The sequence below is a fragment of the Silene latifolia genome, chromosome Y (genome assembly GCF_048544455.1).
Source record: "Silene latifolia isolate original U9 population chromosome Y, ASM4854445v1, whole genome shotgun sequence".
In the NCBI taxonomy this organism is placed as follows: domain Eukaryota; kingdom Viridiplantae; phylum Streptophyta; class Magnoliopsida; order Caryophyllales; family Caryophyllaceae; genus Silene; species Silene latifolia.
The window spans coordinates 202356735-202428823 of record NC_133538.1 but is presented as its reverse complement, the minus strand read 5'-3'; the positions used below and the strand labels follow the sequence as shown (position 1 = coordinate 202428823).

At 39.1% G+C, this 72089-nt stretch overlaps 1 protein-coding gene, 1 long non-coding RNA gene and 1 other non-coding gene across 5 annotated transcripts; all 3 read right to left on the bottom strand.

The window, feature by feature from the left end:
* Positions 1-23131: 23131 nt before the first annotated feature.
* Positions 23132-26308, bottom strand: LOC141634050 (uncharacterized). Of its 3 annotated transcripts, none has more exons than XR_012538793.1 (6): positions 26206-26308; positions 25911-25973; positions 23955-25655; positions 23722-23872; positions 23541-23633; positions 23132-23433 (listed from the first exon to the last, which is right to left on the bottom strand). It is a non-coding gene; the product is annotated as an uncharacterized LOC141634050 (long non-coding RNA). The 3 variants fall into 3 exon arrangements; XR_012538792.1 differs by having other exon boundaries at positions 23136-23433; positions 23722-24520; positions 24867-25655; XR_012538791.1 differs by having other exon boundaries at positions 23722-25655.
* Positions 26309-36616: 10308 nt separating this feature from the next.
* On the bottom strand, positions 36617-39608 carry LOC141629854 (uncharacterized). The gene is made up of 6 exons (XM_074442783.1): positions 39389-39608; positions 38531-38720; positions 38093-38355; positions 37653-37741; positions 37178-37588; positions 36617-36754 (listed from the first exon to the last, which is right to left on the bottom strand). The coding sequence occupies exons 1-6, from the start codon at positions 39606-39608 to the stop codon at positions 36617-36619; spliced, it is 1311 nt and encodes a 436-aa protein (XP_074298884.1).
* Positions 39609-67746: 28138 nt separating this feature from the next.
* LOC141636819 (small nucleolar RNA R71) lies at positions 67747-67853 on the bottom strand. The gene has a single exon (XR_012541402.1). It is a non-coding gene; the product is annotated as a small nucleolar RNA R71 (small nucleolar RNA).
* Between the last annotated feature and the right edge of the window lie 4236 nt (positions 67854-72089).

Here is a 72089-nt window from a genome sequence, read left to right as displayed (position 1 = left end):
AGGGTTTCGAAAAAAATTAGGGCACGGCTGTTTTTTTTGTTAATGGCGATTATAAAAAAAATTTGTTTGCAGCCGGTGTTTGTTCTTTTTTATGCGAGATTTGCTTTTTTATTTTTCATAAGGTTGTTTTAATCAGTTCAAATTATCATATGAAGAATTGTAGTTGTTTGATTTGATGCAGATTAAGTTAAAACAAAAATCGAATCGTCATGTTTGATTTAATGCAGATTAAGTTCAAATTAAAAAGGCATTAGGGTCCTAATTTAAAAACCGTGATTTTTTTTTTGCTATTCCTGTACTGTTCACGGATGAACAATGTTTATAAAAAAAAAAAAATTGCTGGTTTTTTTCCTCTCGATTTTTCTAAGAAAAACCGATTAAAGTTTTTTGCGGTTGTTTTGTTAATGCCGTTTTGAAAAGCATCCAAATTTTTTTGTTACTGTTCACGTGTTACTGTTCACAAGGAACAGAATTTAAAAAAAAAAAAAACTTTTTGTTGCGGTTTTTACAGATAAAACCGTGTATAAAATTCGAATCAGGCTTGTTTTGTTTTGTTGTTTTGCCGAAAAGAAAAAAAAAAGGATGGGCTGTTTTTTTTATTTCCAGCCGTGAGCTGGGTTTAAATAAAAAAAAAATCTTTTTTTTTCTTTCTTTTGCCGAGACCCAAAAAGAAGAAAAATAGGTTTTTAACTTTGATTTTGGCCAATTAGTTATTGTGAAACGGTTCACAATTTAAAGATACTGAATTATTTTAAAGCAGTTTAAAATTTTGACGGATAGAATTCATATTACAAGTTTAATATGGATTAATAATGAAATTAATGTGATTAATTGAGGAATTGTTACTTAATTTGATGTAAATAGGTGGTTTGGATAAATTAATCAACATAATTAAGGAATTGTGTCATGTATGTTTAATTTATTTTTATTTGATGCTTTTTAATTTTGTTGAATGAATCGAATGAATGAATTTTATTTACGTATTTAATTTTGCAATCGGTTGTAAATTGTAATACTTAGTGTGGCCTTAGTCAAATTATGTTTTCGTAATGAAGGAAACATGATTTTTTATGTAATTATGAGATCTTGAATCTCCTTTATTTTAGTTTTGGGTTTTGAAATTAGAATGTAATAAATAGGTCAATTATGTAATTTTATTTATTGTAATTTCTAAGAAGACTAAAGATGGAGATTGGAGCTCACTCCCGCTACATGGATCAAGATGGAACATCAAGACAAGCTTCTCGGGTCCAAGGATGGATTCCAAACTTGTATTTATTGTTCATTTTGATAGGATAGGCCACACTAGGACTTTTACTGTTTTTACGTTTTCATTCTTATTGCTTTTCATTCACATGTTAGTTTTATGCATCATATTCCGCCTAAAACCAAACCACCTACTACTAAATGCATGAAAATTGACTCATATAGGTTGTATGTTAGTTTTCATGGACATGCAGATGTCACAGTCTATAAGCCATCACTTTAGTTTAAATCATTCTCGCATGCTAGATTATAGTTCACTTAAAATGAATTAAAAATAGTTGATGGGATCTTCCTCTAAAATGGAAATTGAGATTAGTCTTTATAAGGGCAAACATCTATGAGTCCCTTCTTCGTCGGTAGGCCTAATATGACCCCTTCTACGTTGGGTAAGTAGTTGTGTTGACTTAGTTTACCTCAACATCATAGTCCGAAGAGTTTCTCGTGATTATGATGGACTAAAGATAGAATTTACAGAAATTTATCGACCAGGAATTATAACGGTAGAATTAGCTAAAAGGTTAGCTTATCAATTTACAGAAAATTGAGTCTTGGGGTCATTTATATAATTCTTGAGGGTGGTCAATTGTATAAATGTTTTTGAGTCTTCGCGTTATGACATTAGTTCATTAGACTTAAAATAAAACGATGCATGCTTATTATTTTATTCTTTTTTCGCAGTGTAGAACACGCTTATTATCAATAATACTGTTACAACAAATGGCTGGAAATAACGCAATCCCAATGCCTAGTGCCACACTAGATCGTTCGTCTGGCTTAAAATGTTCATGGACCAAATGAATCGGTCCACTCGATCAAGAATGATGGGTCCAATTTTGCGACTAGGAGGCGGCACTACGGAATCTCACCATCGCGACGGTAAGCTCAGGTATTTAACTGAGCCAATACCGGTCAACCCAGGCCCAAATGCAGGAATCAACGAGTCACTCGCTTATAGTGATTTCGTTATGGAAGCGGGTGTGATAAAGAACGTACTCATCTTTGCAATGGAAACCAATTTGCAGAGACGCTTCATTGCCCAAGGTGCAAACAAGATTTTCACCACGCTCACTAACGAGTTCTCAAAGGCACCGAGAATCGTTACATATGAGCATACCTGTCGCTTCTTTGATGCGAAACTCCAGAAGGGCCAACCGGTTAGCCCACACATTCTTCACATGATTGAGAATGTCGAGAAACTGAGTCACTTTGAATTGTAGAATTAGTGAGAGCATTGTCATTGACCGAATGCTTCATTCTCTTCACGATGGTTTTGCCCTTTTCAGGGCGAACTACTACATGAATGACTTGAAAAAGAGTCCTCATGAGCTACACTCCCTTCTCGTACAGACCGAGAAGGATATGAAATTGAGTGGGAGCATGAAGCAGGATGTTCTCACGATTCACAACAAGAGTAAAGGTAAGGGCAAGGTTCATGGCGACCTAGCTGTAGGTAAGCCAAAGTTTAAGAAGCCAGGAAATGGTAAGAGTGCGCCTGGTGAGACTAGTGGCTCACAGGGCAAGACAAATAGCAAGGGCGGTGACATAGAATGCCACCATTGTCACAAGACTGGACATTGGAGGAGGAACTATCCCGTCTACCGTGAGGACATCAAGGCAGGCCGCGTCATTCCTGTTGGTATGTCATCTTATATTCATATGATTGAGATTAACCATGCAAGTTCGGAACTTGGGTACTAGATACTGGTTGTGGTTCTCATCTGTGTAATCATTTGCGGGGCCTAAAGAACATCATACCTCTCGAAAAAGGTGATGTGGACTGCGAGTCGGGAATGGAGCACGGTAGGCTGCTTTGCCTCGAAGGGAACATATGTAATCCAACTCCCTAGTGGTTTTGAGTTATCTTTAAATAACTGTTACTATATACCCAGTTTATCTAAGAATATTATTTCTGTTTCCGTACTTGCTAAAGACGGTTTTACATTTTCAATAAAGGATAATAGTTGTATTTTCTCTTTTAATGAAATGATTTATGGCAAAGCAGTTTCCATGAATGGAATTTATATCTTAGATCAAACCACGGAAGTATTACACATGAATAATAAGAAATTAAAGGTTGGTGACAAAGATCAAACCTATCTATGGCATTGTCGAATGGGACATATAAATGAGAAACGCGTAAAGAAACTCGTCGATAATGGGACTATTCCCTCATTCGGATTTTTTGCATATGGCACGTGTGAATCATGTCTCATTGGCAAGATGACTCGAATTTCCTTCAAAGGTGTTGGAATGCGCGCTAGTGACCTATTAGGACTCATACATACGGATGTATGTGGACCTATGCCAATGACCGCTAGAGATGGCTATAGATATTTTATCACTTTCACGGACGATTTGAGTAGATACGAATATGTCTACTTAATGAAGCATAAAAGTGAGTCCTTTTAGAAATTCAAGGAATACCAGAATAGGGTACAGAACCAACTGGGTAGAAAGATTAAAGCACTCCGTTCAGATCGGGGTGGCGAGTATCTTTCAAATGAGTTTGTTCAACACCTGAAAGACTGTGGAATCATTTTGCAGTTAACTCCACCTGGAACATCTCAATTGAATGGTGTGTCCGAACGGAGAAATCGAACCTTACTTGATATGGTTCGATCCATGATGAGTCACACCGTAGTGCCTGATTCATTATGGGGTTATGCTCTTTTGTCACCGCTCTTATACTTAACCGAAGTCCGTCTAAAGTCAAGCGACAAGACTCCATATGAAATGTGGAAGGGAACGGTACCTAACTTGTCCTTTATTCGGGTTTGGGGCTGCGAGGCTTATGTCAAGTGGAGACACGAGGATAAGCTTGGCCCGCGATCAGTCAAGACATACTTTATAGGTTATCCAAAAGGAACATTTGGTCATTACTTCTACTCGCCTACCGAACATCGAGTTTTTGTTGCGGCTAGTGCGACGTTCTTAGAGAAAGAATTTCTCGAGAACAAAACGAGTAATAGAACCTTCGAGCTGTCGGAGATTCCCGGAACCAACAACCGAGGAACAGATGATGGAGGAAGTCTGTACCTCCAACCGATGATACGGTTTATATTCCCGAGGAACCTAGGAGGTCAGGTAGAGACTCTCATCCTCCGGACAGATACATTGGTATGGTCGAGGAGAATGACGTTTTACTTCTAGAAAGTAATGAACCCGCAACCTATAAAGGTGCTATGGCCTGTTCCGACTCAAAGTTATGGCTCGAAGCCATGCAATCTGAGATGGACTCCATGTATGAGAATAACGTATGGGATCTAGTTGATTTACCTAATAAGGTAAAACCTCTACAGTGCAAATGGCTTTACAAAATAAAGCGTTCTGTAGACACGCAACCAGATATCTATAAGGCACAAATTGTGGCAAAAGGTTTCACTCAAGTACAAGGATTGCATTATGATGAGATTTTTGCACCTGTAGTCATGCTACGTTCCATTCGGATAATCTTAGCGATTGCCGCATTTCATGATTATGAGATTTGGCAAATGGATGTGAAAACCGCCTTCTTAAACGGTTATTTGGAGGAAGAGTTGTACATGGTGCAACCCGAAGGTTTCATAGATCCTAAACATCCTAAGAAGGTATGCAAGCTTAAGCGTTCCATTTATGGACTTAAGCAAGCTTCTCGGAGTTGGAATCATCGTTTCGACCATGTGATAAAAGAGTATGGTTTCAATCGATCGGTCGAAGAACCATGCTTATATATCAAGTCGAGTGGGAGCAAGATTGTATTCTTGATATTATATGTCGATGACATACTCTTGATTGGGAATGACATTCCTCTCCTATCTTCAGTTAAAGAATGGATTGAAGAACCATTTCCAGATGAAAGATCTGGGTGAGGCACAACGCATTTTGGGAATCCGTATCTACCGAGATAGATCACGACGGACGTTATCACTTAGTCAGGAGTCTTTTTGGATAAGATTCTTGATAGGTTCAGCATGACCAACTCCAAGAAGGGGAACCTTCCAATGACGTGTGGGATGCAGTTGAGCAAGACTCAGTCACCCACGACGCCTGAAGGGGTTAAACGCATGTGTCGTGTTCCTTATGCATCAGCTATAGGATCAATCATGTATGCCATGATATGCACACGTCTAGACGTGGCACATGCATTGAGTATGACGAGTCGGTACCAAAAGAATCCAGGTACCTACGGAGGACTAAGGATTGGGTATTGACTTATGGAGAAGATACAAAGCTATGCGCAACCGGTTACGCAGATGCTAGCTTCCAAACGGATCTCAGTCCGGTTCGTCTTCACTCTAAGTGTGTTGTAGCAGATTCTACTACTGAATCGTTGAATTATGATAAGCATGTAGGGCACGTTATTTCCATGGGAATTAAACGTGTTCCTGAGTTGTAGTAGTTGATTATGGATATGATACATTATCGTTTCATATACTATTTATAACTTCATCGCTTTTTATATATAATATTTTGTTTTTCATGTGGATTGTACTGACAACATTGAACGCCACAAAGTGAACTGAATTACATTATATTTGTTTTGGTCCGTAATCGCCAATGTGAGCTGATAACTCCGGCTATTATATTGTGCAGTCGATTGATGGTGGGTTCAACGAGCCATAAGTCTAACGGTTGACTGATCGATCACAAATGCGAGATTATGACGATACCTCGTAGGACAACTTTTTGTGACAACGTAATGGAGTCCTAAATGTTTAATAACATTCGGTGCCAGGTCGTGGATAGGACATCCATTGTGTTCCTAGAGTCGATTCTTTTGACTATCAACTGTCTCTTGAGATTAAGGCAGTTTTTGGGTGACTTTGGTTTCTTTCTCACGGTCTGCCGTAACTGGAGGCTAAGTAGATTTTTTCTGGGTCATTTCATATCCAACCCTTATCAGGTATAGTTATTTCTCAGGGCCACTCGAGGAGTTGTAACTGAAATGCATGGCCATGCTCGAATGTTGATTCGTTTATCAGTTAAGTTACTCTCTAGTCGGGGAAACCACTCTTGATATTGATCGCTTGTAAAATACGACCTTTGTCAATACGGATTTGCAAATTGTTTTACATTGAGTGGGAGAAATTTTAGGATATAAGAATCGGTTATCGCACATACACTTGTGAGGATAAGTGGGAGTTTGTTGGAGCTTGTGTCCTCCACAAATTAGTGTGATAACATTTGTAAATCTCTTACAGGCTCACAAGGGTATACTTCGTATATTTAATCAGTTTATTAACGTTTACCTAATAACGGTTGGCTTGCTAGAAAGTTTGACGTTATTATCATACAGATGGCGGTGATCAACTGGTCCCTAAAGGTCACACCTATAGGACGTGTTTGAGAAATGTGGTTATAGAAATATAATTACATTGATGCCCAAAATGGCTATAAAGTTAGTCAATGTGTTGTTGAGATAATTATTTAATGAAAATTAAATAATATTAATATTAGACGAATTAACTGTCAATTCGTAAATTAAATATAATAAGTTATATTTAATTAAATATATATAAGGTTAGTTTGGACGAATTAATCTGTTAATTCGTAATTAAATATAATCAGTTGTATTTAATATCAACAAGTTGAATGTGTCATAGTGGTAATAATGAGGGTACACATACCAAGAGGTTATGGGTTCGATTCTCACTAGATGACAATTCAACACATATTATATATTTTTGGAAAGACCAAAAATAAGGAAATTTTATTCCTTATTTCGGTCAACATTGGCCGAATATTAGGAGAGTAATATCTTTCCTAATTAATTTGGTAATTCGGTCTATATAAAAGAAAGGGAGAGAATTATTTCTACCCTAATGCTTTTTCTTGACCTAGCCTCCTCTTTCTCATCACAAGAACACAAAGACAATTAAATTTTACAGAAAATTTTAGATTGATTTCTAGCATACTCAAAGGGCATATCTCAGATCATCTTGGGTGCAACTAATAGGCGAATATCAATTTTGATATTGTTCTTAGGCCGTTTTTGCTAGGACCGAAGGTTATTTCTGAATCTTTTACTTTGTTTATGTATTTATTTTATGACTAGTGATCGTCTTAAATAAATTCGTTATAATCCTTCATTTTTAAGGGAAGTATACGGATTATTTCCCACAGTTGTGGTGCAATGTGTCGTAATAGAATCGCGTTGTTGAGTAACATGGTGGTATTAGTTGTGCGGCATGAAGTCGATATGAGATATGTTTCGGGTTGATAGTTGTTCATCATATGATGGGTGATGGTTGTTTGTGTTGGTTCGTATTACGAGGTTGATATTTTATATATGATAGTTTGTAAGCGTTGATGTATACATATAAAGTGACAGTTGATGATGATAATGTTTGCATGATAGTTGTAAGAGTCATTTTGAATAGAGCGTTAGACGGTGATGATAATGACATGGGGGATGGTATTTCCGGGGAGTAATGACTTGAGTAGGAAGAATGGTGATGGCGTGTTTTCCCGTGTCTTGTGTGTTGAGATAGGTGAGTTGAACTTCGGGGATGAAGTTCTTTTTAAGGGGGGAAGACTGTAATACCCGCCCTTTTAGAGACCCTTTGACCAGCGTTGACTGACCTTGGGAGCGGGAATGGTCTTAGAAGTGCGTGGCAAAACTATCTTGGGTTACGTATTAAGAGTGGTATTCGATAGAGTAGAGGCTACTCGATCGAGTAGCTAAGTTACTCAATCGAGTAGGGGGCCACTCGATCGAGTATGTGGGGTACTCGATCGAGTACCGAGTTTTCAGCGAGGGTTTTATATCGCGTTTTGTTATATCCGCAATTCATTTCCGCCACTTTCCTCCTACCCTTTGGTCGCCTCTTTCCCTTCCCTTCACCATAAACCTCCATGGAAGCCCTTTGAAGGTTCTTGTGCCTTAGGAGAGCGTCACTTGAGTCGGGTAGCGGTCTTTTGTCGGGTTTCTCCTTATAGGTATGTCATAATCATCATCCGTGTCCTCATCTTTGCAGTTAGGGTTTGCTTGATAGTAATAGATGATTGTATTGTGGTTATAGGCATTGCTTGCTTGCTTGTTGGATATGTTGTATGTCGGCATGGATTGGTTGCAGTTGCTTAAAGGTAGGTTCGCCTACTCAGTTTCTGTAGATGGTCTAGTGTATCGGTTGTTGTGGTTGTGATTGTGATGTTGTCTCTGGTTCTCGAGATGCGTTCTCGGCTGAGTGGAGTCATTTGCGGGAGTGGCTTCACGCCCTAGTTTCGCCCTTCGTGGAACCCGCCACGGAAGGAGATGTGCACATTAATAGACAGGGTTATCGCTCGATATGATGAGCGGGGCTTAGGTGGGAACGGCTGCGGTCCCCCACTGGCAGGGCTGGTCCAGTGGATAGTCAGTGACAGAGGTTGATTGGATTATTGTGATTGTGTGTGAGGTTGATAGTGTTGTGTCGTGTTGATAGCTATGTTGTTGTTGTCGTATCTTATCTCAGTACTGACCTTGTGTGGTTGGTTTGTTTGTTATGTGTCTGCCGTGATCCCTTATGGTGAGCAGTCGGTCTTAGCAGGTGTTGTTGTTGATAGCTGGAGTCCGGGCAGGGATGAGTCTTCACGAGATTCGATAGCTTTAGAGAGTAGTCTTTGAGTTGTATCTTTTATATCGTTGTTGGTTTAATTCACTTGTAATATAACATAATAGTTCTCTTATCGACATTTGATTATTACTATCTTCGGGCAACCGAGATGGTAACGCCCTTATATACTAAGGAAGGCCTAGTTAAGGCTCCTCTGAATATGGGGGTGTTACAGTTACAACTAGCACCTTGCCTTGACGGACAAGATGTGAGCCTCCTCTTTGGAGAATATAACATAAGCACCTTAACCGTGAGGATATCATAGCTATCGCCCTCAAAGACAACAACTTCGATCCTACTGCCTTGATCTCCAATACTGACCCGGAGAAAACTGTCCAAGGCTAGAGGAAGACCTTCAAATCGACCGGTCACCCAGGCCGCATTTTCAAGATCACAACTTGAGAAGGCCACATGTTCAAGGAGGGAAGTGAAGACGAGTCAAAGTCCGAGTCCGATGATAAGTCAGAGTCAGAGTCTGTCTTGGGTCCTAACACTCCCAAATCCCCTGTCAAGGTCCCGTTTCCACTTTTCTACGAAAAGCTTTGGGACGCCCCAGAAGTCGTACCCCCCTCCACCAACAAAGTCCCTTTCCCACTATTTTATCACAATGTGGGGGATGTCTCAGAGGTCGAGTCAATTGCTGTCATCCCTACTCCTATGGAAGGTAGCAACCTGGGGCCTGTCCAAGAGGCCACCTCCTCTACTGTGTCGCCTCTGACTCCCCACCAGATGTCTTTCCTGTCCGAACTCTTTGCTCAGATTAACTTAATGAATGCTAAGTTTTCTTACGACTCGTCTCAATTTAACTGTTATGCTATGAGGAATTTGACTTGAATGACTACCCGCCTCATTTAGCCAAAGAACTTGACAAACACGAACTTAGAACACCCATCATTGAGGAGACCGAAACTATAAACGTAGGAATCGATCAAACACCTCAAGAACTTATGATAGGGACCACCCTTAACCCCTCAGAAAGAAAGCAATTCACCTGGTCCTACAAAGACATGCATGAGATTGATAGGGAGATTGCCGAACACAGGATACCCACTAAGCCCGGAGCCAAACCTGTGAAGCAAAAGCTGCGCCGCATGCGCCCTGAATTGGCGATGAAAATGAAAGAAGAGGTTGACAAACAATTCAAAGCCGGATTCATCAAAGTTTCCGAGTATTCTGACTGGGTGGCAAACATAGTCCTCGTACCAAAAAAGGATGGGAGAATCCGGGTTTGTGTCGATTTCAGAGATCTAAACAAGGCGAGCCCAAAGGATGACTTCCCTCTACTACACGTCGACATCTTGGTAGACAACACCGCCGAACAAGCCCTTTTGTCATTCATGGACGGATATGTAGGATATAACCAAATCAAAATGGCTGAAGAAGACATGCACAAAACTGTATTCACTATGCAGTGGGGGACATATTGGTACACTGTCATGCCCTTCAGTCTAATCAATGCCAGAGCAACTTATCAAAGAACCGCCACCATTTTCCTACACGACATGATGCATAAGTAAGTGGAGGTGTACATCAATGACATGATCATCAAATCAAAGGAACAAGATGGTCGCATTGATGCCCTTCGAAAGTTCTTCGCCCATCTTCAGAAGCACAACATGCAACTAAATCCTCATAAGTGTGCATTCGAGGTCACCTCCGGAAAACTTTTGGAACACATCGTCAACAAGAGAAGCATCGAAATCGATCTAACCAAAATCAAGGCTCTCCAACAGATATCTCGACCCAAGAACGAGAAAGAAATTCGGGGATTTTTAAGTCAAGTTCAATACATCAGCAGGTACATAGCCAAGCTCACCATGATTTAAGAACCTATCTTCAAGAAGCTCCGCGTCACCGATCACATTGATTAGGACGATGACTACCAAAAAGCCTTTGACACGATAAAGGAAATCATATGCAAACCTCCCGTACTTATGCCGCCACAACAAGGTATATCTCTATCCCTATACTTTACTGTCACCGACACCGCCATGGGAGCCATGCTAGCATAAAAAGTCAACGGCGAAGAGCGAGCTATTTAGTACATTATTAAAAAGTTATGACATTACATGCTCAACCATACGGTTCACATCTATTCCAAGATGGACCCCATCAAATATATGTTCGAAAAACCCGTACTAAACAGAAGACTCTCCAGATGGACACTCATGCTGTTCGAGTTTGATCTCAAATTTATACCCCTCAAGGTCATTAAAGGAAGTGATGTCACCGATTTCCTTGCAGAGAACCCCATCAACGAGGATCCAGCGACCGACACCTTGTCACTCCCCAACGAAGGCATCTTTTGCGCAGATACTGAAATATGGCTCCATACTTGGACGGCGCATCAAATCTAAGAGGTTTCGAGGTAGGAATCTTTTTAATATCACCCGAAGGAGGACATGTTCCAATCTCAGTCAAGCTAGACTTCAATGTCACCAACAACGCTGTCGAATATGAAGCATGCTTAATCGGTCTACAAGCCGCCATAGCACTTGGCATCAAAAGGTTGAGGGTCTACGGTGATTCCTCACTCATCATCAATCAAGTATCCGGATCATGGAAAATCCGGAGCAACAGCCTAGCACCTTACCAAGAAAAAATCAATTAAGAACCCGAATTCTTCGACCAGATTGACTACCTCCACTTGCCTAGAGAAGAAAACATATTCGTCGACGTTCCAGAAAAACTAGCCTCACTTATCAACAAACCCGATAACATGACATCCATGCCCTTATGCAATGAAAAAAGGAGCGAACCAGCCCACATCAGCGCCGTCGACAACAATGAGGAAAACAATACCGAACCTTGGTATCAAGCCATCCTTAACTACAAAACCAAAAATGAATACCCTTCCAATTCTGATCCTAGGGGATAAAGAGCCATCCTACTACTTTCATCACAATTCGTGATAATCAAAAACCAACTCTATAAAAGAACACCTCAAGGCATCCTTCTCCTTTGCATTGACCATCCCAAAGCGAGGAAAGTCATGGAAGAGACTCGATTTATCCATATCAAGTCGCTTGAATTCATCTTTTGTACATATTTCTCTTTATTTTTCAGGTTTCATTCTATTTTGTTCTTATTTTTAACCATCTTAAATCCGTGTTTTGTATATTAAATCAATTCCGACGTCGTATCTTTTTAAATCGCCGTAATAATTCGTTTTAATAATCTGACTTGTGACAATATTAGCGTATATAATCTGACTAAATCACTTTTATTCGAGTTGTATACCAATAATCAATGTAAAAAAAAACAACGAACATTAACAACTCGCGGGTCTGACTTTCTTAGTCAAAACCCAGCTCTAGAATAGCCGCAACAGGTGATGCTCCTATTCTATAGGACGCACCAGTTGCAGCACTTATTCTGGGCTGGCTTCTGTCTCTGAACTCGTTCTCGTTCTGACATAGGCTTTATAATTAAGTTTCTAATCGACTATTATTCATATTATCGCTTATAATTCTACATATTTTCATATTTTATTTCTTTTTTCTTTTCTTTTCAAATCCCTTTTCGAGCATATTTAGGACGTAAATTCAAGTTAATTCATTGTAACCCGTTGTAATTTATTATTCTTTATTTATCTTGTATGATTTACTTACTTGGCATATTCATATGTAATCAATGCAATTCCAACCTCGACTTAATTGAGTGCTAAATTGTTTGTTCACCGACATAGTTCAGTTTCACATGGTAGGATTAAAACTTGGATGTTGCATTGCATGCATACAATTGACAACATATCGAGTATAAAAAACTTCTCTGATCATTAGTAGAGGCCGTTATCGAGGCGGGCGGGATTAGGTGTTCAAATAAAAAAGATTCCTAATACATACCCTCACCCCTTACTCAAGATCTCTGTGAACATCCGTGTTCATTGGCATAACGAGAGTCATTCTAGACATATAATGCTAAGGGTAACGAATTTCTTAGTGTTCATGTCACTACTTTGTGTCTTGACATGACGCGAAGTATTCGAACGGTTTTAATTTTTCATAAAAATTGGTGGCGACTCCACAAATGCAGGTTTGTCAAACCTTCCACTGGTTTCAATGCCTTAAAAATCGGTAACGGCCCATGACGTTCCTCGACCTCGCGCCAGAGTTCCGTGGGAGAAGTGCCGCCGCCTCAAAACCAATGCGCGGGTGCGCACGGCGCGGGTGGCTATGTCCACAGTTTGGCGACTCCGCTGGGGATGATACACTTAGACTAATTCTAGTATTACTTAGGGTGAAACTTGAACAAGGTTAGGTTATATTTTATATGAGACAGTTGTCGGTTTTCATTACTCAACCTTCTTAGGTTGTTTTAGCCAGCCTTCCTAGGCTTAACCCAACCAATTCGACCAATCGTCCCATTTGGACGGTACAAATTCCTATTTGTGCCCAAAGATGGATAACGGTTAACATCAACCATACCACGATACTTACTCATGCTTGTATCAAGAGCTTTCACTACTCGAGCGAATGGACTAGGAACCGACCCGACTCATGTTTGGTACAGATCTCTCCATAGACCAGGGTACGATGCCTTGGTATGGCACCCACCTTTTAAACCAAAACCCTTCTAAAAGCACTCACTATGCCGTTATAATGCGTATGCCTATGTTTGTAACTTGTATGCTATCACCTTTGTAAACAAAACCATGACGAAATTTTCAAAACCTTTCTTGAAAATGTAAAATGTAAATCTTTCAAAAATAGCCTAAAAAGCTCAAAGTCAATAAAATCAAGTCGAAACTCTGTCAAAATTTCAAAAGTCAACCATTTTCAAAATCATTTCAAAGTCGACACGTACTCCTACGATCACACACAATGATTGTCTACGATAACATTTCAAAACCAACATTTTCAAAACCCACATGAAACAAGGGACACACGTGTCCTCTCCCTTTTAAGTCCTTCCACGAGTCTTTTCTTGTTTTGTTCGAGTAAGTGTGCGATGTAGTCGATTGTGTCTTGATTCGTCGTTGGTTCTTATCTTCAGTCCAAGATGGTCGGAACTAACGAAAGTCAAGGAAGCGTCTAGGGTCCACCCGATGGTAATGGCAATAATCAAGTTTTGGCTGCACTACTCCGGCTCCAAGCTAGCCAAGATGTCGCCTACGCTCATCTTCAAGCAATCGAAGGCCACATAGTAGCCGTAGAAGCCAGACTTCCTCCTGCGGAGGGTCCTATTTCTGACATCCCTTTGCACGAAAATCCTTTGCCCTTCGGAAAGCCTAAAAACAATTCTCCACCTATCCTTACTAAAGCATGAAAACCCTCTAAACCACATTCTTGCTTTAAAATGTTACATGCCTATCAAAGGCAACAAGTCAGAGATGTTCTTAAGGATCTCTCCTTCATCTCTCGACACCATTCCCAAACAATGGTTTTATTCTCTAGACCACCAGAAAATCTCTACTTGGGATGATGTTGCAATCGAGTTCACCAAACAGTACGCAGATAGTGCCGAGAGTCAAGTTAACATGCGCACTCTAGAGGTTCTTACTCAAAATGAAAAAGAAGGTTTCACCGACTTCCTAAGTAGGTGGAGATAGACTAGTACCCAACTTGCTGAGCGTCAAGACGAGGCCACTCTCGTGGAGAAATTCGTGGACAATCTAAGGCCTATATATGCAAATCACTTGAGGTACCAAAACATAAAATCATTCCAAGATTTAACGGTCCTAGGTACAAGGATCGAAGACGATATTCGCAAAGGACTCTTGTCCAAAACTGTGGGATGCGAATATCAAGGTTCAACGTCAGCTGGAAGTCGTTCCTACGGTTCCACTAGCAAGACCGATATTGGTGACATATATACAAATGCGCTGAAAAGGTTAATGAAACAGGGTAGAATTTAACCAATAGGACCTACACGCGACCCATAAAGGAAGTCTAAATTCTGGGATGACAATGCCTATTGCGAGTATCACAGGGGTAAAGGGCACGACACAGAAAACTGTTATAGGTTGAAGCATGCTATCCAAGACATGATCAAAGATAGACGATTGCCTATCCCTCCCGCAAGTAAGCCTAACAACACAAAGAATCCTCTTGGAATTCTGATGATCTCGGATGAGGAATCCATCTTGGATTGTTCACACCTTATCTCTCTAGTCGAAGACAAGGTCAATATGGTTGACCACGGAGAAACCTACTCTACCATCACACCCACTATTGCAGATTTTGTAGCATGGGCAAGGAGTGTGAGTAGACAAGTCGCTGAATTGGAAGATGTCGTGTCATTAATATGGCAGCCCAACATCTCAATCAAGAAGCCACGTAAATGGCCATTACTCTATCCTACGAATATATAATGCAAGAAGTCATCATGGTAGTTGAAAATTTTGTTCAGCATATTATCAGTCTAGAGGCCAAAATTCTGCGCTTGAAAGAGCTTAACACTATCAATGGCGTTTGGACGGATGAAGACGAAGATGTTTACCTCAACGAACATCCTTTAGTTAAACCTCGAAAGATATTGACGTAAATCATCACACTCGATCTGGTCGCCCATATCAAAATGTCACCCGAGTGTAAGCAAATAATTCAGCTACCAATGGGAATGTCGCATCTCCAACAGATAACAACGAGTATTCAGTCGATGATTACCTAATGAAGCAACTACAGAAGACAAAGGCTAATATTTCAGTTTGGCAACTAATGGCTAGTTCATTTCCACATCGCCAAGCTTTACTGCAAGCTTTGGCTAAACTCTACATACAAAAGACTCTACTCCTGACAACGTGGTCAACCTAGTCCTCTAGGACTCAATCAAGCTAAGTGACCCAATTACTTTCTCAGATGAAGATTTGCCACCTTTCGGTGTCACTCCCAATCTAGCCTTGTACATCACTGTCACATATCTTAAAAAGAATGTACCCATGACACTAGTGGATGATGGCTCTGTAGTCAATGTCATACCATTGAAAACAGCTTACAAGCTAGGCATGAAAGAGTCGGATTGGACCCTGACTAATCAAGGTGTTAGTGCATACGATGGGACGTGGAGCAAAGTGATAGGCCTTATCAATCTTACTATAGCCACTGGGCCAATCGAAAGGAAGGTTAATTTCAAGATAGTAGACATCGAGGCATCTTTTAGCATACTTCTAAGGAGGCCGTGGATTCACGCTTCTAAAGCTGTGACATCCACACTTCATTAAAAGATCCAGATCCCTTTAGATGGTCGAGTAGTGACGATCACTTCGTCACCTATCAAGGCAGTGATTGAGAAAATGTCCAGCCATCAAGTTATGTCAGATCCAGTGCACGAGTTAGGAGGATTCCAGATCATCAATCTTGTAGAAAGTGAATTGGCTCCTCTATACTTCAGCCCATATTCTAAGCTGCTGGTCAACCACATACTCAAATCCAAGGGATACTTTCGAAGAATGCCACTAAACCCTATCCGGAACAACGCCTTCCCGCCTTTTAAAGAAGGTCACTCCCTGGGGATAACACTAGGATTGGGATAAAAACCTACAATATCAGAAGCTTTTGAAATGCTTGTTGAAGTTCATGATCGAAAACATTGAGGAGTCCAAATGAGACCATAGCACCCTACACTAAATGGGTACTTCGTCAAGGAAGGAGACCATGAATCTTTTCACGGGTTTCCTGAACCTTGGATGTTCAAAGCCAACAAGTTAGCTGGAATCGAAGTGTTCCATGATTGCTATTTCATTCCTCAAGAAACCGTCCCTACTGCAAAGCACATCTGACACCTTGTCTCGGCGAACAAGCTGTTAGCCTTTTGTTCAGAGAAGATCGATTTGTCAAGGCAACCTAAGACGAGATTATTACCATGATACTACCGGAGGACCATTTCAACCTTGCAGTGCTCATCACGAATGCGGATCTAGCCAATCAGCAGAGCGGAGTGAGAAAATTAATCAAATGGACCAATATCTAAGGAAGGCTCTTCAAGCTCAAAACTGGAGAATGAGAGATGTTCAAAAAAGAACCATAAGATGACGAGTTCGAGTCTGAGTCGGAGTCGGAGTCGGAAATTAAGTCTAAGTCTGAAGAAGTCGTTAGAGAGTCTCCTGATGTTGTCAATCCCCATCCTATAATTTCTCCTAGCTTAGCGTCATCTAGCAAATGTCCCTTTACCGCCACTGACTACCGCACAGATGGCTTATTTGTTTAAGCTATTTTCCAACATTAATATGAATAAATCTGATTCTGCTTACTCTTCGTGTTATCTTGATTGCAATTCTGTTTATGATGATGATACTGAGGATGATCCTGACCCAGACTCAATCGAACTACCTCCCTATATAATTAAAGAAATACTAGAGGAGGGGAAAGGGGCACCAGTTATAGAGAAAACTGAACCTATCAACGTAGGGACAGATTTAGAACCCCAAGAACTTAGGATAGGGACAACCCTAGACCAAAATAAAAGAGCTCGCTTCATCGACATTCTTCGCGAATTCAAAGACGTTTTCGTTTTGTCCTACAAAGATATGCTAGGGATAGACAGGGATATTGCAGAATATCGAATCCCAATCAAGCCCGTAAAGAAGAAACTTCGCCGAATGAGAAGAGAATGGACTCTCAAGATTAAGGAGGAAGTGGACAAGCAATTCAAAGCCGAGTTCATCAAAGTTTCCGAGTACTCAGACTGGGCGAATTCGAGTTTGTGTTGATTTCAGAGATCTGAACAAGGCCAGTCCAAAGGATGACTTCCCACTCCCGCACATCAATATACTAGTAGATAATACAGCAGATCACGTACTCCTTTCTTTCATGGATGGATACACCGGATACAATCAGATCAAAATAGCTGAAGAAGATATGCATAAAACAGCGTTTGTCACTCAGTGGGGTACTTATTGCTACATCGTTATGCCATTCAGGTTAATTAATGCCGGAGCAACATATCAACACACCGTGACTACCCTGTGGCATGACACGATACACAAAGAAGTAGAGGTATATGTAGATGACATGATTGCGTAATCCAAGGATAGACAAGGTCACATCGCCAACCTTCGCAAGTTCTTTCTCAGATTACACGAGTATAACATGAGACTTAATCCTCAGAAATGCGCATTCGGAGTCACATCCGGCAAGATGCTGGGATATGTATTCAATCAGAGGGGAATAGAGATTGATCCATCCAAGATCAAGGCTTTAATCAAGATGCCACAGCCTTAGACACAAAAGGAAGTTCAAGGTTTCCTGGGCAAGGTATAGTACATAAGTCGCTTTATTTCAAGCTCACTATGATCTGCGAACTCATATTCAAAAAGCTCAAGAAAACAGACCACACCATATGGGATGATGATTGTCAGAAGGCATTTGACAGGATCAAGGAAATCTTGGCCAAGCCACTTGTTTTAATGCCACCATAGATAGACCAACCTTTATCTTTGTACCTCACAGTCACAGAAACAGCCATGGGGGCTATGCTTGCACAGACCGTCGGGAAAGAAGAAAGAGTTATCTACTACCTTAGCAAGAAGTTCTTGGAGAATGAGACTAAGTACACACCACTTGAAAAGGGATGCCTCGCTCTTGTACGGGCAACCAAAAAGCTACGCCATTATATGCTTAGTTATTCCGTCAAGGTGTACTCTAAGATGGACCCTATCAAATACATTTTCGAAAAACCTGTCTTAAATGGACGTTTGGAGAGATGGACCCTGATGCTCTCGAAGTTCGATCTCAAATATGTACCTCTGAAGGTCAGTAAAGGACGAGCAGTAGCCGAATTCTTCGCAGATAACCTAATTCATGATACCCAAGTAATAGATACATGGTCATCTCGAGATGAAGATATTCTACACACCAATACAAAATCATAGGATTTCTACTTTGATGAGGCTTCCAATATAAGAGGGTATGGTATATGAGTGTTGCTAATTTCTCCTGAATGTGAGCATACACCAAGTTCTGTCAAACTCGACTCCGAGGTGACTAATAACGCAGCGGAATTTGAGGCATGTCTCATCGGTTTATAAGCAGCAGTTAGTTTAGGCATCAAGAGACTCCGAGTCCATGGCGACTCATCTTTAACCATCAATCAAATTACTAGATCATTGATGACGTGGAGTGAAAGCCTTGTGCCATATCAAGCCAGGATAGATCAAGTGGCCTAGTTCTTTGACCAAGTTGTCTATTTGCATCTACCTTGAGAAAAAAACCAGTTTGCAGACGCTCTTGCGAAACTTGCATCTTTGATTAACATGCCTGACAAAATGATAGAAATGTCACTATGCATTGAGCGACGGTCCAAACCAACTTATGTACATTTTCTTACCGATGAAAGCGAAAATCAAGAGGAGCCTTGGTACTAAGCCATTTTGAATTACAAGCTCCACGGCGCATATCCACCCGATATGGATAAGAGGGGACAATGAGCAATTCTTTTATTAGCATCTTAATATATCTTGAATCAAGGGGAGTTATACAAGAGAACGCCACAAGGCATCAATTTGCTTTGCCTTGATCATTAAAAAGCACAGAAGTTTATTGAAGAAGTCCATGATGGAGAATGCGGTCCTCATATGAGTGCACCAATTATGGCAAAAAAACTCATGCTTCTAGAATACTATTAGACAATAATGGAAACAGATTGCATCAAATACGAAAGGCATTGCCACGATTGCCAGATCTTCGAGAATGTACAACACGTCCCACCATCTCTACTATACACGATGACATCTCCTTGGCCATTTTCTACTTGAGGAATTGACATCATCGGGAAGATCATTCCAGCTGGGACGGATGGTCATTGTTTCATTTTTGTAGCCATCGATAACTTCACAAAATGGGTAGAAGCAGCATCCTATACTGCTCTAACATCCAAGCATGTGGCTAATTCATACAAACCAATATTGTCTGTCGATGTGGGTGCCCTGACGAGATAATCAGCGATAATGGGTCCCATTTCCAAGCTGAAACCGAACAGTTGTTGGCCAAGTACAAAATCAACCATCACCACTATTCGCCTTATCGACCTCAGGCTAATGGTGCAGTGGAGGCAGCAAACAAAAATGTCATCACGATACTCAAGAAAATGATCGACAACTATTGAGACTGGCCTAGCAAGATACCCTTTGCATAATGGGGATATCGAGCCTCATCCAGGACGCCCACTGGGGCCACACCTTTCTTTCTAACATATGGCATGGAGGTCGTACAACCAGTAGAACTAGAGATCCTGTCTCTATACATTCTACTCGAAAGCCAAATCCTAGAAGAAGAATGGAATAGGGATAGGTATGAAGAACTCGTCCTCTTGGATGAATGAAGATTACGTGCCTTGCATAATGTCCAGACATATCAAGCACGGATCAGGAGAGCCTTCAACAAGAGAGTCAAACCCCGAAACATCAACGAGGAAGATCTAGTGCTCAAATCTGTCTGAGGTCTTCTACCAGTCGACCCGAGGAGAAAATTCAAACCTAATTGGGTCGGGCCTTATCTAGTCAAATCTATACTCTCAAGGGGTGTGGTTAGAATTACTGACTTAGACGGGAATGAGTTTTCAAATCCGACTAATCTAGACCAACTCAAGCGATATTACCCTTAGAATAGACCTCAATAACGCGCCACGCGGGATCCATGTGCCGCTCTTTCGACACGTAATACACGGCCACCAGCCAGCCTCGAATTACGTGCTACCTCGCTCTTGCGTTTTGGCATATTTTTGCTTTTAACCTCAGTATCATCAAAATAACTTAATTGCATTTTTTAAGAGTAAGTCTAGAACCATTCTTATTTCCTATGTTCATTTACAAGCTCTTGCTTCGAATATTTATTCCTTTACATTTTCTATTTCGAACTACGTTCTGGGTTTGATTTCATTTTTAATGAATACGTAGGCAATCCTTCAGAGTATACAACCCAATCAATTTCTAATCAAAATGTAAATAGAAGGACATTTGCTTCGGCACTTGCAATTCAAAAGAATAAATAAAGGGAATTGATTTTAAGATCCTAACTAAAAGCAACCAATTTATTCATCTATTAATAATACATCCAATAAAAAATGCTGAAATGAATGCTAGGCTAAGATTCTAAAAATCCCGCCGTTTATTACAATAATAAATAATAAATACTAATAAAGACTTAGGCTATTCCTATTCTTCCATCTTCTCTTTGCCTTTGTCATTTTTATCGTACTTCTTGTCTCAACCTCGAGGGGGACGCTCTTGCGTTATCTCTGACTTAATCACCAATGGTCTTTCTTGAGCCCTAGTCTTTCCATTTCAATCTATAATCATCTTCTCAACAGGAGCATTCTTTGGATTCTTCTTCACTCGGACGACTTGGAATCCAGCTTCTTCTTTTTCTTCAGTCAAGTATTTCTGGTTCTCTTTCGCCACTTCACGGATCTTGTAGTCAATCAGCTATGCTTTCTCAGATTTCCACGCATCTCCGAGGTGCTAGCCTTTGCCCACTGTAAGTAAGAATCCGACACCCACAACGAACCAACTGGGACAGGTATAAACCACATGTTCCTTTGGGCCCAACGCAATGCCCATTCGCGGCAGGACTCAAAAGTGTGCGCCAATGCGGTATGCGGAACGGTGTTAAGCTTCGGAATTTTCTGCTTCATGCCCACTTGTCTCATCAACCTCTCCGGGAAAATGTTGACCATGAACTCCAAGCATAGGATGCGAATAGATCGAGTAGGATCAAGGGATGATACTCTTGTCAATGCTTTGAGATGCCACCAAGGTACGATCCATCTAATCAAAGGACCTCCCGTTCTTTAGCTTGTTCTCCCAATAGTTGCAAGCCTAAGTAAAATATACCAGGTATAGCCTTGTCCTCATCACAATCAATCATGATCAATATCTAGGCACATCAACTGGGAGCTCGATCAATCGCAGCCTCTCCATCAGCCAAATCTGCCAAAAAGGAGACAAGTATTAATGCCCCTCCATCTCACGTATTCACGTAAAAAAAAACGAAAAATAGGGAGAATTTTACTTGTAAAATGATAGGACTTCCTAGATACGGGAGATCACGAATCGCCTTTCGGTTATCTAACCCTAAGGTAGTCTCTTCTAATACCAAGCAAGCTGGGCTCTTGTGTAGTTCCAATTGCTCGATAATACCCAAGAATCGCGGGTGGCCTCTTATTTCCGCATCAACATGGCCCTTCAAGGCAAAGCAGTGAAGAAGGCAAAATCCAAAGGCACCACGCCTCGCAGCATAATAAATGGATGGGTCTTCCTTATCTATGAAACGGTCTACAAGGTCAAACATTCATACATCCTTAGAGGTTACAAGACGGTCCACCTCAGCTTTGGTCAATCCTAGAAGGTACCTAAATTTATTTTTATATCCTTGGGAGCTAGATGGAAAGGCCGGAAGATTTTCTATATCCCATCCTCCAATAGCAGCAAATTCTTCAGGAAAAGGACAAATTTCGCCTCCGGTAAAGGCAAATACGTGATAATCCGGGTTCCAATATTCAAGACAAGCATCAAGAAACGGTCTTACAACTTTACATGTTCAAAACTGATGATCGATCCAATAATGCCCATGTCATGCTTCTCCATGTTAAAAAACGCATTTGTCCATTCTTTGAGTCGGGATTCAAAAGTTTCAATTTTTTAAGTGATTTTTTTGAGAGAAATTATTATATTTGATGAGCTACAAAGTAATAGAAGGGAGAATTGTGAGAATAAAAGCTAACCCAAGGCCTCTATTTATACTATTCGGCCTTTCCTAATTTCGCTCAGGAAGAGACCAGCTCAAGAAATAACGCAGCAACAGCTGCGCCCTTTGGAAGCACCGCAGCTTTTGTTGTGCCTCTTCCCTAGCTTTATTCCCTGCTAATTCCGCGAGGATCTTTACTATTTCGGTTTTAGCTATTTGTTTCCTATTCCTATAGGAATATATTTGGTAAAATCGGGAATCTTCTCTGCTTACCAAATTTCTCCTCCTTTTCGCCGCGGAATCCAATTCCAAAGTGGGTTCGTTTTCAAGACGATATCGTCATTTCACAACCACACTTACTCATTTCATTTCTTTTTTTTAAGGTAATAATTTCTAATTACTATTTTCAACTCTTACACTTACTTTTTTTTTATTATTTTTTTTAGGGGGAATCACTCCCGTCGTCCGTCGCGCGTCGAGTCATGTTTTTTATTTTTTTTGCTCATTATGGGGCACTTTTTTTACTTTCTTTATTTTCGGCATCATTTTTCGACTTGGTTAAATTGCATTTTTTGCTGTTTAGGCTGATTTTTTTTCTTTAATTTACTACATCAGTTTATGTTTGCAATTTTCTATGTGAATTTCGAAAGCATGACGGCGTAAACCGTCAATATTCCAAACCTGTTTCCAAGCTAACCTGCAGGTACGATAGATTTTACACCCAACAGCTGCAAATGGCTCGCATGCCATTATATATACACGGCAAAATGTAAATATATACAACAAAATTCTAGCTCATGCCCGAAAATAAAACAAAATGTACAAAACCACAAGTCTAGCTGCGATGATCAGCCAGGCGACCCCTCAACTTTGCCACCATCGCCTCAAGAATGGCGATGTCAGCATCTCGAACCTCCAGCTCCCTCTATAGGCGGGATGTCTCCTCTCACGACTCCTCCAGCTCACGCTCCCTATAAAAGGAAGAAGGCTGATGAGTAACAAAGCATAGAAAGGCAAGTACTCTGAAAGTACTTCAAATGTTCACGCACATCAAGAAAGAAGAAAAAGGGGTTCATACCTGCCGACCCGGGCCACATGAATGAGCCTTCACAGCCGTCGCTCGCAGCCGGTTGTCCATCCTCCACAGCTCTACATGCCTCGACGGCGCCACCTACATTTTCATTTAAAAAAAAGTTTCATTATCGTGTTTTTCCACGATCATTTCGAAAAAGATAAGACAATCTAAACGGGGGGCTTACTCTCCTCACGATGTGCTGCCACTCGTCGAGTCCAGCCTTGGTCACTGCCTCGGTGAAGGACGGAATCTCCATGGACACTGTCATACCAGCTAGGCCCGAGTACTCCAGCGTCTTGGGAAAAGCTGCGGCTCGACCCCCGCCACCTTGATCTCTTGTCAAATCAAAATCGTCATTTCCAACCTATGCTCAAAAGAATTCATCATTTCAAGTAGCCGAGAAAGAAGTATGCTCACTACGATTGGCGAATACGCCAGGCTCCTCCGCACAAACTCCGAGTACTTGAGCATGGAAAGGAAAAGAGCGTCGCCACTCATTCCCGCTATTTCAGCTGTCTTCTCAGCCTCCGAAGGCTCCCTAAACATCGTTCTTGGAGGATCGATGCATGGGAACCACAAAGACGTCACGGAGGCACTGCCGAGCCAACCGCACACCCAGGTACCACACAAGTCCCATGGGCGTCGTTAGAAGCAGCCTGCTCGAACTCCTAGGTCGGAGAACGTCGGCTACAAAAGCTGGAGCGCCAGCGTAGTACTCCCATGGTCTTGACACCCACTTAAATAGATACTGGGGGTCATTCCTATGATCACTACTAATCAAGAAAAGCAAAGTAAAATTGAATGAAAGTAAGAATGCTACCACCGTCAAGCTGCACGGCGTTGACACCCCTCATATAGGTGTCGTAAGAAGCCCACTGTCTCTTCTGTTGGCACATGATCCAGTCTCTGACCACGGGGTACTCTCTCGCCATGTCCGCGGCCCTCGTAGGAGCAAAGCCAAGGAAGTACGAGTACACCTATGCCTAAAAAAAAAGAAATGAATCAATGATCATTCATTTGTCAAAATTATCGTTTATGATCATTCATTCAGAATAATCCTTTAATCAATTCAAAATTTGCCGAAAATTCATTTTCAAAATTCTTTCACTTCATATTTCAACTCTCCAACCATACATTTCATATTCAAAATGATCTTTCATTATTATTCACTTCCTATTCAAATTCATTTTAAATGATCCTTCATTGTCTATTTTCGAAATATATTTCACTTTCAAATGATCATTCATTTCATTTCTAAATGATCTTTCATTTATAGTGATCTATCATTTCTAAACTCATAAAATGAAAGAAAAAAATGAAGGTTCATACCTCCAAAATGAGACCTGGACCGACAGTGGTAGGAGAAGTCCCCCCTCTCCATCAGCTCAGTACAAACCATGGCCCTCATGTACCGCATGAGGACCGAAAAGCTAGGACCGCAAAGCTAGGAGTAACCCAGTTCAGATGACCAAGGCTACTCAAGTCAGCTGTAACACCCTCATTTATTTAGGAGCCTTTAGCAAGACTTTCCCAGATAAATAAAGGTGTTACCATCTCAGCTGCCTCATGTAGTAAGTATAAAAGACAAACAATTACCAAAGTACTTTAAGACGATATAATTAAAGTGCCTCAAACAGTTTTATTACAAAAGTTCTAGCGAGATAAATAAATAATAAAAATATGTTTTAATACAATTGCAGCGGAAATAATATAAATAGTGTCTGAATAATTTAAGTGATCTCTAAACTCTGATGAAGGTCAACGTCCCAAGCTCCCTCCAAGCATCCAGCACATCACAAAAGCTAACGTGAAATCAATCTGCTCCCCAATATTTGGTTCATCACAGGTGTTCACGAATACACGGTCAAGCACGGGGTTGAGTAGGATAACTAAACAACAATAAATAATACGATAACCTGCAATAAAATATAAGCAAAGAACTTAAGCCAAGAGACCGTCACACACGGCATAACCATGTACCATAACCGCGTGCCACAACCGACACCACAACACTACACCGTCACATCACTAGTACTGCTCAGGTCCACGACCACCCCACACCACCGTGCCTAGCTGACCTAAACCGCGCAGGTCCACGGCACTTCTACGTCCCCGTACCTGGCCGACCAAATAATCTCAATTGCAAAGTCAATCCTCTATTAAAATAACAATAAACAACAGAGAACAAACCAACAGTGATAATAATATGATTATAAGATGCTCAAGACAACAGTTATAACAATAAGCTCATGATGGTATAATTATCACAAGACTTTGCAACAACAATTTATCTCATGCCAAGAATACAATGATAATTCATCTTATAAGAAATCACCAATTCACCAATTTAACAAAGTTGAGTAGTTAACCTACCTTTAGCAAATCTTCACCAATTCAATCAATTAAATTAAAAAGCTTCTTCCACAAATCAACCACCTAATCAACAATTAAATTATATATAATTATAAACTATTCTTATTAATGAATTTAAGATGTAAACTACCCAAAACAATCTCGCAAAAACCGTCTCAAACACAACCCCACACACGGCTTTACCACACGGTGGTCAATCCGTCGGTCAACAGTCCCCACGGTCATGGTCCAGGTCAACGGTGAGGGACTTTGGGTTAAGCGTAAACAATTGATGTGAAGCGATAAAATAACTTACCATAATTAATTAGCGCAAGATGAAAACTCTGTCTTAAAGTTATCTCACAAAAATTGCTCTTCCTCACAAGTTTTATTTTGGGTTTTTGATCTGGAATAAATATGATGGTGAGGCATGAGTTAGGTATGTATATATATAAATTGGTAGGTAGATGTGGAAAGTTCTAGGAAATTGCTTAAATTATTAAACTAATCAAAATATCTAGGTAGTATAGATAACACCCAATCCACATACTACCTTCCCCCTTCACTCGGTCCAACCGTGGTCTTTTGTACCCGGTTTTTTTTAGTTTTCTTTTCTTTTTACGACAACAATTATTATTTATTCACGTCTTAAAAATTAAAAATTATATTTATGAAACATGCGGAGTATTACAGTCTTCTCTCTTTAAAAAGAACTTCGTCCCGAAGTTCACCACACCTCATTGCTAAACAATTAAATGATAAAGGACACATACTTTAACTAAATTATTATCATTTAAGACCAAAATTAAACGCGGTATTATATTCTACCCCCGTAAAAGAAAAGGTTACGTCCTCGTAACCAACATACCTTAAGCAAATAAATGGGGATACTTCTCTTTTATCTTAGCTTCAGCTTCCAAGTAGCTTCTTCTACATTATGATTAGACCAAAGCACTTTTACCAACGCAATCTCGCTATTTCTAGTCTTCCTCACTTTTCTGTCCAAAATATCCTTAGCCACCTCCACATAAGATAAATTCTCATCCATCTCAATTGTCTCAGCTGCTAACACATGAGTAGGATCACTCACATATTTCCTCAACTGTGAAGCATGAAAAACATTATGAACTCTCGCCAAAGCTGGTGGTAGTGCAAGACGATATGCCACTTCACCAACTCTGTCTAAAATCTCATAAGGCCCAATGTATTTCTGACTCAGTTTCCCTCTCTTGCCAAAACGCATTACTCCCTTCATTGGTGACACTTTCAATAATACTTTGCCTCCTACAACAAACTTAATATCACTTCTCTTCAAATCAGCATAACTCTTATGTCGATCTTGTGCAGCTCTCATCTTCTGTCTGATCACATGTACCTGCTCAACCATCTGCTTAATCAACTCCGGCCCCAGTGTCACGGCATCAGTGATGTCCTCCCAACAGACTGGACTCCTACACTTCCTTCCATACAAAGCTTCAAAAGGTGTTATACCAATACTAGCATGATAACTGTTATTATAATAAAACTCTATCAAGTCTAACCTCTCCTCCTAAGCTCCTCCAAATTCCAAGACACACGCCTTCAACATGTCCTCTAAAGTCTGAATTGTAGGGTAATATCCGTATAATGCCCTTTAATTATAGGATTATAACGCAAAATTTACATGTGAATATTGTCATAAAACGATAAACATAAAGAAACGACAAAGATGTAGGAATAACCTTCGGTCCTAGTGCAATAAGGCAATGAGAGATTAAAGCAAATCTCCTCCTAAACGATGCACCCAAGATGTCCGAGTAATGCCCTTGTGCTAGAGACAATCCCCTAATTGACTTGCAATATCGAGGGGATTAGTTTTTGTGAATTTGTGTTGGATGAGAGATCCGGAATTTAGGAGGCACAATTCCCAAAAACCCTAATTATTTTTGCAAAATGAATTAGGTTAGAATAGAAGGAGAAAGCTCTCCTTATGCCTCCTCTATTCGGTTTGGCCGAGTGGACTTAGGGGGAAATGGGCTTCCATTTTCTCCTTAAGTTAAACTCATGGTCCCGTCCAAAACTTGCTAAGTGTATACGACGCGTTTCATTATAAATCACATTATCGGTTATCGAATTTAAGGCATCAACTAATAATACGGGTTAGTTGAATTCTTAATACGTGTCCGACACAACAATATTGTATAATTAATTTGTCCAATATACATTAATCAAATATAAATCGCTTATATTTAATTTTACGAATTAATCGGTTAATCCGCCTTAGTCCATGACATTTAATCCGTATTAAATGTTATATCTCAACATCACATTTAACTAATTATTAGTCAAATAATTCGGACTAACGTTAGTCGATTTGGCATCTACATGATCAGTATTTTCATACCGTCACATCACTCAAGACGTATCCTATAGGTGTGACTTTTAGGGACCAGTTGATCACCGCCATCTGTATGACAATAACGTCAAACTTATCTAGCAAGCCAACCGTTATTGATAAACGTGGATCAACTGATTATGATACAAAGTATACCCTTTGATCCTTTTAGAGATTTATAAGTCCTTGCACTAAATGTTAAGGACACCAACCCCAACAAGCTCCCACTTGTCCGTACAAGTGTATGTGCAATGACGTTATCCGCACTAACTGGAGGACACAAGCTCCAACAAACTCCCACTTGTCCGAACAAGTGTATGTGCGATAACCGATTCTCATATTCATTTAAAATTTCTCCCACTCAATGTAAAACAATTTGCAGATCTGGATCCGCAAAGGTCGTATTTTACAATCGATCTGTATCTAGAGTGGTTTCCCCGACTAGAGAGTAACTCAACTGATAAAACGAATCCGTATCCGAGCATGGCCATGCATTTCAGTTACAGCTCCTCGAGTGGCCCTGAGAAATATCGAGTACCTGATAAAGGCTGAATATTTCCTTCAACTCGAACTCCTTCCGATCTAAGCACAGCATGAAATGACCCAGAAAAAATCTACTTGGCCCCCTGTTACGGATGACCGTGAGAAAGAAACCAAAGTCACCCAAAATCTGCCTTAGTCTCAAGAGACAGTCGATAGTCAAAAGAATCGACTCTTAGGATCACCATGGAGGTCCTATCCACGACCTGGCACCGAATGTTGTAAAACATTTAGGACTCCATGTCGATGTCACAATTGTGTCCTACGAAATATCCGTATAAAACGCCTCGTGATTGGTCACAACTTTGTTGACTTATGGCTAGTTGAACCCACCATCAACCAACGTCACAAAATAATTGCCAGAGTTATCAGCTCATGTGGGCAATTAAGGACTAAAAAAATATAATGTTTTTGCAGTTCACTTTGTGGTGTTCAAAATTTGTCGTACAAATCCACATGAAAAACAAAATATATATATAAAATATCAAAACGATGATGTTGTATAGAGTACAAAAACGAATGAATCTAATCCATAAAAGAGTACTACAACTTAGGAACACGTTTAATTCCCATGGAATTAACGTGCCCTTCATGCTTATCTTGTCGTAATGCTTTAGTGAGAGGATCTCGCTATGTTGTCATCAGTAGCAATCTTTTCTATCACTACCGTCTTTTGCTCCACGTAATCCGGATTAGATGAGCTTTCCGTTGTACATGTCTAGACTTGTTGCTAGACTTTGGCTCCTTAGCTTGGAAGATGGCACCACTATTGTCGCAATAGATGGTGATCGGGTCATTCGAACTAGGCACTACAGATAGCCCATGTAAGAATTGACGCATCCATATCGCTTCCTTTGTAGCTTCGGACGCGGCATAGTACTCGGACTCGGTCGTAGAATCTCTTTATGTAACAGATTTGTTTCGAACTCTTCCAGTGATCGCAGCGCCATTAAGAGTAAAAACGAATCCAGAGTGAGATTTCGAGTCATCACGATCCGTTTGGAAGCTAGCATCTGTCATGCAGAATCCGGTTGCGCATAGCTTTTGTTCGCCTCCATAAGTCAATGCCCAATCTTTAGTCCTCCGTAGGTACTTAAGAATGTTCTTGACAGCCAACCAATGTGATTCACCTGGATGTTGTTGGAATCGACTTGTCATACTCAATGCATATGCCACGTCGGGACGTGTGCATATCATGGCATACATGATAGATCCTATTGCCGAGGCATAAGGTATCCGTGCCATGCGCTCTTTCTCTTCCGGTGTCTCTGGTGCCCGAGACTTGCTCAAATGCACCCCGGAGACATAGGAAGGAACCCCTTCTTGAGTTAGTCATGCTTTGAATCTCTCTAGGACTTTGTCTATGTAAGACTCTGATCGAGAGATAGCATCCGTCGTGATCTATCTCGATAGATACGGATGCCTAGAATTCTTTGTGCCTCTCCCAGATCTTTCATCCGGAAATGGTTTTTCAACCATACTTTCACCGAAGTTAAGAGAGGTATGTCATTCCCAATCGGGAGTATGTCGTCAACATACAATATTAGGAAGACAATCTTGCTCCCACTCGACTTGATATATAGACATGGTTCCTCGACGGATCGAGTAAATCCATTTTCTTTTATCACTTGGTCGAAGCGATGATTCCAACTCCTTGATGCTTGCTTAAGTCCATAAATGGAACGCTTAAGCTTGCACACTTTCTTAGGATGTCTTTGGATCGATAAAACCTTCGGGTTGTACCATGTACAACTCTTCCTCCAAAAAGCCGTTTAAGAAGGCGGTTTTCACGTCCATTTGCCAAATTTCATAGTCATGAAAAGCGGCAATCGCTAAGATAATCCGAATGGAACGCAGCATGACTACGGGTGCAAAAATCTCATCGTAGTGCAAACCTGGCACTTGGGTGAAACCTTTAGCAACTAGTCGTGCTTTGTAGATATCTTGTTGACCTTCCACGGAATGCTTTATCTTGTAAAGCCATTTGCATTGAAGGGGACGAACCTTAGCATGTAAGTCAACAAGATCCCATACGTTGTTCTCATACATAGAGTCCATCTCGGATTTCATGGCCTCAAGCCATAGTTTCGAGTCGGAATCGGTCACGGCACCTTTATAGGTTGCGGTTCACTACTCGTTAAGAGTAGAACGTCATCTATGTCATGTTCCTCGACCATACCAATGTATCCGTCCGGAGGAATAGAGACTCTTCCCGACCTCCTAGGTTCCTCGGAATATTTACTGCAGTAGGGATTGAAGGAATAGGTTCCTCCAATGGTTGCTCGGTGTTTGGTTCTGGAATCTCCGACAAGTCGAAGGTTCTATCACTCTTTGCATTCTCGAGAAATTCCTTCTCTAAGAATGTCGCACTAGCCGCAACAAAAACACGTTGTTCGGTTGGCGAATACAAGTAATGACCACGTGATCCTTTAGGATAACCTATAAAGTATGTCTTGACCGATCGCGGGCCGAGCTTATCCTCGAGTCTCCACTTGACATAAGCCTCGCAGCCCCAAACCCGTATAAAGGACAAGTTAGGGACCGTTCCTTCCATAGTTCATATGGAGTCTTGTCAACAGCTTTAGACGGACTTCGGTTAAGTATTAGAGCGGCTGACAAAAGAGCATAACCCCATAATGAATCAGGTAAAACCGTGTGACTCATCATGGATCGAACCATATCAAGTAGTGTTCGATTTCTCCGTTCGGACACACCATTTAGCTGAGGTGTTCCAGGTGGAGTTAATCGTAGGGCGATCCCACAGTCTTTAAGATGTTGATCAAACTCGTGAGAAAGATACTCGCCACCACGATCTGAACGTAGTGTTTTTATCTTTCTACCAAGTAGGTTCTGTACCCTATTTTGGTATTCTTTGAATTTCTCAAAGGATTCACTTTTGTGCTTCATTAAGTAGACATAACCATATCTACTTAAATCATCCGTGAAAGTGATGAAATACCTATAGCCTTCTCGTGCGGTGATTGACATAGGACCACATACATCCGTGTGTATGAGCCCTAATAGGTCAGCAGCGCGCATTCCAACACCTTTGAAGGAAATACGAGTCATCTTACCGATGAGACATGATTCACACGTGCCAAATGATTGAAAATCAAAGGCCGAGATAGCTCCATTTTTAATGAGCTTTTTACGCGTTCTCATTAATGTGTCCCATGCGGCGATGCCATAGATATGTTTGATCTTTATCACCTACCTTTAACTTTTTATTCATTACGTGTAATATTTCGGTCGTCTGATCTAAAACATAAATTCCGTTCAAGGAGACTGCCTTGCCATAAATCATATTGTGTAAAGAGAAAATGCAAGCATTATTTTCTATTACAAATGAAAAACCAAGTTTGTCAAGTGCAGAAACTGAAATAATGTTTTTCGAAAGACTAGGAACATAATAGCAATCATATAATGATAACTCAAATCCGCTAGGAAGCTGGATCACATATGTCCCCTTTGAGATGGCAGCCACTCTTGCTCCATTCCCAACACGCAGTCAACCTCACCCTTTACGAGAGGCTCGAGATTTCGGAGGCCCTGCACATGATTACACAGATGAGAACCACAACCAGTATCTAGTACCCAAGTTCCGTAACTTGCATGGTTAATCTCAATCATATGAATAAAAGTAGAAGAAGAAGACATACCAACAGGTTTAACGCGACCCGCTTTTATGTCCTCATGATAAACAGGACATGTCCGCCTCCAATGCCCATCTTGTGGCGTGATGGCATTCCATGTTTTCGGTTTTGCTCTTTGTCGCGCCTGATGAGTTGCTCGACTCACCAGGCCCACTCTTACCTGGACCCGACTTCTTAAACTTCGGTTTACCTCTCGCTAGGTTTGCCTGAGCTTTGCCCTTACCTTTCCCTTTGTTTGACACAACGAGAACATCCTGTTTCATGCTCCCACTGAGCTTCATGTCCTTCTCGGTCTGTACGAGAAGGGAGTGCAGTTCATGGGGAGTTTTCTTCAAATCATTCATATAGTAATTCGCTCTAAATTGCGAATAACCATCGTGGAGTGAATGAAGAATACGGTCGATAACAATATTCTCGCTGATGTTACGCTTAAAGGTCTCCGGTTTCTCGACATTCTCAATCATGCTGAGAATGTGTGGGCTAACCTTGGCCCTTCTTCGGAGTCTCGCATCAAAGAAGCGAGTGGTATGCTCATAGGTCACGATTCTCGGTGCTTTCGAGAATTCCTTAGTGAGCGTGGTGAAAATCTTGTTTGCACCATGGGCTATGAAGCGTTTCTGCAAATTGGATTCCATTGCAAAAATGAGTACGTTTTTAATCGCACCCGCTTCCATACAGAAATCATTAAACTTGGTGATTTCAAGCGGCTCTAGTCGTGGGACCTGGGTTTGCCGGAGTGGCTCTAATAGATATTTGAGCTTCCGTCGGCGCGGCAGCGATTCCGTAATGCCGCCTCCCGGTCCGCGAAGTTCATCATTCTTCGATCGAGTAGACGATTCATCTGATTCATGAAGATCCGAAGCCCGGACTCACGGTCCAATGTGGCACTTGGCATTGGGTTATCACTTGAACCACCATTTGTTTTTAGCGATTTAAAATCGTGATCTACTACACCGAAAAGAAAGAAAAACAAAACGAAATAAGCAACTCATCGAGGTGATTTAAGTCTATTTTAAAATTCATTTTAAAACATGTAGACTCTCGCACTTGCATAATTGATCTCCCTCAAGAAAGATACAAGTGATCCCAAGACTCAATTTCGTAAATTGATAAGCCAACTGCTTAGCTAATTCTTCCTAAGAACTCTTGGTCGATAGATTTCGTAAATCCTATCTATTAGTCCACCATAGTCACAGATCGTATTTAGCGACCATAGTGTTGAGATAAAATAAGTCAATCGGTTCCAATTTACCCGACGTAGAAGGGGTCATAGTATGCCTACCGACGAAGAAGGGAGTCCTTGGAGTTTGACCTATAAAGACCGTTCTCAATTTTGGTTTATACGAGGAAGATCCCATCAACTTAATTATAATTCATTTTAAGTGAACGAAAAACTAGCGTCTGCGTGAATGAATCAATTTAGGTGATGGCTTAGCATGATCGTGTGACATACGAATGTCAATGAAAACTAACTCGTGACCTCTATATGTGTCAGTTTTCATGCAATAATTAGGTGGTTTGGTTTTTAGGCGGAATATGATGCATACTATCGTTACATAAAAATAAATAAATAAATGCGATACGTAAATAAAAATTCCTAGTGTGGCCTATCCTAGTAAAAAAGAACAAAGTACAACTTTGGAATCCACCGTTGGACCCGAAAAGCTTGTCTTGATGTTCCATCTTCATCCAAGTAGCGGGAGTGAGCATCCGGTCTCCATCTTTAGTCTTCTCAAGAATTACAATTTAAAAATTTACAAATATAAACCTATTTACATTCTAAATAAAAACTGTAATTAAAAGAAATAAAATGGAGATACAAGATCTCAAAATACAACCAAGACCGTGTTCCATCATTACGGCAACACGTTCTACTAAGGCCACACTAAGTTACAACCGTTTGCAAAATAATTAAATACGTAATTAAAAGGCATTCAAAACATTCAAAATATATATAAGAACGATAAAACAAAATGCATCAACTAAAAATTTAATTTATTCGTGACATAATTCCGTAATTATGTTAATTTTTTTTATCCAAACCACCAAAGATAATTAAAATTATGTGACAAAACCGCTTCATCAACTTAATTTTAATTCGATATAATCCGCTACAATAAATCATGTTAGTGTAACTTTATTTTACGTGGGTGAACCGTTTCACTAACAAGCGAGAGCATAAAAACGTTTTATGCATAAAAAAGGGGCCGAAAAAGAAAAAAAAACAGAAATTTTTTTTTTTTCTTCTGTACTGTTGACGTGAACAGTACCAGGGCCAAAAAAAATTTTTTTTTTTTTTTTTTTTTTTAAATGGCAGAATTGCCGAGAGCTTCTAAAAGCAAAAAAAAAATTTTTACGCGGCTCAAAACGTGAGCAAAAAGGATCAAAACAAAACGGTTTGATTAAAACACAATTGCAATTTACTCTAATCCGGATTAAAATAAAAATACAATTGACATGTTCTTCACATTTTGTTGTAATTATCGATTAAAACAACAAATCGCTAAGAACAACACGAAAACAAGAGATCGAACGATCTAAAAATTGTGTGGCACGCAAATTAATGCAAAAAAAAAAAAAAACAGGCCGTGAACAAGAAGGCCACACGGTTTTCTAAAAAAAAATTTGCCACACGAAATTTTATGCAATCATTTTGATCGATCTTTAACAAATTGCAATGAATATCGATTACAATACAATATGCAAAGATCGAAAATGAAACAAAATCATCATCCAACAACCGTGTACATGGACACGGTTCCCAATGCACAAAGCAACAAAAAAAACGCAGCAAAGAAAAAAATCTGCCGAGTAAAAAAAATGTGAGCCGTGACATTTTTTTAACCAAAATTCACCGTTTCAACAATCGTTTGATGAAAAACACATATAAAAATTTACGTGGCCTGGCTCTGATACCACTTGTAGGGTAATATCCGTATAATGCCCTTTAATTATAGGATTATAACGCAAAATTTACATGTGAATATTGTCATAAAACGATAAACATAAAGAAACGACAAAGATGTAGGAATAACCTTCGGTCCTAGTGCAATAAGGCAATGAGCGATTAAAGCAAATCTCCTCCTAAACGATGCACCCAAGATGTCCGAGTAATGCCCTTGTGCTAGAGACAATCCCCTAATTGACTTGCAATATCGAGGGGATTAGTTTTTGTGAATTTGTGTTGGATGAGAGATCCGGAATTTAGGAGGCACAATTCCCAAAAACCCTAATTATTTTTGCAAAATGAATTAGGTTAGAATAGAAGGAGAAAGCTCTCCTTATGCCTCCTCTATTCGGTTTGGCCGAGTGGACTTAGGGGGAAATGGGCTTCCATTTTCTCCTTAAGTTAAACTCATGGTCCGGTCCAAAACTTGCTAAGTGTATACGACGCGTTTCATTATAAATCACGTTATCGGTTATCGGAATTTAAGGCATCAACTAATAATACGGGTTAGTTGAATTCTTAATACGTGTCCGACACAACAATATTGTATAATTAATTTGTCCAATATACATTAATCAAATATAAATCGCTTATATTTAATTTTACGAATTAACTGGTTAATCCGCCTTAGTCCATGACATTTAATCCGTATTAAATGTTATATCTCAACATCACATTTAACTAATTATTAGTCAAATAATTCAGACTAACTGGTTAGTCAGATTTGGCATCTACATGACTGTATTTTCATACCGTCACATCACTCAAGACGTATCCTATAGGTGTGACTTTTAGGGACCAGTTGATCACCGCCATCTGTATGACAATAACGTCAAACTTATCTAGCAAGCCAACAGTTATTGATAAACGTGGATCAACTGATTATGATACAAAGTATACCCTTTGATCCTTTTAGAGATTTATAAGTCCTTGCACTAACTGTTAAGGACACCAACCCCAACATGAATAGTCCTCTCTGTATGCCCGTCTATCGCTGGATGAAAAGCAGTGCTTATCTTCAAAGTTTTACCCATACACTCTTGCAGATCTTTCCAGAACTTAGAAATAAACCTCGAGTCACGATCAGAAACTATATCTTTTGGAATTTCATGCAACTTCATAATATTTCTCACATAAGCTTTAGCCAACTCAGCCTTACTCCAAGTATCTTTCATAGGAATAAAGTGTGCCGTCTTAGTCAGACGATCTACTATCACCCATTCATATTATTGCCCTTCTGAGACCGAGGCAATCCAACAATAAAATCCATAGAAATGCTCTCCCACTTCCATTCAGGTACATCTAAAGACCGTACTTTGCCCTGCAGTCTCTTATGCTCACCTTTCACCCTCTGACAAGTTAGACACTTTGAGACAAATTCAGCAAACTCCTTCTTCATCCTAGGCCACCAGAAAGTTTTCTTCAAATCTTTATACTCCCTCCAATTCGCCATATTCTTCCCTATTTCCTAAAACGGTTATTCAAGTTTTCTTCCCCTTTCTATTTTTGGTAACTTTTTACTCTTATTTTATTCATACCTCTCTCCTATTACCCCACCCACCCAACTCTTTTAATCCTATTTTATTCCTTACTTTAATATTGGTGGCCCACAATTCATTATTTAACTGTTAATTATTCATCCCTCTCTCCTATTATCAAACCCCACCCAACTCTTTATCAATATAATACTCCATTTCTTAATCCTTATGCCCAAACTAAAGAGGAAGAAAATAGAGGATTGGAGGGAGTATAATTTATCTCCTCCAGGATGCACAGAATATGGTGTAGAATGTGCTTCAGTCAAAATCTTTCTTTTCAATTCCTCATCATCAGGTACACACCATCTCCCATCGAATCTCAACCCGTCATCTTCCCCCACGGTAAAGCGTGACGCCACGCCACCCTCCACGGCCGTGCGCCACTTCTCGATCCTTGGGCCCCCTTTTTTCTTTTGTCTAATTTCAGCATATAATTCTTGCTTAATTGTTAAATCCCCAACTGTATCACCTTTTCTTATCACACTAATTCCCATTTTCTCTAACTCACCATGCAACTTCACACGTGACATATTTGAACTTAAATCTTGAATAGACTTCCTACTTATAGCATCCGCCACCACATTAGCCTTCCCTTCATGGTAAACTATCTTCATTTCATAATCTCCAATCAACTCTATCCATCTCCTCTGCCTCATATTAAGCTCTTTATGAGTATAAATATACTTAAAGACTTTTATGATCCGAAAATACCTTGAAAGTAGCTCCATACAAATAATGCCTCCACAATTTAAGAGCGAAAACGACCGCCCTCATCTCCAGATCATGCGTCAGATAATTTTCTTCATATGGTTTCAATTGTCTCGAAGCATAAGATATCACTCTCCCCCTTTGCATTAACACACATCCTAACCCATTCTTTGAAGCATCGGTATATACCTCAAAAATCTCACTCCCTTCAGGTAAAGCTAAGATAGGAGTTGTGGTCAAGCGTTCCATTAAGGTTAGAAAAGCTGTCTCACAACTCTCATCCCACTTAAACCTATTCTCCTTCCTCATCAAATCAGTCAAAGGCTTAGCTACCTTAGAGAAATATTTCACAAATCTCATGTAGTAACTAGCCAACCCCAGAAAACTCCGTATGTCGCCCACGTTTTTCGGCCTCTCCTAGTTAGATACCGCCTTAATTTTACCTGGATCAACTGACACTCTCTCCTTTGACACCACATGTCCCAAAAATGCTACCTTATCCAACCAAAACTCACATTTACTCAATTTAGCATATATGTCATTCTCCCTCAAGGTTTGCAACACAACTCTCAAATGCTTCTCATGCTCCTCTTTATTCTTAGAGTACACCAATATATCATCAATAAAGACGACAACAAACTGATTAAGGTAAGGACTAAACACTATATTCATCAAATCCATAAATACTACAAGTGCATTGGTCAATCTAAAAGACCATAACCACAAATTTATAATGTCCATACCTCGTCCTAAAGGCAGTCTTAGGAATATCCTCCTCCTTAACTCTCAGCTGATGGTAACCCGACCTCAAGTCAGTCATAGAGAAAACTCCAGCTCCACTCAGCCGATCAAATAAATCATCAATTCAAGGCAAAGGGTACCTATTCTTATTTGTCACATTATTCAACTCCCTGTAATCTATACACAACATCATACTCCCATCCTTCTTCATAACAAATAAAACTGGTGTGCCCCAGAGTGATACACTTGCCCTCACATAACCCTTATCTAACAACTCCTCTAACTCCTTCTTCAACTCCTCCAACTCCTTAGGCCGCATTCTGTAAGGTGCTTTAGAAATAGATCACATCCCAAGTTTCAATTTAATATTAAAATCCACATCCCTCTTTGGTGGTAAACCTGGAATCTCATATGGAAACACATCCTAAAACTCACTCACCACAGGAATCTCTTTTGCGCCCTTCCCTTCCTCATGCAGGTCCCTCACGTGACACAAGATCAACTCTCTTCCCTTCCTCAAACACGACTTCAGGTTAACTGTTTATATAAGTCTCACCTTTGGTTTTACCATAAATCCCTTATAAGAGACCCTTACTCCCTTTGGTCCCTTCAAGGACACTTTCTTTTGATGACAGTCACTAACGGCTCTATTTTTACTCAACCAATCCATCCCTAAAATAATCTCAAAACCACCCAAAGGAAATTCTATTAAGTCCATGGAAAATAAAACCTCCCCGATAAGAATATTTATATTTTTATATATTTTGGTACAAGGTATAGACTCTAGAAGGTATTTTTACTTCGTCTTTTATTATTACTGGGTCAACTAATTCCAATACTTTAACATGGTTACTTGATATAAATGAGTGGGTTGCTCCCGAATCAAATAAAACATAAGATGGTTTAGAATTGGTTAGAAAAGTTCCCGAAAACACATGTGCATCTCCCTCAGCAGCCTCTTTACCCATCATGAACAATTTACCACTTCTCATATATACCACCCTGCACCGTCAATGCCGACACCGTGTCCGGCTTCACGGCACTGTTCTGGTTCCCTCCATTTCCATTGCCTTGATTATTGTTGAAGCGATTCTGAAAGTTGTTGTTATTATTGTAGCTCCTTTGATTATTCCAAGACCCATTAAAACGGTTGCTTCCATAACTAGGTGCTGGTGTCTTGTACCCATTTGAATTTCTACCACCAAATCCGTCATTCATACTATTCCTTCTCGTAGTAGTCCTACACTAAACGGTATTATGACCAAATCTACCACATCCATAGCATTGTGGCTTGCTCTGACCGCTCGTCCCACTCGCCCCTAAGCTGCGGCCGAACCCGCCACCACTCACGGTCCCTCCTGCAGAAAATGATCGAAACTGATTGTAATTCTGCTTCTTACTTCCTCCAGCTCCCTCACTAGTAGTCACTGCCTTTCTCTTTTCTCCCTTGTCTTTCTTTTCCTACTTCACCATATCAGCCATTCTCTCAGCATGTCCCGCTCTTTGATACACTTCCTCCACAGTACTTGGCTCCCCAGCTGCAAGCCTCTTCTTGATGCGCGTGGTTAATCCCTTCTCAAATCTCAAAGACAATACTTCCTCTCCATAGTTTTAAGTCCGACACACACTCAGCTAGCTCCATGAATCTATTATGGTAGTCTTCTATCGTCATATCTTCCGTCATCTTAAATGCATCAAACTCCGACCTCATCCTACTCCGAATGTGCTCAGGTACGAACACACCTCACATTGTATCCTTAAAGCCCTTCTAGGTGACAAAAGGTTCATCACTCTCCTTCCAAGCTTCCCTGATCACTGCCTTGTTACGATTCCACCACAGTCCAACTTTTTTTTTCAAGTACTAAGCAACCTAATACACTTGCATCTCCTCAAGGCAGTCCAACAGTTCAAAGAGGTTGTCAAACTCCTTACACCAATCTCTAAGTAAGGACGGTTCGCCTAGTCTATTATACTTCATTGGATTATGACGAGCTATGGCAGCACTCATCTTAGCAGGATCCATCGTAGCAGTTCTCGATTTCAAAGCAGCTGTTTAAACCTCATTTGACGCAATAAGCCTATCAATCTCTTCTTGTGACATAGTTGTGGATGTAGCTCCCTTTGGTGCCATTTTTTGGGTTCTATTAAGAATAAAGAAGAAACATAAGTTTCGTTTTAAAAGAATTTCTGGGCATAAGGTATAAGATAAAGTTCCTGCATACAAAAGAATGTGTGATTGGTCGAGCTGGTCTTTGCCCGACCAACCACCGTGACCCATCACACCCACAGCCTACTCACAACACTTCACCTTCTTTTGCTCAAATTAATTATTCGTCACACATGCTTAGTCTCTAATTCATACAATTTCATAATTCTATGCTTATAGGTTCAGGGCAACACATACCGCATATCTCTAGACATGTAATTGTAAGCATGTAATACACGTATATACAACCAATTTCATATAAATATGCAATAATTCAAATAGTTCATATTTCTCCAATTTATGTATTCATGATATCCCAATAAGGTTAGTACCTTTCGCAACATCAGAACACAATTAGACCCTTTAGGCAAAGCATCCACGCTAACTACCCCACTCTCTTAATTTTCCTCGAGGTGACCCGCTCAAAACTGAAAAGCACCAGATCAAGGACGTCTCCCTAACCTATGAAAAAGGCTCCTAAACAGTTTCTACCTCGGGTTCATTTTATTAGACTCATCTTAGGTTCATTAAATTCATTTGTTTAGGCCTAAGGAATGTTCGCTCTGATACCACTTTGTAACACCCCCATTTATTTACGAGCCTTTAGCAAGACATTCCCAGATAAATAAATGTGTTACCATCTCAGTTGCTTGAGGTAGTAAGTATAAAAGACAAACAATTACCGAAATACTTTCAGACGATATAATTAAAGTGCCTCAAACGGTTTTATTACAAAAGTTCCAGCGAGATAAATAAATAATAAAAATATGTTTTAATACAACTGCAGCGGAAATAATCTAAATAGTGTCTGAATAATTTAAGTGATCTCTAGACTCTGACGAAGGTCAACGTCCCAAGCTCCCTCCAAGCATCCAGCACATCATAAAAGCTAACGTGAAATCAATCTGCTCCCCAATATTTGGTTCATCACAGGTGTTCACGAATACACGGTCAACCACGAGGTTGAGTAAGATAACTAAACAATAATAAATAATACGATAACTTGCAATAAAATATAACCAAAGAACTCAAGCCAAGATGTAATACTCCGTATTTATGAGTCTCTGGGTACTCTATCGAGTAGGCCTTACTCTGTCGAGTAAGGGTGAGTTGCGTTTTAAAATAGTTTCTGACCTGTTGGGTACTCGATCGAGTAACTAAGATACTCGATCGAGTAAGGGGTCACTCGATCGAGTACCTTAGCTACTCGATCGAGTAGCCGGTTTACGGGGAGTTATTTCTCAGGTTTTGTTAATTATGCGATTAAGGTATATAATACTTCCGTCATTGTTCTTAAACACTTTTTCAAAACCTAATCACTGTCAAGAGAGAAAACAAAGTACGTTCTTCGCTTTAGTCGCATTGTTAGCAAATCCCGGAGTTTGGAAGGTCGGATTTCACCTTTTGTTATACCGTTGAGATCCTTGCGTCGAGGGTAAGATCTATGTACCGTTTTTACAGTATTTCCTTTAAGTTGGTTAAACCCTAATATGGGGATTTGGGGGTTTTGTGTAGATTGTGATTTGGTAGTGTTTATGTGTTGTATGATAGGAGGAGGTTTTGTAGAAGAGGCTTTTTGATACAACTGTTGATACCGTCTGATAGTTGTGCTTTCCAGGTAGGATTTCCTACTCAGTATTAGTCCCATAATGTGATGTTGATGTGTTGTGGTTGATTAAATAATATAGTAATTGCATTGTGACGGTTGTTGATTGTGATTGTTTGTCTCTGGTTCTCGAGATGCATTCTCGGCTGAGTGGAGTCACTTGCGGGAGTGGCTTCAAGCCCTAGTTTCGCCCTTCGTAGAACCCGCCACGGAAGGAGATGTGCACATTAATGGACAGGGTTATCGCTCAATTTGAGGAGCGAGGATTTGGTGGGTACGGCTGCGGTCCCCCACTGGCAGGGCTGGTCCAGTGGACAGTCGGTGATTGAGATTGATGGGACTGGTGTGATTGAGTGTGTGTGATGGTGTAAGCTGTCTGTTTGTCGTATTGTTGATATATATAAGTTGTGTGATTAGTACTGACCCCGGTTGTTGTTTTGTAAAACCTACGGTGATCCATTCGGGGATGGTGAGCAGTAATTGAGCAGGTTTGAGTTGAGTTACTGGGATAGCTGGGATGTGCCCCCGTCTGACGATAGAAGTCTTCCGCTGTAGCTTTACTAGTTTTATAGACTTTTCAGTTAACTCAGTAGATAGTTGGTTTTGAGAACATGTATCGTATTTTGGTATTTGGTTTCAGTTGTAACCTTTCACTAAAGTTATATTATTTAATGTTGTTTCGTTATTGTCTTATGATCATCATGCCTCGGGTAACCGAGATGGTAGCATCCTTATACCTGAGTGGTCCTGGTAAGGCACTTGGAGTGTGGGGGTGTTACAAATGGTATCAGAGCGACGATCCTGAAACCTATAACCAATGAATCTAATGAATCTAAAGAGTCAATTAAAATGAACCCGGGGTAAAGGTTGTAGGAGCTAATGCAAAGGCTTGGGAGACGTCCTAAAGTCGCGAACTCGCCCTGCAATTTTGAACCGTTCACATGGGGGGTGTATGTCAAGGTCGTATGTGATGCTTGTTAGTTCGTATGTGGATGTGATGATGTATGTTGTAATTGTTGGATGTTGGAGTAAAAGGTTGAGATTGTGAATGCAAGGTTGGTGAAGTATATAGAACTGTTGTTGACTGAAAGCATGTTGCATGGTAGTTGGTTTACAAGGTTAGTTGGAATTGTAGGAAAAGTATATGAGAATGATGAATGATGTGGTAGAAAAAGGAAGTAGTTCATATGTGATAATATGTGATGAATGATGATGTTGCAGGATGGATGATTCATAATGTGGCATAATAATAACATGTGCATAGGAATGTTGTGTCGTATACGTATATTTTGTTTGCATAAAGTTGTATGATAAGTTTATGTACTTGTCCACTATTGTTCATGTGTATATGTGGTAAGAAGTATGTAGCAGTAATGGATGAATTGGTTGGAAGAGATTAATTAAGTAGTTGCATAAAAATATGAAATTCATGTGTGGAACATGTTTATGTGGGTAATGGATTTTATAATATTGCGATGTTAGTAACATGTGAATAGGGAATTTTATGTCGTATATTATGTTATTGTGTACGTAAGGTTATAAAATAAAAGCATGTGGGTAAATCGTGAATTCGTGATTGACAAGTTAAATAAATTATTTACATGATGAATGTTGTTGCTTTGCTTTCGAAAACAGTAACATGTGATTGGGACTACTGGTTTTATGAGTATTGGGTTGTTTTGTTTACCATGTTGTTGTTTAAGTTGTTTGGAGGTAAAATTAAGTAGTTATGTTTTTTTTCGATTATAAAGAGGTTGTCTTTAAACTGTTATAACTTGATATGTATAAATGATTTTAATGTGATTCCAACTGGAGGTGATAGCTTGTTCTTTTACGATTCTAATGATAGGTCACACGCCCAAAACAACCATGAAATGAGTGAGTTATGGCTGTTTTACGAAAACAGGACAGTGCTGAGAAATGCGTAGGTACTCGATCGAGTAGCCTTGGTACTCGATCGAGTAGGCGGCACTCGATCGAGTACGTTAGTTACTCGATCGAGTAGCCCTGGTGATTTTTTTTACGTGCTTCTGACCTTCACCTACTCGATCGAGTAAGTCCCTTACTCGATCGAGTGGCCTGTACTCGATCTAGTGACCCCTGTTTTGGGTCATATGCTTATCTTTTGACTTCGTTGCATATTATGTTTAATTCAAAGGTGTTATTTTGCTTCTTTATGCATTGTTTTACATGTATGTTGGTCTTGACGCGTAAGTTACCCAATCTTGTGGTGTAGTGAGTGGCACCTGTGGTGAGTATGAATTCGGTGGGAGGACATGAGTTATATGTGGTTGCGATAGATAGTGGAAAAAGAAAAGGAAGATCGTTATGGCTTAATTGAGACATAGAGCATGTTTTCTGAGATGAGATGAGATGAGTGATATGATTGTGTATTGAGTAACGTAAAAGTAAGTGAATATGGGCAAGGGATGATGTGATTCTAAGGAACGTGAGAATGAAAGGATTGAGAGTATGGATGTGGATAGTGGCAACTTGAGATGTGTAAAGAATTATGGAGGGAGATGGTTAGGAGTCGTGTGGGTTAAGAATATACATAGTGAAAATTCGTTTTAAAGGGGTTGAGAAGAGTGGTATATAGTGAACTTTGTGGAGACATGTCGCGAGGTGGATTTGTAGACAGTGAGTGAGTTTGGGAGATTTGGTATATTAAGAGGTGATACTATTGTGGGATTTCCTTGGACAATTAGCGGTATGAAAGGAATTTTGATTTCTAGAGATGTAAAAAGGGAGATGCAATTGTTGAACATTAAACGTTGATTTTATGGATAGATTAGTGGCAAGTGTGAGTGATAGCATTATAAAAGAAGATCCATGGTAAGAAAGAGTGAGATGATATCGATATAAAATAATGAGATGTGAGTCTTGGGGCAATGGGAAAGTAACCGGAACACTAAAGAGTTAGGTAGAAGTGATGAGGAGTTGAATAGTTAATTGATTTTGTCAAGTGTAAAAGAAAAGAATGAGGGGAGTAAAACTAGGAAAATGTTGACCGGAGTTATGTGACATAAAAGTAAGGAATCGTCGAGATGTATGATACTATCAAGAGTAAGTAAATTAATGGTTATACAGAAGTTTCAGGACAACATGATTAATCATGAATTTCGAGGAATTAAGGGAGTAAGAAGTTGGTAGAATATCGGCATGATATGAGATTTTGGTGGTGAGTCGGGTGACTATACAATTAAGGATAGTATTGGGAAGAAGGTTGAGGTAATGTTGTTGATGGATTTAATGTTCGTTATTTGGGATGTTAACCACAGATAGGAAAGAAATCGTGATGTTTAGAGATGAGTGTAAGAGTTTTGATGCCCGGACAGTGGTAGTGTTATGGTTTGTGACTAGTGGTTAAGGGTGATGGTATATTAGAAAGGTAGCAATTCTAATGAGGTTGATTTTGTAGAGGCCGGATTGATATGTATGGTTGTAAGGAAGTATAAGATATGGTCAGATGAGGAGGGTGCTAATAGTTGAATAGTAATGGTATGGTTATACTTGGCATGAGGTGATGGTTATGCGAATGGGGGAATAGGTTATGAGGGGCATACGGGTTAAGCTCGGGTGAGAGGTAACTTTTATCAGGTGGTAACTTACGTGATTAGGATTGACTGGTTGGGTGTGATTACGGGTCTGTGATATATATATATATATATATATATATATATAAATGTTGGTGTGAGGCTTTGACCTCACAAGACGTGGTATGGGTGATTATCATAAAGTTGTTATTTGAATGTTCTGTAATGCATGATTGGGTACGCTAATCTAATTGAATGATGATTAAAAAGGTAATAATTTGAGTTATCTGGCATGACTGGTTATACTTGTATGTATTCATGATACATGTTAATCTGTGATATGGTAAGGGGATGATATTCATGAGGTTATTATCTGTTTTATTCATATAATATGTTGAGTTGGGATTGAGTAAAGTGGATTTGAGTAAGTTTTCTTGTCCGAAAAGTGATTTCCGAGTCAGTGTTTATGGAATTGTACGTAGTTGTGATGTCTATCGGTGTGGTTGTGGCGCCTCGGGTGGTGATCCGGGCACGGTACTTAGTGTTGTGATGCGGGTATTTTCACACTGCGGTGTGGCTGTTGGTGACGGTTTTGCAATGCCGTCACCGGTTGTGGTGGAGTAGACGGGATGATTATGATACGAGTTTTCGAAAGTACATACCAGTTATACATAGATTGTTGTTTTGTTTGTTGTTGTTTCCTGTGAGTTTCAGTTTGGACAAATAGACTGTTGTTTTGTTTGATGATTCTTACAAGTTTCAATTTGAGAATGAGAGTAGAGTATTATATAAAGAGAGTTGTATATGTTTTCGTTGTTGTCATGGTATAGAAATGTTCTGTTGATGGGACACCGTTGTCAGAAGTTGTTATAGTACTTTTGATCTTGTTGTAGATGAGACATCGGTGCACATAGTCATGGCAAGTGATTTGTAAAACATGTGTAGTAATGACCTGAAAGATGCAGGTGGTTCATAATACTTTGTTGAGACAGTGAGTGTAGGGTGTTGGGGGAATTATTGTCATGATAAGTTATGTATGAGTTTTGCGGTAATAAAGGAAAGAACTTGAGGATCTAGTGTGAGTGTATCGTGAGTTATGCTTTTGGGAGAAAGGTGCTTTACATAAAGAGGTATGCCATGTTGCGGTAATGTGGAAGAGTTGGAGTATTGGTTATGCTAAGGGTTTTATGGTTTTGGTTAAATGGAGTGCAGAGTGAATTGAAGTATGAGAACTGTTTAAGTAAGAGAGTCTTGGAAATAGGAATGGTTATAGAAATGAGGTTATAGGCGGTTATCTTTGACATGTGGTGGTGATGAGGATAATGAGATGATATAACTAAGAATTTAGTATTAGTGAGTTACGAGGACGTAACATTTGTTTTAAGAGGAGTAGGATGCGGTAAACGAGAGTTTCATGTTTGTGCATGTTGTAATATAATTAGAAGTAGAGTGTTGGTGTAGCATAAAGAAGGAAGTTGAATATTTTGTGGTTGATGTTGTAAAAGGCCATGGTCGAGCTTGTAGTAGTGTGATGTTTAGGAGTGGGAGAATATTTTATATAGTGTTGACAGTTGGAGGATGATGTTATGAGTCTGAGTAACCTTCGAGGACGAAGTTCCTTTTAAGGGTGGTAGAATGTAACATTCCGTTTGGTGTCTATGAGTGTTTTGATATTGGATTTGGTAGTGGATGATATTATGGAGCTAGCAGCGTTAGAGAATGGTAGTTGGTAGTGTATGGAATTAGTGTCGGGAGAGTTTATGATGTAGTTGATACGACATCGTGAGCGATGTGTGGAGGTAGGAATAGTTGGTGGAGTTGGTGTTAAGAGTTCACGAGTTATAGGGTGAGGTTTTGTTTTGAGTCTTAGTTGCGTTGTTGTGTCCTAGTCAAGTTGGTAGGTTTGTTTTTATGTATGGGTTGAATTTCGGGGACGAAGTTCTTTTTAAGGAGGGAAGACTGTAATACTCCGTATTTATGAGTCTCTGGGTACTCTATCGAGTAAGGGTGAGTTGCGTTTTAAAATAGCTTCTGACCTGTTGGGTACTCGATCGAGTAACTAAGATAGTCGATCGAGTAAGGGGGCACTCGATCGAGTACCTTAGCTACTCGATCGAGTAGCCTATTCTGGGGAGTTATTTCTCGGGTTTTGTTAATTATGCGATTAAGGTATATAATACTTCCGTCATTGTTCTTAAACACTTTTTCAAAACCTAATCACTGTCAAGAGAGAAAACAAAGTACGTTCTTCGCTTTAATCGCATTGTTAGCAAATCCCGGAGTTTGGAAGGTCGGATTTCACCTTTCGTTATACCGTTGAGATCCTTGCGTCTAGGGTAAGATCTATGTACCGTTTTTACAGTATTTCCTTTAAGTTGGTTAAACCCTAATATGGGGATTTGGGGGTTTTGTGTAGATTGTGATTTGGTTGTGTTTATGTGTTGTATGATAGGAGGAGGTTTTGTAGAAGAAGCTTTTTGATACAGTTGTTGATACCGTCTGATAGTTGTGCTTTCCAGGTAGGATTTCCTACTCAGTATTAGTCCCATAATGTGATGTTGATGTGTTGTGGTTGATTGAATAATATAGTAATTGTATTGTGACGGTTGTTGATTGTGATTGTTTGTCTCTGGTTCTCGAGATGCATTCTCGGCTGAGTGGAGTCACTTGCGGGAGTGGCTTCACGCCCTAGTTTCGCCCTTCGTGGAACCCGCCACGAAAGGGGATGTGCACATTAATGGACAGGGTTATCGCTCAATTTGAGGAGCGGGGATTTGGTGGGTACGGCTGCGGTCCCCCACTGGCAGGGCTGGTCCAGTGGACAGTCGGTGATTGAGATTGATGGGACTGGTGTGATTGAGTGTGTGTGACGGTGTAAGCTGTTTGTTTGTCGTATTGTTGATATATATAATTTGTGTGATTAGTACTGACCCCGGTTGTTGTTTTTTAAAACCTGCGGTGATCCATTCGGGGATGGTGAGCAGTAATTTAGCAGGTTTGAGTTGAGTTACTGGGATAGCTGGGATGTGCCACCGTCTGACGATAGAAGTCTTCCGCTTTAGCTTTACTAGTTTTATATACTTTTCAGTTAACTCAGTAGATAGTTGGTTTTGAGAACATGTATCGTATTTTGGTATTTGGTTTCAATTGTAACCTTTAACTAAAGTTATATTATTTAATGTTGTTTCGTTATTGTCTTATGATCATCATGCCTCGGGTAACCGAGATGGTAGCATCCTTATACCTGAGTGGTCCTGGTAAGGCACTTGGAGTGTGGGGGTGTTACATAAGAGACCGTCACACACGGCATAACCGTGTACCATAACCATGTGCCACAATCGACACCACAACACTACACCGTCACATCAATAGTACTGCTCAGGTCTAGGGCCACCCCACGCCACCGTGCCTGGCCAACCAAAATCGCGCAGGTCCACGGCACTTCTACGTCTCAGTGCATGGCCGACCAAATAATCTCAATTTCAATGCCAATCCTCTTTCAAAATATCAATAAACAACAGAGAACCAACCAACAGTAGTAATAACAATATGATTATAAGATTCTCAAGACAACAATTGTAACAATAGGCTCAGGATGGTATAATTATCACAAGACTATGCAACAACAATTGATCTCATGCCAAGAATACAATGATAATTCATCTTATAAGAAATCACCAATTCACCAATTTAACAAATTTGAGTAGTTAACCTACCTTTAGCAAATATTCACCAATTCAATCAATTAAATTAAAAAGCTTATTCCACAAATCCACCACCTAATTAACAATTAAATTATATATAATTATAAACTATTCTTATTAATGAATTTAAGATGTAAACTACCCAAAATAATCTCATAAAAACCGTCTCAAACGTAACCACACACACACTGCTTGACCCGATGGCGGTCAACCCGTCGGTCAACAGTCCCCGCGGTCACGGTCCAGGTCAACGGTGCAGGACTTTGGGTCAAACGTAAACAATTGATGTGAAGCGATAAAATAACTTACAACAATTAATTAGCACGAGATAAAAACTCTGTCTTAAAGTTGTCTCACAAAAATTGGTCTTCCTCACAAGTTTTATGTTCAGTTTTTGATGTGGAATAAATATGATGGTGAGGCATAAGTTAGGTATATATATATATAAATTGGTAGGTGGATATGGAAAGTTCTAGGAAATTCCTTAAATTATTAAACTAATCAAAATATCTAGGTAGTATAGATAACACCCAAACAACATACTACCTTCTCCCTTCACTCGGTCCAACCATGGTCAACCCACACGGTCAAACCGTGGTCTTTTGTACCCGATTTTATTTTTTTTGTTTTCTTTTCTTTTTACGACAACAATTATTATTTATTCACATCTTATAAATTATAAATTATATTTATTAAAAATGCGGAGTACTACATTAGCAAGAAGAGGAAGAAGCTTCGTCGACAGCCTCTCCCCCTTGTCTCCAAGGTAAATCGAAGATAGAAACCACCAGAGCCACAGTCGGGCTCGCTGCTCAGCTGTACACGGTGGAGGAGGCACCTTACTACCACCTGTAGTCATCTGCACTCTCGCCAGAGTCTTACCGTCAAAGTAATCCTTAACATAAGAACTCAGAACTATGTCGGGTACCCTAGCCGCGGCCTTGGCCAGGTTCCAGTTGATCAAACCCCTAGCCTCAGCTGAATCCACTCTCATGGCCATCGCAGGCCACACTATCGGCTCCTTTCTACAAGGTAAGCCAGAGATCATGTCGTAGTCCTCTAAAGTATTCCCGACCTCTCCAAAGGGCATATGGAAAGTCGAGGTTGTGTCCCAGAAGTGATCCAGGAAGGCTCGGATCAGGCACATGTTGGCCCGAATCTTCTTCCCTTTGATCTCATGCCAGCCCTTCACCAAAGCCCCAAAGGCCCCACGATCGATGATCGCCTTCTCCTTCTACGACAACTTCTTAAAGGCCTCTATCATGGCCATGTACCCGGAAAATGACCTCATGTTCCCGGCCTCCTGCATTTTCGGAGATTTATTAGCTTCTAAGCTAAGTGAAGCCGATAAAATACAAAGGAAAGACTCAATGCTAGGCCAGATCGGAAGCTCACCATGCTACGGAACGACAAGTGACTCTTCGCTGCTCAAATGAGATGTTGACCATCCTATTTATCGGTCCACTGAGGCGCAGGCACAAGCTGACGCCCTCTCCTCCTCGTGGAGACTCTCCTGGCCACCTCCTCCTCTTCCTCCATCTCCTCCGTGACCCTCGTGTGAACCACCATGGCCGAAAGTGGATCAATATCCACCTCCATGGGGTCTCGCCTTGAGGTAGAAGGGATGTCCTCTGCAAAAAAGATAAACCGAAGTGTTTAGAGGCCATTTTAGGCCGTTTTTCGAGCTATTCTTTCACTATTACCAAGCAAGTCAACAAATGTAGTAAAGTCACGTTCCTACGTGTCTAAATCAAGCTTAGTCATGGCCACGAGTCGAAATTTCGGCAGCATTTCGCTGCTATAAGCCTAAACCCATGCAAAAGTTTCCCGGAAGACCTATCACAAATTAAAATTTCGACATGATAGCAAGTTTGCCCATCATCCAAGGGTTCCCAAACATCAAGTTTTATCAAAAACTGACTAGTTTAAGTCCATTTTCGATCCATTTGAAGCGGTATAGCAAAGGACCTTCTTATTTTGGTCTCATTTCATCAATACTCAACGAAAATTCAAAATGAATACATGGTTATGCTCCTAGCATGTTCAATTACGCATTTCTAATGTCAATTTCAAGGGACAAATTCATTTGGGATGGAGCCCCCAATTTTTTCGACAATTTGGGCAAAAAAACCCTAATTTTCCATCCTAATTCAAGCTACAAATGCAAGTTTAAAGCAAAGACATGACGCATATCTGGATTAGTCATGATTTATGGCTAGTTCCGATCAAACTTTTATGACATTTGGTTGAGTTTTGGGGTTTGTGTCGAGGAAGAAGAAGAAGAAGAAGAAGAAGAAATTTTTTTGTTTAAATGATTGGGAAACTCGCGCTGAGTTTCATTTAACTCAGGTATGTATGAGCTTGGGAGAAAACGCGACACTTGGTGTGCCTCTTCCCCAAGCCACAGTCCCGATGCGCCTCTTATCCAGCCTATTTCGCAGCAGTTCTTGCCTTCAATTCGTTAAAAGTTCGTTATTGGTGGGTCCAGGCCCTATATTTTCCCGATTTTGGATATTTCCTTTAGTGCTAGGGGTATTTTTACTCCGTATATTTCCCACGGGTGTATTTCTTCACCCAGTTAGTCTACATTTTCTCTAGCGGTTGTAATATTTTATTCCCCAGCAAGAGTTCGTTGCCGATATACAGCCAATATATTTCTTGATCGATGTACAAACGCGCTTGAGACGATGCAAGCGGATTATTTTTAGACGGTTCTCAGAAAGTCCCGCCTTCGACCAAATTGATTAATATCAGCAGTTCTCGAAAAGTCATGCCTTCCTATCAGTGGTTCTCAGAAAGTCTCGCCTTCTATAAAGTCAAGTTTTATCAGCTTTTCTCAGGAAGTCTCACCCTCCTACAAAGTCAAGTTTCTTCAAATGGTTCTCATAAAGCCCTGCATTCTATCAATTTGATTATTTATTCTGCGGTTCTCAGAAAGTCCTGCCTTTGTCCCCACGGTTCTCAGAGAGTCCTGCCTTATTTCCTTCCAACGGTTTCTTCCAACGTCCTGCTGACCCTCATATGGTTCCCAACGGAGTTCGAGAGAAACAACTCCTGAAGAGTTCTATAATCCTTTCAGTAACCTTCAGATAAATCCCTTCAATAATTTTCAGATGTTAGCTTTCAGAAGCGTCCTCATGTTCAGTCCTTTAGAGAGTTATCCTTCAGCTTTCCCTCTAAAGGTAGCCTTCAGTTTAGCCTTCAGAAGTATTTTGAAGTTTCTTAAGAAGCCCTGTAACTCCTAATGCCTTCAGACCTCAAGTTATCTTCAGACAAAAGAGTTTTTGCCGAAGCGCCTTCAGTCCCTTTTCACCCAAGGGCTTCAGGTAAGTTTCATCTTATGGCTGGCAAGCTACCTTACGTAGTCTAATGGACTTTAAACGACCCTCCCCGATAGTCGACAGACTCTAAAATGTTCCCGATGACAGGTCATTGGCTCAGACCCCTTGAGCCGCCTTGCATCGCCATAAATTTCAGGTTGTAGTCTTCGATTGACCTAAGGGCTTAAATTTGACTTTTGCCTTATCCAAGCCTTAGTCAAAGTAGGGGCTTGGTAGACACCTCATTTATGCACCTCCCGCGAGCCACCCAGTGACGATTGGGCCGCATGTTTAATCACGCGGAGCGACTTATGACATTTTATAAGTTCATCGACACGTGATAGCTCAAACAGTTGAGTCCACCTCATGGTCATCATCTACGCGCCGATACGGTCATTTTGACAGTAATTAGAGTACATTTGGAGTCCGGGTCAAAAACCATTTCCATTTTCTGAAACCATCTTTAAAGCGAGTCTGAATGTTCTAGAATTTTCTGGTGTATTATTCCTAAATTTTATCTTTTATCACGGAAATATCATCCTTGCGGAATAAGGAAGCATACATCTTCCCTAATTCCTAATTAAAACCGCGAAAATCTTTCTTGCTGAGGAGGAAACCACCCAGAAGAAAACGCAGCAGGAGCTGCGTCTTTTGGAAAGGTCGCAGTTCCTGCTGCGCCTCTTCCTGGGCTGGTTTTTTCCTAGTTTCCATATTTCTTCCGGATTTATTTCCTAATCCTACTTTTACCTAAATTCTTTCACGTTATTAGTATAAATAGAGTCCTCCGCCTCATATATTTCTTACGCGAGTGTCCGCCCTTCTCTTCTCCCTTTGCATTCCAAGACCGCACTCTTGCTTATCGACGCCTACGTGCTTGCTCTACGTGACCACGTAAGCTCAGATCATTCTGAGTACCAGTCACGTTGCATAGACCGACCAACTTGACCAACCCCACCTAATAAATCTAATCAATCTGTTTTAAAACCTTTTTAAGGGCACTTTCATTCATACATCGAGTCGAGCAATCACTAACGACAACTTAGTCAATCACGTTTCGTCAAACATGTAAGTCTGAGGGTGTAAAATACCAATTTTATTTATTTTATTTCTGTAATTATGGCATATGTAAGAATTTATATCATAAGTATGCTCAAATCGTATTTTATAGTCATCTTTTAAAACCTTTTTTACGGAAGCAGCAGAATAGCGACATGGGGAATAATCGCATCAACTGATGCGCGTTCTGGAAATTTTCTTTCTTGGGCATTTTTATGAATCTTGACTCTGCAAAGTTGCTCTTTACATAATAGGATAAGCTAGGACATTAGGGTTCACGGTGGGGATACCGTTATTGGAGCAGCCTCCCAACTATCTGCTATTAATTACTATTTATTAAAGTGTCTAGGCCCTAATTAGCTAATTAATACACTAACTACAGAATTGTATGTATGACACGTATTTAGTCACTTTAATGTGTTGTCTTCTTCTGTGTTAAGCTCATTAATCATATACAATGATATTATTTTAAAACTAAGGATAGGAATAAGCCTTTAATTGGCGACTTACTACTGCTGATGGCCTAAAAATGTCTTCAAACCATAGTTGTTCACCGATGGAAAATGGGGCGTTTGTGCAGAGAAGTTGTTGTAGGGCTTAAGAGTCATAGACAGCTTGGGGTGTAATGAACTTGGGAACTCAATAGGTCAAGCTTTTGATAATATGTTATCATTTGTCTCAAACATATAGATTATAATGTTTCTTTACGTTTTTAGAAAAAGGAGGAGAGGGCAGTGGGAGGAAGAAGTCGAGTAAGACATGCATCATATAGAGTAGAATAGATTGCATCATTTATATATATGTCATATATTAATGTAGAAATCAGGCATTCTCATTTAGCTTGCATAATTTCCTATCGTTTTGGCCATTGGGGACAATGCCCATACTAGTGCGGGGATGGGAAATTCTAACTTGACTTTTAAAATCAAAAATGATAAAATTTGAAATATTTGAAAAACACAAAAATATGTTCTTTTATTTCTTAAAACCAAAAACCATAAAAAATTGAAAAATTGAAAAAACCAAAAACATGTTCATTCCTTAGTAGTGTAGAATTGTACATTGTGTATATACTTGTGTTTGTTTGTCCTCCTATTACATTGGATCGACTACGCCACATCCGAGGCATGAGGAATATGAAGACCGCATGGTATGATCTTTCCAATCTCTTTTTTCCTCTCTATGTTAATGACTATATGGCTTTATTTTGATTGATGCGGTACATACCAATGTGATTCTAGGAGTTGCATTTAGTTTATATGGCATACTAGTTGATAGAAGCATTTGCATTAGGTTGTATAAATGTTAGTTGCATCATGACATGTAGTTGCATTATAGAAAAATTTTGTGAAAACATCTATTTGGGAAACTTGACAAGTGTATATAAGGCCCTTGTAGATACTTTTTATTCTTAATACTTTGCTCATTAGAATGCTTCTAAAACACCCTAGGATGTGTCATGCTAGTATCCTTTGACCCATGGATTAAGGCCTAGTCAGGAGTACCTTGTGGTTTGATAACTCCTTGGCTACCATTTATTCCAAGGTGACCCTTGAAACCATGCAACCATCCTCCACCTCTATCACATTTTGTCAACAAAAAGGAAATGGGCACAAAAATTGTCAAATTGAGTTCAAGCAATCAAAAATGAAAAACAAGAAGTTTGCAAAATTGCATCAAAGAAAAGAGGAGTACAAAAATAAGAACTCCTATGCTTCAAATATAAGCACCCTCCCTACAAATGGGGTGGCCTTGAAAATGTTCAAAAGAAAATACAAAAGTTGAAATTGTCAAGTATCTAAATGCCAAACATCAAAGAAATGGCAAAAAAAAATTGTTCTCAAATGTCAAATGCCACAAGAAATTGGGGAATAAAAACATCAAAAGCAAACTCCCATATGAAACTCAAAACACATTGATCCCTTTATACATTGAACCCACTTTTATGCATGGTAGAGAGGGGACGACCCTTCTTCTTGTCTAGGCAAGAGGGGGAATTCCACAATCCTCCAGTGTTTCTAACATCATAGGGAGTCTACTCTTGACGAAAGGATTTAACGATTGAGGACAAAGGTGCCCTAGCTTGACACAACTTGGAGGTGATTTATTGATATCCTCCTAGGCTTAGTAGTTTGGAGAAACCGTATCTATGATGGAATGTGTACCCTTAGATCGTTTCCCTTGTAGATAATTTCCGCCACTTAGATGAGGAAAGTGGCTATACATTTTTGTAGATGCATCCATTACTTGCTTTTGTGTGCTTAATGCTTGGATGTATAGCCATTTTGGCAAGCCCCACCTTGCCTTACAAGAAGGCATCCTACCTCATGGTTGTCTTGTTGTGAGTTGAAGGGGCGGAGTGAGACCCGCTAATTGTCTCATATCGGCTATATTAGTAAGTTAGTTTAAATAAAGGTCCTAATTTTAGTCACCTCTTTACTCGGGACGAGCAAAGGTTCGGTTTGGGGATGTTTGATGTGACTCATATTTGAGCACATTTAGTCCCTGAATTAACCTCGTTCCTATGCTTTATAGCACATATTTGGGTCATTTTTTTTTTGGTAAATGTAAAAATATATTGAGAAAACAAGAACCAAATACATCAACAGTTGGCTTGAGAAGCTTATTTGGGTCATTTACTATCTTTAGTTTCCCATTTTGCATATTCTTTGAGGTTTTGTCTCCTTGGTAGGAAAGGATTGCTAACCTTGCATTTATGAGGCAAAATGGAGCTAAATAAATTGCATCTAATGACCAAGCATCAAAGAGAAAACCAACACTAGAGGCCTAAGTAGATAAATAAAGTAAAATGGGCAATCATGAAAAGATCCCTACATCCCCAACACGATCCTTGCGGATTGTTAAGAAGCCAAAGAAAAAAAGCACTCTACCCCGGGATCCGAGTGGCCCGAGCACGATCCGAGCGTCCCAGAACACCAGGATCCGAGCAGCTTGACCCCAGGACGAGCGGACCATGCAGCAGGGATCCGAGCGTCTCCTCCAAGATCTGAGCGGATCATAAGGCAGAACAACCCGTGCCACAGCACAGGACGAGCGGATCTAGGCAGGACTAGCAAGGAGGATTCGTGCATTTCCTGTTGGAAAATGTGTCCTCAACAATAGTGCGATCACATGATTTAATATCATAATTAAATCTCATATAAAGAATACGTAAGGGATGATTCATTATATAGTCAACTGATCAACATTAATCGGTAACGATTGGCTTGCTAGAGTTTGACGTTACTGTCGTGGGACGGTGGTGGTCAGTTGATCCCTTAAGGTCACAACTAAAGGATGATGCCCTTATCTGTAAAGTTGATTAATTGTATGACGATACGAGTTAATCAATTCCTTAAAATTGAACAATTCATTTGTGAGAGAGAATATACTTATCTTATTGTAATGGGATTAAATAAGATTTATTTTAGTAATAAAAATGCTTTATTACTAAAATTGTTTATTGTTTGAGAAACAATAAAGATGAGAATGAATGGTTAATTATAATTACAAGATGTTGTGAATTATAATTATATGACCCATTTTATTTATGTGATCAAGTATCACTAGTCAATTTGTTGTATGTAAATTAATAAAATGATATTTATGTGATAAATATGCATTAAATTAATTAATAACATGTAACATACTACATGTGACATATTGTGTGACAAATGACAAATTGACAAAACAAAATGGAGGTCCATTTTACACATATGACCGAAAAAATGGAGGGACAATAGTGGATTGTGGGTTATATTATTTTATGTGATAAATAATAATTATTATGGCTATTGTAGACTAGCCTTAAAAGCCTACACTACCTTCTTACATACCTATTAACTTGAGAAGAACAAAAGGTAAATAAAAAGACCATGCATTGTCTTTTATATGCTCCCTCCGCCGGTTGTGTGTATGTTAGAGGAGAGAATTGTATTCTCTCAATTTTGTAGTATTCATTTACACATGCAAAACATTTCTCTCTCTCATATATTCTTGTTCATCTTTCTCTAAAACTAGAGAAATTATGATTAAATTTGTTCAATCACATTACTAATATTATTAATGTAATATATGAGTATTAGTAATCAATTTTAAGATAAACTACTAAACAAATATCTAGCACATATTATTTAGTAGAGATAAGGGATAATCTTGGGTGCAATCAAGAGGAGTGGCTTCTATACTTGAAGTCTTTGGAGGATCATCCTATTAATCATCATAGCTCAAGAACAAGTGAAGGTAGGAGACCTTACTTGTGCCCATAAATCCGAAATTTACAATGTAAGGGACATTGTTTTCTTATAAATCTCTTATTTTGTTATGCATGCACTAGATCTAAAGAACAAATAATTAAAATGTTAATTATTTCACTATTAGAGTAGTCTAATAATAGGTATATAAACCTAACAAGTCTTATCAGAGCATAGGATGTTGCATGCATAATCGGTTATTGTTTTTCCGAGTTAAAATGTTAACATATAAAACTAAAAATTTGTGATTTATAAGAATAAACCACAAAATCATCATGTATGTTATATATTCTGGTATTAAATGTTTTTAGGTCATTTTTATGATTTATGAAAATTTATTGCTCATTATAATGATTTTTGGGCATTTTATTACATTTTTATGACTAAAATGGGAATTAAAATGCTAAAAATGGTTAAATTAAGTCTCTGACCTTGAAAATTTTATATGACCTCATATGCATATTTTAAAAGTTTTGTGTAAAATCTCGTATTAATTGGATTAATATTGCATGATTTATGATTTTTATGAAATAAAAATGGATTAAAAGAGGTTAAATGGTTAAAAATAGTTATATTTCGAATTGGACCATGAAATTTTAATATGTTCTCACATGCATAATTTACAGAGTTTATGTAAATTTCGAGATTAAATGATCTCATTTAGCATGATTTATGAATTTTTAGTGTAAAAATGGCATAAATAGTGACTATTTTGGTATAAATAGTTAAATCGTATTTCATGGCATGAGAAAATTATTTTAGGTTTAATAAATATCCCACTAATCAGATATAAAGTTGTAAAGTTGATTGGATTAATTTTTAGATACTTTAGATGTTTTATGAGATAAAACCGATTTTATAAAACTATATTTTCTTAAAATTAATTCGAAAATTTTAACAATGATTTTTAATATTATGAGTGTCATGGAATTATTCCACAATATAAAAAAATTTAAAATTCAAATTTTGAAATTTTTATAATTTAATTTGGATTTATTTCATACATATTATGATTTTAAGGTAAAAAATGAGCATAAAATTAAATCAAGTTGAATTATTGTCAAAAATTGAGTGATAACTAATTTTTGAGTCCTAAAAAGTGGTAGGATAATTAACTTGAGCTTAGATGTAATTTAAGTGTTAATTAGTGATTTTAAAAGGTTATTATCACGCATTTCCATAAAACCGGGTTATACGTACGACATAAGTTAAATAGGGAGATTTGACACATCATTTGGCATGATAGGTACATATTATAATGCTGCATATTTCAATTGTTGAATGTCTTTTATTTATATAATTTTGAATTATGTAATTTTATCTTAGTATGGCCATAGGTTTAATCGATATTACCCGTAATGAAAGGGAATGTTGATTCGGTTGTAATTTAATGTGATCTCGTATCACTTTTATTTTTATTAGTTTTTCCATTTTACAAATGTATAATAGGAATAGCTTTGTATTTTTATTATTATTTGTAATTATGGAGTATCTTCAAAGACGGTGCCATTCGGAAAGATGATCCGACGAAGACGGTGCCCTTGGGAAGCGTGCCATTTGAAGATTCAGGGGACCAAAGGAGTTAGTTGATTTCCGAATATGTAATAGATTATTTGATTTTCTATTTTTAGGAAGGTCATACTAGGAAATTTTATTATTGCTTTGCATTTCTTTTAATATGTTACATGCATTGCCAAATCGCCATAAACAACAACATGCATATCAAATCGAGTCATCGACCGTGTCAATTATAATTATCGTAGTTCACCGCTTTAGTTCACTTAAAATCTGATAGATAATAAATTGACAAAACCTCTCACATATAATAATTGGGAAATAGCCTTACCAAATAGTAGAAACCATGAATCCCAATTTCATAAGGGAGTTAAGCTGGCTTTACCGTAATACAAACCTTGTTACGTTGGGTAAGTGGGTAATAAAATGTTATTACATCGAAATTTGGATTGAGCTCAACGGAAGTATTCATGACCGTAGTCGCATGTGTTCCGGGCTAAAGATGAAAGTTAGAGTAATTTTTATCGACCGAGAGTTCTAAAAGTAGAATCGATTAAGAGGTTAATCCGCCGAGTTATATTAATAAGGGATGACTCGGCTTACAGTACCCGTATTAATATGAATTTGGATCTTGGAATCATTTATATAGTTGGGTGGAGGTCACTATATAAATGCAATACTTGTAGTGAAATTTACGAGTATTATTAAAACGATAGATGTTAATTATTTCCTTCATTTTCCGTTTTTGTAATTAATTATACGCAATGAATTCATCTAATACTCCTACACTAATCACCGTTGATACATGGCTCCAATCATTTGATGAAAAATGCTCCGAGTATGACAATGATACGATTAGAGAATTACGCGTTGGCATTAGTCAGGATGGAAATTTTTGCTTCTTTACCACCTCCACTCCACCCACTCCAATATTATTGCCCACCACCTTGGAAAGAAAATCTTGTGAAGAAAATCTAATAAAACCCAAGGCATCCATGTTTGAAGAAACAAGGAGAAATATTAAATTCAGTGGGAGTTCTAGCAAGAGTGTCCTTGCAATTGAAAGGAGTATTGGTAATATTAAAGGGAAGGCAAAGATAGGTGAGAAACCCAAACCTGATAATGAATTGGAAATGGATAGTGGGACTACCAAAACCAAGACCAAGAAGGGTGCCCAATCCTATGAGGAATGTCATTATTGTAATGTCATGGGCCATTGGAAACGCAATTGCCCCAAGTATTTGAGAGATATCAAAGTTGGACTTATTACTCCAAGTGGGACTTGGAATTGTGGGAAAGCTAAACAAGAGTGATATGAATATTCGACAAGGAAATGGAGCTAGGGTAGACGCCACTTCAAGAGGGACTTATGTACTTGTTTTAGCTAATAGCTTTGAGTTGTAATTTACATAATTGTTATTATGTACCCACTTAGTCTAAAAAATTATTTCCATTTCTATGTGAGACATGAAAGGATTTATATTTTGCCATCTAAGACAATTGTTGTAAATAGACATGGCTATGAGCCATGTCACTTATCTTAATGATATTCATGTTTTAGACACTTCCAACTCAAGCAAAGATATCTATATAATACAATCCAAAAGACTCATAACTAGTAATACAAATGATTTGTACATTTGATTTTTCAATTTGGTAACGTAAAAGAGAAACGCATTAAGGCTAGTGTCGACTAGATTTAATGAACCATTTGATTTCAATCATATGGAATATGAGAATCTTGTATCCTTTGCAATATGATTTGTACTTACTTTAGTGGTAAAGGGACATGAGCAAGTGATTTGTTGGGACTAATACATGCCGATGTATGTGTTCTAATGAGCATCACCACAAGGAGAATTTATGACTACTTCGTCACTTTTACCGATGATTTAAGTAGATATGGGTATATTTACTTAATCAAATATAAAGTGAAGCATTTGAGAAATTTGAGAAATTTCTAAATGGTGTAGAGAACCAATTGAAGAAAAGACTAAAGCATTACGATCCGATCGTAGTAGCAAAGATCTAAGTAATAAATTTGATTTATTAAAGATGGATTATGACCTAGTGTCACTACCCATAAGATCAAAATAATATGAGTTAGTTTGAGTTGTTGAACTCAATTTTGGAAATTTGCAATCCAAAACGGACAAGTAATTCTAAACGGATGGTCAACCATGAGATACCTAGAATAGAGAGTCTATTAAACAGATGACATAGATATGACTCGTATATTACATGAATCAAACTGCCATGTTAGGGATGGCCTTTTGAAAGCTAATACATAGTCTAGATAAACTCCTAGTATTCCACCATATATATATGTTTGTAACTCACAAAGCTATCTCTCAAGAAGATAGATGTATTTCTGAGAGATAGAGTGGGAGTAAATTGGATCGTTACAAACATGTTTTATAGTGTTACTTTGTGAAAGTAATAGAACTATAGAGTGGGAGTATAGTTGAACTATAATCTATAAAGATAGAGTGGGAGTATAGCTCAGTGGGAGTTTATCGCACATGTCTTATTGGTTAAAATATTGCTTTGCGAAAGTAATGGTATTATGACCTTGTCCCAAATCGACCTTGTTATATACGAGCCATAGCATTACAATCCGAAAATTGTTACTCAAGAGTATATTTACTTTAAAGCAAGGGTCTCTTTAAAGGTAAATAGAGCTTTAGAGTACTCAAATGCATAAGATTGACATGAAGATGTTGATCAAGATTAATTATGTTAGGAATTGCCGTATCTCATTTTAATGATGAATGGCAAATGATATTAAAAATACGCTTTTCTAAAATGTGAATTTGGAGAAGGGAGTGTTTGGAACAAAAAACCTTAGATGAAGTTCTAAGAATCCTAACATATTATGCGTTGCTTTCTTAAGTGATCCTAGAATGGTCTTAAGCAAGCATTAAAGGATTATACTTTTCGTTCATGTGATAATAGTGAATGGTTTCATTCACATGATTGAAGAATCGTGATTATACATGAAGTTAAGTGGGAGCCAGAATCATTTTTCCAATATCTTATATGTTGATAACATATTACTTATTAAGAATAATGTACCAATGCTCTCTTCTGTGAAAGAGTGATTGGAGACTTGGAAAAGGGTGCAAAGTATTCTAGATTTTTGAATCTATGTGAGAGTATATTGGCATAGAGTTGAGAGTCTTATGAGAATAAGATCTTTCATACCTGATGTACATCAACAAGGTCAAGTAGGCTATTCATGTTGATGAAAGTGGAATTGCTATGATTAAGTCATAGTCGTTCACTGAACCTATTAAGTTGTTGATTACATGAAATCGTTTGCTAATATTTTCGCCATTAGAACGATCATGTATGCCATTAAATGCATACGTCGTGATGAATCATATGCTTGGAGCATAATAAGTCAATAACAAGACAATTCCCATTATATGGCTTGTGAAAGCCTTAAAGAACATCCTTGAGACTCTTGAGAAGAATTAAGGATTCGTTCATATATTTGGATGATAAACTAAGTTATGTGTTGAAGGGTTGCACAAAATTTAGTTTCCAAACCAAAAAGGATTTGTTGAAATCCTAGGATGATTTATTGACTAAAGAGTAAGAAACTAGAAAAGTTTCTTAGTTTCACGCATTGCAAATTCTACAAAAGGAATCTAAGTAAATTGTGATAAAATGGTCAATGTAAGGATTAAGGGTGAATCCCTCTACAAATGACTTTATCACAAGTTATGCGATAACAGTGGGAGCATCTTTCAAGTTAAAGAGCCCAAGTCTAGTAAGAAGACTAGACAAATGCTTAGAGAAAAATTCAAGTTATTAGAGATAACATTGAATTGAAGGAAATTGCAATTGATAAAGTTGGAATATATGGATATAGGGTATATCCGTTTTGCCAAACTTTTATTGCATTTTAACTAGTGTTAATATTACACTAAAGATTATAGGATATGAAGTAGTAATAGTGTATTGACTATTCATATGTGATAATCGCATTTATCGTTTGAGTTTCATTAAACTCACCTATTACCTTGTCGTATTCGAGTGGCTTGTAGAGACAAATTGAACCCCATTAAAGTGAACTGGATTGACATGGTATTCGCTCCTAGTTACTTATATGAGGTAACGTCTCGAAGTGACTAGAGTGTGATGCGATTGATGGTAAGTTCAAGTGTCATAGAGTCATATGGGATGACTAGTCGATCACACAGGCAGACTGTATGGGACACTCTGTTGGGCAGTGACCGCTTATAGAGTTCTGGTAATTCATAAAGCCTGCTCATGGCAAAAGCTACTATAGTATTCTTATGAGTCAATTCTTTTGATTAGAGACTATTCGCCCAAGTTGGCACAAATTTCTGATTAGCTTTGATTTATACTCTACGACTTCGTAAATGAGGTCAAACTGGGTATATTTTGGGTTATGATGGACTGTGGCTGAACGAAGGGAATAGGGCAATAGGAATTGTTCACCCCTTGTCAGGGTTGTTTGAAATCTCAAGGCCACTCGAGGAGTAGTTAACTGGAAATGCGTGGCCACGCTCGGAAGGTATCTATGGTAAATAATTCCGGTCAGACAGTTACTCTCCAGATCGAGGAAACCACTCAAGATATGATCAAGTTTAAGTACGACCTGCAAGACACCTTACATTGAGTGGGAGATTGTAATAGGACAAGAGAATTGGTGACGCATACTTGTCTCGGACAAGTGGGAGATTGTTGGAAAATGTGTCCTCAACAATAGTGCGATCACATGATTTAATATCATAATTAAATGTCATATAAAGAATACGTAAGGGATGATTCATTATATAGTCAACTGATCAACATTAATCGGTAACGATTGGCTTGCTAGAATTTGACATTACTGTCGTGGGACGGTGGTGGTCAGTTGATCCCTTAAGGTCACACCTAAAGGATGATGCCCTTATCTGTAAACTTGATTAATTGTATGACGATACGAGTTAATCAATTCCTTAAAATTGAACAATTCATTTGTGAGAGAGAATATATTTATCTTATTGTAATGGGATTAAATAAGATTTATTTTAGTAATAAAAATGTTTGATTACTAAAATTGTTTATTGTTTGAGAAACAATAGAGATGAGAATGAATGGTTAATTATAATTACAAGATGTTGTGAATTATACTTATATGACCCATTTTATTTATGTGATCAAGTATCACTAGTCAATTTGTTGTATGTAAATTAATAAAATGATATTTATGTGATAAATATGCATTAAATTAATTAATAACATGTAACATACTACATGTGACATATTGTGTGACAAATGACAAATTGACAAAATAAAATGGAGGTCCATTTTACACATATGACCGAAAAAATGGAGGGATAATAGTGGATTGTGGGTTATATTATTTTATGTGATAAATAATATATTATTATGGCTATTGTAGACTAGCCTTAAAAGCCTACACTACCTTCTTACATACCTATTAACTTGAGAAGAACAAAAGGTAAATAAAAAGACCATGCATTGTCTTTTATATGCTCCCTCCACCGGTAGTGTGTATGTTAGAGGAGAGAATTTTATTCTCTCACTTTTGTAGTATTCATTTACACATGCAAAACTTTTCTCTCTCTCTCATATATTCTTGTTCATCGTTCTCTAAAACTAGAGAAATGATGATTAAATTTGTTCAATCACATTACTAATATTATTAATGTAATATACGAGTATTAGTAATCAATTTTAAGGTAAACTACTAAAGAAATATCTAGCACATATTATTTAGTAGAGATAAGGGATAATCTTGGGTGTAATCAAGAGGATTGGCTTCTATACTTGAAGTCTTTGGAGGATCATCCTATTACTCATCATAGCTCAAGAACAAGTGAAGGTAGGAGACCTTACTTGTGCCCATAAATCCGAAATTTACAATGTAAGGGACATTGTTTTCTTATAAATCTCTTATTTTGTTATGCATGCACTAGATCTAAAGAACAAATAACTAAAATGTTAATTAGTTCACTATTATAGGAGTCTAATAATAGGTATATAAACCTAACATTTCCCTTGGGAGTAGCATTTCCTCAAGTTTTCTTAGGGTCTTAATAGTCATTTAAGCCCTTAGTAACCCTAATCCTGGTACCTAATTTTTAGTATAAATACCCCTTTGTACTACCTAGATTAGCATCAACTCTTATGCTCTATTAATCATTTTTTAATTCAATCTTAATACTCTCTTAAATTAGTCTTAATTTAGTTGTAATACAATTCTCAATATTAATCACATCTTAATCTTTCCTTAATTTCTCTATTGTTCTTCCTTTTATTTGGGTAATTAGAAGATTATTTGGGTTTATTTGGAGGATTGACAACCTTCCATCAAGCATCAAGTACTTCTATTATTCTTTGCTTTATTATTTGGAATCATCTTCATTGGTATACTTTCTCTTTATCCTTGCTTAATTATTGTTAAATTACTTTCATTTATTCATCATGTTTTGCTTTGTTAGTATGATTGACAACCTTATTAGCATGCTAAACTTGATCTTGAGTGAGTAGTTCCTTAGCTAGGATTAATGGGGAATTAGGGGAAACAAACATGGGGATTGATCTATGCTTAATCTAATATGTTTTCATAATTAATTTGCTTGTTTGTTGTGATTTCAACTTATGCACATGTTATGTTTGATGAAATGCGAGCCTATGAATCCTTGCATTTTTTACCCATCTCTTATCTCTTCAATAAGGCTTGTAAGACATAAACCAACTCGAGCCTCATTAGACCATGCTTAAAGTTGAATAGGAAGGATTAAATCAACTTTTAGGTGTTGTACAGTTTAGATGACTCGGCTCCGGGACCCAAGCCTTCTTAGGGATTGTAAGATATACACTAACTCGATCCCATCACAATAATAAGTGCTTGCTTCTAATTGAGAACATGTTTGTATGATCAACTCCCATGAATCCCCTATGAGCCCAGACACCCTAGTGCCTTTAATCATTTGTTTACAAACCCCTTTAATTGCTTTGCTTTGCTTTCATTACTTTACTTTCATTTTGTTGATTAGTTTAGATTACACATCATCTCAACCCAAATTGTGACACCCTAAGACGGAAATGGATCCTCTCCATTTCCTTTCTCTCCATTTCCTCTCACAATCTCTTTAAATATTAATTTTCCCTTTCACCCTCATTTTCCTTTATCATTATGCATAAAATTAAAACCGTTAGATGTTGTCCAAATGCGATCCGGACCATTGATAGGAACTTGCCTCTCCCTTTATTTTTAGGAAATGGAGAGAAAATGGGCTCCCCTAAGACATAGCTATTTACAATTGAGAATGCTAGATCAATACCTGTCCCTTGGGATCCGACCTTTACTTACCTCTTTACTAAGAGTAGTTTGTGAAGTTATAAATATTGTTTTGGTTGGTAGCTTTTGACGACGAGTTTTAAACCGGACCAAAAATGGTGTCATTGCCGGGGACGGCGTTAAATTGATTTGATTTTCATTAATTGATTTTAGTTGTGTCTTTCTTTACCTTGGAGAAGTCAAACTTCTAAAGGTTGTTCTAATTGTTTTCAAGTTGTTTGATATTTTGCATGACTAGGAGATCAGAAAGTAATCCATTACCTATTGATCTTGAAATTGAAAGAACCTTGACAACCAATAGAAGAGTTGCTAGAGAAACTTCAAGAGTTGTAAGTATTGGAGAGATTGTGGACATACAACCAAATAACATTGAGTTTACCAACCCTTTTGCAAGATAAGGAGAGGACAACCCAATACAAAACCCACCACAAAATCAACCCACAATGCCTAAATTTTCATCACATTCCGTACCAACCGAGGAGAACCTACCAAATGGTGCTCCTACATCACCACATTTAACCGGTAATTTCATTGCCAAATCCGCATTCATACAATTAGTTGAGAGAAGTCAATTTGGAGGGATGCCTAGTAAAAACCCTCATTCACATATGGAGACTTTTTGTGACTATTGTGATTCGATTTCTCAAACCGGAGTTACTCAAGACCAAATCCAATGGGTATTATTTCCTTTTTCTTTGATCGGTACCGCAAAGCAATGGTTGAAGAGCCTAGACAAGGCTACCCTTGGTATTGATTCATGGAAGAAGCTAGCACTTGCTTTCTACAAGAAATTCTATCCTCCGGAGAAGAGCAATATGTTGAGAGCCCAAATCACCGGGTTCAAGCAAAGGGATGAAGAATCATTGTATGAGGCATGGGAGAGATTTAAGGACACTTGTCGTTCTTGGCCACACCATGGACTTAGCGAGTGGTTCCTTGTGCAACAATTTTGGAGTGGTTTATATGAAGACTCCCGCAACATTCTCATTATGGGATCCAACGGGATGTTTACCGAAGTTGATAACAATCAAACGTGGGCCAAAATAGAAGCGATGGCGGTTCAAAATTCACAATATAGTAGGGCTCGAAAGGCCATTAGTGGAGGAAAGCATGAGGTAGATTCCATCACACAATTGGGTGCTCAACTAAGTGCTCACATTGACACCATCAACTTGAAGTTTTAGAAGGCCATGGCTAAGCTTGATGAAGCTTCCAAATCACCAAAACAACATGTTAATGCTATGGTGGCATCATCCTCAATTCCAAGTGGAGTATGTGAGAGTTGTGGAACTTTGGGATATGACCAAAGTGAATGTAGGGGAACAAATGAACAAGTGAATGCTTTCCAAGCATACAAGAGTGGCACCCCTTATTCCAACTATTACAATGAGAATACCAAATTCCATCCAAATCTTTCATACAAGAGCCAAAATGTTCAAAACCCTCAACCAACATACACCCCACCTCCAATGAGAAATCAAACTCAAAGACCATTTTACAACCAAAGCCAAAGTTATCAAAATCAACTTTCATACAATCAAACCAATGACCAAGGCTTTGATGTTCAAAAAGCGGTCCACCAAATGCAAAAGAACCAACAAGAATTTTTCACCCAAATGCAAAAAGATAGCCAAGCCAAAGATATTACCATCAACAACATACTAGCCCACCCCAAGATGTTGGAAACTCAAATGACCAAATTAGCATCTTCTAGCTCTCAAAGACAAAAAGGACAATTACCACCTCAAGGTAATCCCCCAAGACATGAGACAGTGAGTGCCATCCATTTGAGAAGTGGTACAAGATATGAAGGGCCGAAGAGGCCAATTGATGAAGATGTTGTGAATTCTAGTGACAAGCAAAGAGTTGTGGAGAACTCTAAGGAAGAAGAAGAACCCACCACCAATTAAGTTTCAAAGAAGAAGAATGAAGAGAAGGCTAAGGAAAAAGAGCCTATTGTGATTAGACTTTCATTCCCAAGTCCGCAAGCTAAGCCTAAGTTTGATGAACAACTTGGAAAGTTTATGGAAATTGTGAAGCACTTAGAAGTCTCAATCCCATTCACGGAATTGATCAATCATGTTCCGGCCTATGCAAAGTACATGAAAGACATTCTTACCAAGAATAAATTCATACGGAACCTAGAGACTATTGCCTTTACCAAAGTGAGTAGTGCTATTCTTCAAGGAAGTTCCCCTCCAAAACTCAAAGATCCGGGAAGTTTCTCTATTCCATGCACCATTGGCGACACTACAATCAACAAAGCGGACCTTAGAACAAGTGTAAGTGTCATGCCATACTCGGTATGCAAGAGGCTAGTAATGGGAGAACTCAAATACACTAACATTACTCTTCAAATGGCGGATCGATCAACAAATATACCTTTAGGGGTATGGGAAGATGTCCCCATAAGAATTGGCAAATTCTTCATTCCGATAGACTTTGTCATTGTAGACATGGAGGAGGATTCCAACATTCCTATCATTTTAGGAAGACCTTTTTTGCACACCGCGGGAGCGGTAATTGATGTAAAACATGGAGAGCTCACACTTGAAGTGGGGTATGAGACAATCACTTTTAATCTTGACAAAACGATGAGAGCTCCCCGACTACATGAGCCATGTTTCAAGATCGATCACTATAGCCAAAAAAGTGATAGGAAGAAGTTAGCATCTCAATGCAAAGATCAAGCTATGGGTAAAGAATCACCACCAATATGGAAGAAGAAAGTGGATAACCCTCAAGTTGCTCTATCCGGAGAGCAAGGAAATTCCAACATTGAGAGCTTGAATGGCTCACCGCCCATCATGATAAGTAAGGAACAAGGCCTCATTGGCCATGACAATAAAGAACAAGAGTTGCTCTTGTCAACACATGATACCATCGGGGAGATAGCTAGTGAAGTTTGTGGTCTATGGGATGACAAATTTGAAAGATTAGTCAATCCTTATATTGGCAATGCTATGACCTTAGACCGAGGCTTAGTTGATCCTTGTCATCCTCTTGACATGGGTCATCACCATAATGAAGAACACAATGTCCAAAGATCTATGCAAGATCTTTATGATGAAAATGAACAAGCCTTCGACTACTTCTACAAGGTGTTGAGCAACATCAACAACACCTTGGATATTCCCCCTTGACATCTCATCCAAGAATAAGAGTTTGGTGGAGTCCTCCCTAAACCACAATTTGTAAATATTCTAACCCCTTAACTCGCATTTTATTTCTTGTATTGCATTTTTTTTTCATTTTTGGATTTACATTTCCGTGCTTTGATTAAGATTTTTGTTATGAGAGAAAGTGAGGGAGGTGTTTTAACGTGTTTTGATGTGTAGTGTTTGATCTAGTGTGGGGATAGCAAATGCCTAGGCAAACCGAGCCTTCGTAGTGCACCCACAATGTTGAACAAAGGAAATAAATAAAGGATGATACGGGAAAAGGAGATCCCCACGGGCAGGACTGAGCTCGTGGGTGCAGAGGAGAATCCGAGCGTCCCAGGAAGGAATCCGCTCGAACTGGCTATAATCCGGGCATCCCAGAGGAGCATCCGAGTGTCCTGGTTCTAGGACACGGGTCTTGGGAGTGCTGGAATTGAAGAAAAGGGACTGTTACAAAATCTGAGCAGAACACATTTAGGACGCTCGTCTCAGGCTATAATCCGCTCGTCTTGTGAGCAATCTGCCCGTCCTAGCATGCTTCAAAATTTCAATTGAATTTCCGACTAACAAAAGACCAAACAACAGAATTGAAATCAGAACAAAAATAAAAAATGTCATCTAAGAGTAAATGAAAATCGTTATGGCCTTGCTCCTTCGTCTTCAGCGCATCAATCACCGTTTTGCAATCACTTTCGATAATTATGTTCATATGACCCCGCCTCCTTGCCTCTTTAACTCCTTCAAGAATCGCCATTGCCTCCGCCAACCGTGGCTCCATATCCTCCCTCCTATGCTCCGTCATCCCCCACACCACCTCACCATCACTGCCACGGCATATCACCCCAACCCCCATACCCCAGCCTTCCTTCACCCCCGCGTCTACGTTCAACTTCATGAACCCAACCCCCGGTTTCTCCCACTGTCCATCTCCGCCCGCAACTACCCCTGCTTCCTCCATGATTCTCGTGTCCGCCTCCATCTCCATCCTCATACCCTTCACTCTCTTAACCACCCTCATAACATCCAGCTTCTCGTTTTCGAACACCAATTTATTTCTCGCTTCCCACATCGCCCAACACCCAAACATAAAAGAATCTATCTCGCTATTCTCCAACTCCCTCCACACATCCTCCACCCACTCCCTCACATGCTCATACCCCTCCGTCCGCCTTACATCAATCCCCAACCTAACCCACACCCCTCCCGTCCACCCACAACCCCGTACAAGATGGAGACTAGTCTCCATCTCGCAGCAACACACTGGGCAGCCGAGATCAACGGATCGAACTCGAGTAACTATGTTAGCTTTTGTAGCAATTACATCATTACAGAACTGCCATATAAACACCTTGACTCTAGGCCAGACTTTCGCTCTCCATATGCGGTTCCAAAGCACCTTCTCCCTCGCATAGGTTGATGACCCGGCTGCCTCCAAATCATCACCTAACATTGCTTTATAAGCAGATTTAACCGAATACTCCCCACTCTTCTCTAAGTCCCACGTCCAACCGTCCTCGGGTTTCGTACTGCTTATACGTATATTAAGGATTCGTTCCTGCTCAAAATGTAGAAAAAGATCGCTTTCCTTAGCCATATTCCACGCACCCCCATCAACGATCCACAAATCAGCTACACACATATCAACCGGTGCCTCTCCTCTAGGAGAAAGAACGAGTCTCGACTGTGTGTGAGGAACCCATGGGTCTGTCCATACTTTCGTATTCAACCCGTTCCCAATGCGCCTCCGTATCCCAAACTTCAACAACTCTCGAGCTTCCCAAATGCCATGCCACGTATAGCTAGGATTATTCCCGAGAATAGCATCCATAAACCCTCCACTCGGAAAATATTTACCTCCAAGGAAACGAACCATGAGACTTGATTTATCGGTTAAGAAACGCCAGGTCTGTTTACCCAGAAGCACCATATTGAACATGTGAAAGTCCCTGAAACCTAACCCACCCATCCCTTTCGGCTTACACATTTTTGACCAGGCA

Coding starts and splice junctions, on each gene's coding strand:
- LOC141629854 (XM_074442783.1), bottom strand. CDS start 39,608: ATGAATGACGGATTTGGTGGTAGAAATTCAAATGGGTACAAGACACCA. Junction 37,742..38,092: donor GAGAGTGTCAGTTGATCCAG/GTAAAATTAAGG, acceptor AACCATATGAAG/AAAATTATCTGACGCATGAT. Junction 36,755..37,177: donor CACATTCTACACCATATTCT/GTGCATCCTGGA, acceptor CTAACTTGTCAG/AGGGTGAAAGGTGAGCATAA.